At 34.5% G+C, this 72089-nt stretch overlaps 1 protein-coding gene, 3 long non-coding RNA genes, 1 other non-coding gene and 2 pseudogenes across 5 annotated transcripts in view; 2 read left to right on the top strand and 5 right to left on the bottom strand.

Moving 5' to 3' along the window:
- Positions 1 to 7858, bottom strand: part of LOC146918152 (uncharacterized) — a 12909-nt gene extending 5051 nt beyond the window's left edge. Inside the window, exons 1-2 of the long non-coding RNA XR_015016028.1 lie at positions 7479 to 7858; positions 1878 to 6012 (exon numbers count right to left, since the gene is read on the bottom strand). This is a non-coding gene — a long non-coding RNA (uncharacterized LOC146918152). The remainder of the gene's footprint in view (positions 1 to 1877; positions 6013 to 7478) is intronic.
- Positions 7859 to 38946: 31088 nt separating this feature from the next.
- LOC146918151 (small nucleolar RNA R71) lies at positions 38947 to 39053 on the top strand. The gene has a single exon (XR_015017205.1). It is a non-coding gene; the product is annotated as a small nucleolar RNA R71 (small nucleolar RNA).
- Positions 39054 to 53848: 14795 nt separating this feature from the next.
- On the top strand, positions 53849 to 55466 carry LOC146918150 (uncharacterized; annotated as a pseudogene).
- A 409-nt stretch (positions 55467 to 55875) lies between these two features.
- LOC146918149 (uncharacterized) lies at positions 55876 to 56795 on the bottom strand. Its single transcript, XR_015016025.1, has 3 exons — positions 56567 to 56795; positions 56112 to 56326; positions 55876 to 55990 (listed from the first exon to the last, which is right to left on the bottom strand). It is a non-coding gene; the product is annotated as an uncharacterized LOC146918149 (long non-coding RNA).
- A 928-nt stretch (positions 56796 to 57723) lies between these two features.
- LOC146918148 (pentatricopeptide repeat-containing protein At4g20740-like) lies at positions 57724 to 60618 on the bottom strand (annotated as a pseudogene).
- Positions 60619 to 62751: 2133 nt separating this feature from the next.
- LOC146918147 (uncharacterized) lies at positions 62752 to 64278 on the bottom strand. The gene is made up of 2 exons (XR_015014259.1): positions 63814 to 64278; positions 62752 to 63418 (listed from the first exon to the last, which is right to left on the bottom strand). It is a non-coding gene; the product is annotated as an uncharacterized LOC146918147 (long non-coding RNA).
- A 4433-nt stretch (positions 64279 to 68711) lies between these two features.
- On the bottom strand, positions 68712 to 69635 carry LOC146918146 (uncharacterized). Its single transcript, XM_085717366.1, has 3 exons — positions 69494 to 69635; positions 69283 to 69336; positions 68712 to 69192 (listed from the first exon to the last, which is right to left on the bottom strand). Exons 1-3 carry the CDS (start codon positions 69516 to 69518, stop codon positions 68831 to 68833), a joined length of 441 nt encoding a protein of 146 aa, XP_085573492.1. The 5' UTR covers positions 69519 to 69635; the 3' UTR covers positions 68712 to 68830.
- Between the last annotated feature and the right edge of the window lie 2454 nt (positions 69636 to 72089).

The raw sequence follows: 72089 nt of genomic DNA, 5'->3' as shown, positions 1-72089 counted from the left end.
GATTTTGCTATCGCCGGTGGTGCTTGAATCCGATTCGGTGATGATTTGTGTTGAGGTTTGTGAGAAGATTGTGATAGATTGATGGAGATTTGAGGTTGTTAGGGATAAAGGGGTGGTGGTTATGGAGGATTGTGGTGGTTATGGTTGTTGAAGATGGTGGTGGAAGTTGGTTATGGTGGTTAGAGTGGTGGAGAAAGTTTGTTAGGGTGGTGATGGAGGTGGTTAAAGTTTGTTAGAGGTGGAGGGAAAATTGAGAGAAAAAGTTTTGTGAAAATGATTGAAAAATAATTAGTGTAAAAAAATGATTGGTTGAATGAACCTTGACCAACTTTGACCTATTTATAGGTGATGTGGGAATGCTTGGACCAATGAAACAATGCCATGTGGCACTTGACTTGTAACAAACTTTGACTTTGACTTAAAAAGGGATTAAAATGCAAATAACAAAAGTACAAGGACCAAAATGAAAATTAAAACTAAAATTGAATTGAAAAAGTAAATTGAAAATAAACGTAAAGCGAGACGATTAAAAACAACAAAGCAGATTAAAATGAATCAGCAATTTTATGTGAAATGACCAAAATGCCCCTGGAGGCTTAAAACGACTAAAAATGACTCAGATGAAATTTTACAATGATTTTTTAACAAGGGATTAAAGCAAGAGTTCATACAAGCGAATTAAAAGACTCAGAGACAATTTTTTTAGAATTTTAAACAGGGTTTTACCACATGAAAAGACTAAAATGCCCCTAGGGGCAAAACTGACTCAAAATGGCTTCAAATGCAATTTTTAAAATGGATTTTGACATAGAATTGAAATGAAGACTTATTCAAACTATTGAAAGACTCAAACAAATTTTTAAAAGATTGAAAGGAATTTTGACATAGGAAATGACTAAAATGCCCCTAGGGGCTAAATTGACTAAAAAATGACCCAACTGATATTTTTGAAATGAATTTTGACATGAGATTGAAACAAGGAAAGACTCAAACAATTTTCAAGGATTAAAATGAGTTGAATGCAGGAAATGACTAAAATACCCTTTTATGTGAATTTTGCAAATAATATTTGAAATAAAATGCAGAGAAAGATGCAATTGATCAGAGACATATCAAATGACTTATAATGCAAGAAAAGAAGAATTGAATTAGTATTTTTAGGTCCAAAATTAGGGTATGACAGAAATCACATACTAGGTGCACCTAGGTGTCACAATGATAATCATTTTTCTCAAAACAAAATTCTCAAAACGTCTCCAAAACCATATTTCACAAAACATTGATATTTATACCCAAAATACATACGATCAAAACTCAATTGAAAGTACACTACTTTATAAATCATGAATGAATCTAAATCCAAATTTAAATCAAGTGATATCAAACTTTCCAAAAAAAAATACATATCTCGAAACCATGCTTTGCAACATAGGAAAACTATAGTGCCGAAATACATGCCGTCAAATTTCCAATTCAATTACACTACTTTATAAGTCACTAGTATCACATTCAATTCCACTTCTTTATAAATCACAATTAAATTCTAAATCAAAATTCAAATGGAGTTTATAATAATATATCAAAATAATTTTCAAAAAAAAATATATATCTCAAAACCATTGTTCTCATTATCTCAAAACTTATGTTGCAGTATATACAACCAAATCTCAATTTCAAATCTTTTGCTCAATAAATCATGGATACGTTCAAATAGAGACCATATTAATATTGATGACCTTAAACGTAAATATCAATGAGAAGAAAAATGTTCAAAGGGTGTGTTCCCCAATTTTATAAAACACTTTAACATAGAAAATTTATCAAATATCAATAATATTAATCATGAAAATATATGATAATGATTGTTATCAACTCACAAATATGACGAGTCAACTCCGTTCCTAGCAATGCCTTTCGAATAACCACCAGAGCAATCCTCACCGAATCTCAAGGAACACCAAAGGGAACACTTTCCATGAGTGGGTATTCTTCTCTTTTCTTATAGCACTAGCCATAACTTCAAAAAAATTCTACCAAATAACATTTGTGCCATGATATAACTTAGCTTAGATTTGGGGTGTTTCTTGTGGGTGTTTGATTTGCGGATGAATTGGTGGTTTGGAAGAAATAAAAATGTAAAGAGGAAAGGTGGAGAACAGAGAAGGAGAGATACGGGGAAGAAAGAAAAAGAAAAGGGAAAAATATAATAAGAAAGGAAAACTTAAGAAGGTTCTCGGTCCTCCACTAATTTTTTTTTTGTACACTTATTTTATTATTTATTTATTTAAAACATGAAACAGTGCATTTCATTCTTCCCCCCTTGAGAAAATTCGTCCTCGAATTTTAACCACTACTAGCCTTGGTTTCAAATAAGCATGGGTACTTTTCACGCATCACTTCTTCGGATTAAGTTGTTTCTTCATTGAACAATCTTTGCCATAGAATACTTACCGAACTGATATCCTTTGAGCAATAACATCTCACTTTCTTATCTGTTATTGTTGTCTGCCAATTGATGTAAGACAAATTCTCGTCTAACTGCACATCTTCGTGATTAATCACTTGAAATGGTTCATAAAGGTACTTTTGAAGCATAAAAGTATGAAATACACATGGACTATTTGAGAGATTCAACAGAAGTGCCCAATAATAATTTACAAGTCCAACTTTCCAAAATCTCGAACATATTCATGAATCTTTAGCTAGCTCTCCCCTTTATGCCAAACCAAACATCCTACATTGGTCAAACTTGTAAGAATATGTGTTCTCCCACTATGAACTCCTTGTGACGATGCTTCTTGTTAGAATATAACTTGTTCTCACTACACAGTCTCTAACCAATTTAACCTTATCAACGACATCTTGAATCAACTCTACATCCACTAATTTAGCTTTCCCAACATTAACTATCTTAACCCTAAATCGCCTACCATGTCGTGCCTCAAAAGGTACTATTTGACAACTAGACAGATAACTATTGTTATATGTAAATTTTCATCTTATTAGAACCTGGATGAATAGTATAAGAAGAATAATGAGCCTTGTCTAAGATTTTTCTCCTCAAATCACCAATGTTTGGAACAAACAATCGACACTTCAATCATAAAGCACTGTCTAAATCAACTAAGAAATTTATAACTTTACTATTCCTCCCATTACCTATCAATTTTACCTAGTCTAAATCTTAACCGAGTCTCCCTGTTACTGTAAATTACGGTGGAACAAATTTACACCTGACCAATAATGCCATTGAATGATCAAGCTAAAATTGAATCCCCCTTCCAACAATTTTTTTTTTTGTAGCCCTTTAATTATAGGTCCCTTTTATTTTGTCTAATGAGTAAGACTACCTATCTATTTCCTAGTCAAAACATTTACAACAACACTTGACTTTCCAAGGTGATACAAGTCTTTGCAATCAAAGTCTTTAAGAGAACTCCATCCACCTTATTTATCTTAAATTTAAGTTATACTAAGACCTTTGTGGTTGTCATAAATCTAAAAAAAATCATTTCATATTGCTAATGCCTCAAAATCTTAAGAGCAAAATTATTGTTGACATATTCACTCATGTGTAGGATCGCTTAGATCATGCCTTTCTTTACTCTTGGACTAAGAATGTCATCAGTCAACAATATCACAAATTGATCCAAGAACAGTTTAAAACCCAATTCATCAAAACCATAAAAGATGTTGGAGTATTAGTAAACCCAAAAGGAATAACCAAAATTTCATAATGGTCGCAACATGCGTAAAGAGTTATCACTGGCATAAGATCCCTCTTAATTTTCAACTGGTGGCACCTAGACAGCAAATCAATCTAGGAAAAACTCAGAGGTCCTTGCAGTCGGTCAAACAACTCGTCAATGCAGGGTAAATGACATTTATTTCTAACTATCACTCTATTCACTTGTTTGTAAACTACACATAATCACATGTATCTATCTTTCTTCCTTACAAACAATATCAGGGCTCCCTACGGAAAAATATATTTGAGCGAATAAATCTCTTACTGAGAAAATCATGTAGCTTCTCCCTTAACACCTAAAGTTTTGCTAACTATTTGATCAAAAAGTATGGATGTCATTGAGTGTTGGGAACCAAGTCTATAAAAAACTTAATTTTCTTATCATGAGAGAATCTTGAAAATTCTTCAGGAAAAATATTAGGAACTCACACTCTTGAACAATTATTGTTCTTCATTACTCACTTATATATCCATAATCGAAACCAATTATCCTTGACAACCTCTTTTCATTACCTTGTTAGCTCCAAAACCTGAGGTTAAATAATATGGTACCTAACCGGGTTTTCCTTAAAAGGATAAAAGTGATTACCCAATATCTCAACTTTCACTACCTAGTAATAGGCTAAGGTGGCTCACTGGACAGACAACCGATTCATACTTAAATCCTATCAAAAATCTATGCTAAAGCTATCGGTGTTCATACAAGACTAGCTAATGAATGTGTCGTAACTGCCAAGAACGATCCCCTTTTTTTTTAACCATATTAAAACAATACTTTACCATCTTTAAAACAATTTTCAGATTCAAATCAACCAATGTAGAACCAAAATTACTCTAAGGAAAAGTTGATTATCTACGTGCCCCATAATCGAATCTACGAAGGTTTGTCTACTACAACCATCCCTTGCTTCCACTTCACTTTCACCTTCCTGATTTGATGGAACCACCAGGTTTCTTACTTTCTTATCTTCTTTTTCACCAAACAAACTCACAAAATTTAAATGATATTTATGTATTCTTGTGTCTGTGACTGTGAGTTAACTAAAGGTTGTATATCTCCTACAAATGCCCCTATGCCCAACGTGTATGGATTACCCGTAACAATAAGGTTATTCTTCATTCTTTTATAAGCTCCTCCGTATATTAGTTTAGTATCATAAACAATTTTCAGTTTATGCCGGGTTTACATTGTTCCCTCTCGTACTTTAAAAACAATATATATGTGAACTTCCTATTCCTTATATTTGAGCATCCTAATGCCCTTCATAACCTCTCGACATCGTCAATAACTTGCAGCGGATCCTCACACACCAAACTTAGAAAAGGTATTGGTTTAAGTCCATGTGGGTGGATTTGTCGGCTGCTTCTCAACCAACTTCTTACAACTGTCATGATGTATTTGTCTTAGATTAACCTATTGCTTTCCAACAGCAACCCCCAAACAAGTTGTTGTAATACCTATAGCAATCTTCGCCTTCCTATTGACACTTCAACACTAGCTACTCCTATAACTAAGCCACGTTCGTCGACATGAACGTAAATTCTCCATCATTTGATTTACGTCGACCATGAGTATGTCCCAAAAGACGACCTCTTTAACTAAGGTTTTAAGGTTAGGCAATAAACCCATAAGGAATTAATTTCCCTTCACTAAATGAAGGAAAATTGACTGAATATATAACAAGATGACAAAAGAGTGAGACCGATCAAAGACCAAAAGAAATCACAGGATTGGACAACAAGTGACACTACCATAGAATGCTAATAGATTTTTGCAAGTAAATGGTGCCGCGGTTCACGATTTACACGCAAAAATCCATTTTCATTCTACGACTGCAGCTATTAGGACCTACAACCGGAGCTCTGATACCAACTTTGTCACGACTCAAAATTCACAATCGTGACCGGCGCACGAACTAGAACATCCTAGTCCGGCAAGCCTATTGACGACACTTGACAAATATAATTAACAATTTATAAATTGATATCCATTGAAATTTCGACAGAGTATCCTCTGTATTTTTAACATTCGCCAAGATTTTAATCCTGTTTATGAACTTGTATTCTCATCCAGAGTTTCAAATGATATATTTACATCTTTGTACATCTCAGAATAAAACATTCCTAAACTCCAAATAGCTGCAGATACTCTGATTCAACATATACATAAACAAAAGAGACATTCATCAAGGAAACCTACCACCAAGAGTGACACAGATGAACTTCAAGTCTACTAGCAGCTTCCTACTTGGCTGCTTGGAAATCTGAAAAAAATAGAAAATGAAAGAGTAAGCCACAAGGACTTAGTGAGAGACAACAACCACCACCAACTAGAAGGGAAACACACAGGGCACGATTATTTACTTTATCAAATCTATTGTCAATTACAAAATTGTAACCGTCTAAAATTCTAATAATCCGCAAACCATTATACGCATGAAAATTCACACATTGTATATACTTCCAATCAAATAGGTATACTTCAACGAAAAGTCCAACATCGTAAAGACATGAAGATAACATTACAAGCCTTTAAAATAAATTGCCGAAAATCAAAATAAAAGCCTTTAAAAATATATTGCCGAAAATCTTGATAAATAACCTTTAAAGAAAATATAGAAAACTTCATTTAGTGAAAATATACAAAATGGATGAATCGAGAACTAGCTCCATCTCGTTGATAGCTCTTTCCTACTAAGAGTGGCCTTTCCCTTAGTGGTAGCTCCATCTAACGGATAGCTCTTTTCTCTCGACTCAAAACAAAGCGTTTTTAAAGTATAGTAAAATCAATTTAGTGAAAATAATAAAAATGGGTGAATCGAGAACTAGCTCCATCTCGTTGATAGCCCTCTCCTCCTAATGGTGGCCTTTCCATAGGGGCGGCTCCATCTAACGGATAGCTCTTTTCTCTCGACTCAAAACAAAGTGTAAAACATTTTCAATTAGGGAGTTTACCTCTCATTGATAGCCCTCTCCTCCTAATGGCGGCCTTTCCATTGGGGCGGCTCCATCTAATGGGGTAATTCTACCTAATTGAAATCACATACTAGGTGCACCTAGGTGTCACAATGATAATCATTTTTCTCAAAACAAAATTCTCAAAACGTCTCCAAAACCATATTTCACAAAACATTGATATTTATACCCAAAATACATACGATCAAAACTCAATTGAAAGTACACTACTTTATAAATCATCAATGAATCTAAATCCAAATTTAAATCAAGTGATATCAAACTTTCCAAAAAAAAATACATATCTCGAAACCATGCTTTGCAACATAGGAAAACTATAGTGCCGAAATACATGCCGTCAAATTTCCAATTCAATTACACTACTTTATAAGTCACTAGTATCACATTCAATTCCACTTCTTTATAAATCACAATTAAATTCTAAATCAAAATTCAAATGGAGTTTATAATAATATATCAAAATAATTTTCAAAAAAAAATATATATCTCAAAACCATTGTTCTCATTATCTCAAAACTTATGCTGCAGTATATACAACCAAATCTCAATTTCAAATCTTTTGCTCAATAAATCATGGATACGTTCAAATAGAGACCATATTAATATTGATGACCTTAAACGTAAATATCAATGAGAAGAAAAATGTTCAAAGGGTGTGTTCCCCAATTTTATAAAACACTTTAACATAGAAAATTTATCAAATATCAATAATATTAATCATGAAAATATATGATAATGATTGTTATCAACTCACAAATATGACGAGTCAACTCCGTTCCTAGCAATGCCTTTCAAATAACCACCAGAGCAATCCTCACCGAATCTCAAGGAACACCAAAGGGAACACTTTCCATGAGTGGGTATTCTTCTCTTTTCTTATAGCACTAGCCATAACTTCAAAAAAATTCTACCAAATAACATTTGTGCCATGATATAACTTAGCTTAGATTTGGGGTGTTTCTTGTGGGTGTTTGATTTGGGGATGAATTGGTGGTTTGGAAGAAATAAAAATGAAAAGAGGAAAGGTGGAGAACAGAGAAGGAGAGATACGGGGAAGAAAGAAAAAGAAAAGGGAAAAATATAATAAGAAAGGAAAACTTAAGAAGGTTCTCGGTCCTCCACTATTTTTTTTTTTTTGTACACTTATTTTATTATTTATTTATTTAAAACATGAAACGGTGCATTTCATTTTTTTTTTGGCTTAAACGCACTTTTCACCCCTTAATTTTGTATAAGTTGTAATTTTGGCCCCCTATTAAAAAAAATGGCAAAAGTTACCCCCCATGTCTACCCCCTTTTGCAAAAAGCCAATTTTGACCTGGTCAATCCTCCATGGCACGCCACATCACTTAGAGAACTGACAGCTGTTTATTTTTTGAATAAAAAATAAAAAAAATTCCACGTGTATATATTATGAATTAAAAAATTAAAAAAAATAAAAAAGAATAGAAAGGGGCACGTGAGAAAGAAGCTCCCACCATTCTTTCTCTCTCATCTTTTTTCATCAATCTCCTCATTCATCATCTTCTTTACCCCGCACACATCCTCCTTCAAAATTAAAATCAAAATCAAAATCAAAATCAACACACATCCTTATCCTTCATCACCAACACTCATCCTCTCTCCAGATTCATCATCATCGTTCATCCCATCATCATCCTTCATTTTTGAAATATTGACCCACAAAATCTTTTTCATTCTCTTTCTAATCTGACCCACAAAATCTGAATCAAAGAAGATGAAGGAGTGGAGCAAAAGTGAGAGAATAAAAGTGATAGCAAATGAAAACGATGAAGGAGTGGAGCGCTGCAGTTTTTTGGCCTGCTGTTAGTTTTTCGGTTTGATGGGAATAGGCTATGGGTATTATGTGCTGTTGTATTTGTTTTTTTTCTTGTTTTTCCTGGGCTTTTTTGCTCCCTCTGCTGTTCGGTTAGCAGACTTCAGCTGGGATGCGTGTGCTTGGCCCCCTTGTATTCTTTCAGCCGTTTTAGCACCTCTGGTGCGTGTCAATTTACGGTTTCGGCGGTTAGAAAATTAGGGATTTCTATGTCAATTAGGGTTTCTTGTATTTGAAATTTCAATGATGATATATATTGTCTTGCAGCACTTGAGCTCTAGCATTAACGATGGTTTTTGCTTTGCTAAGAGTTGTTAATTGTTGATTTGAATTTTCAATCCAGTAATTAATTTCGCATTAGTGGTTTGTTAATTATGAGTTTATGTTGTTGCTGGATTTTGTTAATTCTAGCTTGAATTTTTCTTGTTAATTTATTGTTGCTGGAATTTAGATTTGTTAAGTCTGGGTTTATGATGGTAGGTGTTGATGATGATGGTTGATGTTGATGAATATGTTTGGTTTGAATCTGGGAAAATGATGAATGGTGAGAAGAAGAGGGAAGCAGCGTGTGGTTCCTCTCCCTTTTTTCTTTCTTTCTTTTTTGCACGTGCCTGCACTTTTTTTTTTTTTTTTGCCAATTTTTGTTTTTTTAATTATTTAATTATACGCGTGGAATAATAAAATAAAAAAAATCAAAAAATGCACATGTGGCATGACACGTAGGATTGACCAAGTCAAAATTGACTTTTTGCAAAAGGGGGTAGACATGGGGGGTAACTTTTGTCATTTTTTTTAATAGGGGGCCAAAATTGCAACTTATGCAAAGTTAAGGGGTGAAAAGTGCGTTTAAGCCTTTTTTTTTTTACAGCCGTGTGGCCAATTTGTGAAGGATAGTGGCACCAAGGCAGATTTTTTGTTAACCTCCATATGTGATTGCCCAAATATCAAACCACAAAGGCAAGAAGATCAAATTAACTTAAATTCAGATCAGGTTAAGATCTAATACAAGGTTTCAGCTTTCCACAATCATGAATTATGAGACATGAATTTAGCAATGGAAGTAATAAATGACTGTGACATAACAACTTCTAGTCATTCGATGGGAGAAAATACAGACAGACATAATGGTTCGCGGATCAAATTAAGAAAGAAATGAAACTCTAAAGGATTCAAGACATAGATATGTTCATATGAAACTGTGAGAGATATCATCCCAATTACACAGATAACAAACATGAGTGACATAAATACCATGGTACATAAAGTCATAAACACCCATCTTTCCAATGCATCCAAAACAAGCATATCCATGGCAGGTGGATTCCTGCAAAAGGAATACATAATTAAGGGTTAGGGGCATACCGGTGTGATTACATATAATGCAGCAGCAGCAGCAACGTATATGTAAGGTAGAATGAAAAGATGGATATGTTGTTATGATTACTAACCATAACCATCATGGCGGAGTGTATTAGGTTTTAATGACAAACTCTTTGACATCAACATCATCACCATGTTGAACTAAATGAGTCTAGAAAGTTGTTAGATCAGGTTTTCCTTTCTCTGTTGCTTGAAAAGTAATGTAATACACCCTACCAGCAGTTAAATCAATACCAGCAGGATGGGTACACTTGACAACATTATGAAACACAAAAGTTGGACCCTAATTAATAATAAATAAGTAAGAAGAATTAGTTTAATTAATGAACAAACAAACATACTACAATATTATTAAGTATTGAACCAACCTGCTTATTCAAAGCAACCTTGCAGAGTTTTTCGAGAGTAGGGAGCACATCTTGACGGCGGCTTAAATTGACGGGTACAATACCACCACCTAAACCGCCACTTAAATTGAGTAGGAACCAACCTGCTCCTTTAGACCGGGAGAAGCTTCATATAAAACGGAGTTGAAGTCGTGAGATTTCTGCGTATTTATAGTCTGCTCATTTCATTGATCTAAGGGTGGATTTTTAAAGTGAAATGGTTATGATTCCTTCTCATATGAAAGCAGATCTCGTCTGACAGTGATCTTCTGCTGAAAATCCACTCCACTCGATCAACAGCTGATATCGTCTTCCTTCCTTGGAGTACATGGTTACCTTGAACAGTCGGTGTTGGAGATTGATCCTCGTCTGCTGAATAAAGGAGTGGAGAAATCTGAGTAGGCGGAATTCCATGATATAACTTGAGCTTCGTGATGCGAAATACAGGGTGAATCCAAGAATCCCACGATAAGACAAGTTCATAGGCTACGCATGTTGAGAGAGCTCTTCAATTGTTATTTAGTGAGAGATCTAATGGTGATGTCTCTTTTGTAGCAGAATGCAGCTCTGAAAAATCTTCGAGATAAATGATTGAACTACCAATTGAGTAATTTAGAGTTTTAGGGAACAATCTTCATTAAATTGTCAGTTATCAATCTGATTTTAAATCTAAGTGAGATCTTTATTGCTTAGTCTGCTCCGGAGTTTATTTTGCTTCTAATATTATGTTTAATGCCTCATTGTAATTGTAGACTTTCTTTGACATTCTTGTACCGTACGTTGTGCTTGAATGTAGCTATTTCAACACATTATTTCGTTTTGCAGGTGAAAAAAAAAAAAAAAATCAATGTAGCAATAAACATATCCTAATTGGTTTATGATATCAATGATTTGATGCAATTCAATAATAAGGTTTGAAGGTTCAAAATAAAGGGCATTAACAAGGTTTAGTTCATAAGGATGAACAAGCAAGCACCTGGCAATAGCAATCATTCCTGCTCAGCATTAACTTTCACATGGTTATTACTTATTATTGATTTCTTCTCTCTACTACATGTGGAAGGAACTCTTGTAAATAAATCAAAAGTTAATCACTTTTGAATCTTATTTCTCTTGACACATTAAAATTGATCCTATGTGTTGTTTCCACACTTTTGATGTGGGACTGCTAAACTACATCATACACGGTTGTATCAAGTATCAAGTTGTATATTCAAATTGATCTGACTGTAAAGAATGCTGTCATGTTCAAATTGAATCATTGAACTAATGAACAAAAGCTGATTTAAGTTTAAGCATCAGAACCCATTCAACTGTTCACCAATGTCAACTGTCAATAAATTAAAGAGGTACTGAAATATTTGATTTGAGTTAATTGTCAATTGCTCATGGTTCGACCATTAGATTCTTTGCTTGAATTGAATTTTTTGAGTATCGATTTCCAATTCGGAATTCATGTTGGCATAGTTCAAGATTCATGTTTATTGATCAAATTGCTTACTGACATGAGAGCTTAATTTGGTAAATTATTTCAAGCTTTGGTGCTCAAACTAAAGTTGGTCAATTAAATTAAAGGGAATAATAGAAAAATAATATCAAAATGAAATAATTGAAAATAAAAAGCAAAAAAATACTAAATTTGGTTAAATGACTAGAATATCAATCATCCATGTTATTATAAGACCTTTGAAAACAAAGATATTTTAAATGACTATAAAATTAGAGACATTAAAAAATGCACCAATTTAATCTACTTAAAATTTCCAAGTTTACAAAAGCTAACAATAGCTAATGATTTACTACTAGAATGATGGTTGTCCAAATTCATATGGTCTACCTTGCACATTTATAGGTAGATATTCTTTTGTGTTGTCTCCACACTTACGATGTGGGACTTCTAAACTACACACACGCCTCTTCCTTCTCCCTAGTTCAGTTTATATTTTCTATCAGTTTGTATCTTTGCATCAATTGGATGGTTGAAGAAGATCTCATACAAGCAAATAACAGCTGGAATCAATTGAATGTAGCATATCCATGAACGATCAGACGTGTTAATAGATAGAATTATTGAAATTAAAATGTAGAGATTAAAAAAATTACACAGAATTCTTCTGAAAACATACTTATATACTGAACTTAATCCAAAGATTACATACATTATGAATGTTTCAATGCTTCTTTAGATAAATTGATTAGTTGTTGTTGTAAATAGTAAATAGTACTTGATTAGGTTGAGTTGAGCGCATATGTTATATAAGAAAGGTTCCCTTTGAAATTGTTGATTTATAGTTGGTAAGGTTAGTTTTTTCATGTGAATCATAATTGTTGCAGCCATCGGATATTAACATTAAGGTTTTTATTAAAAGAGAATTTTAGATCGGACTTAATAAATTCCATTTTTTATTTTGTATCAATTATGACTATTGTGATGGTTTTGCATAGATGATAAGTAATTTAATTATTGTTGTCTCTTAGAAACCTAATGAAAGCTTCTTCGGAATTCAAGCCCAACACTACACTACACTCACTCCAAAAATTAAGGAAGGAAATTGTGAACACTCACTCACTCAACTAAAGAATCACTTGATTTTCGTTAGAGAAAAAACAATCTACACCTATGGACTAATTCAAATATGTTGAGTCAAAATCTATTGAGTCTAAGCATGTTAAGAACCATTCCGCTATGTCAGTTTTCTCATTTTATAACTATGTGCCTTTGAAGTACAAACACCTTAGACACCAAGCGTGTCTTAATGTTTGACACGCGCTGGTGTTCGACGTCTAACAACATTCGTACATATAGGAGGGTTAATGTTTTGAAGCAGTGATGATCAATAAAATAGTTAAATATATTGAATATCAAAACGTCACTTTTAACTTCCTAAAAAAACCATTTTTAACTTTTCGATATAGTAGATTATATTGATGAACAAGTTGAATAATTGCTATATTTTTCATTTATTTGTAGTAAATTAAATTGATAATAGCAAAAATAAATATACTACAACCCTTCAATCTATTTTTTATTAGGCAATATAAGCTCTCAAAAGTGAATAAGAAACCCTTCTTAAAAATGTTAAATTTCTTCAAAAAAATCTTATATTTCAACCAAAAAAATGCAATGCAGTAAGATAATCAACACTTAGTTGATATTTGTAGGAGAAATTGACTTTGAATGGAGCAAGAATGATGAAAATCGCACTTGGAGGGGAAAAAATCGCAAGAGCATAAGTTGGAAATATGTGTTTTTGGTGTTTCTGTGTTGCTGTTAAGTGACTTAAGTCATGGAGCGTGAGTTAACTCACCCAGCGTGACTTATGTTTTTGGTCTCTATAAAATTGAAAACTTTTAAGTTTAGTCCTTACTTAATTTTAATAGTCTTTTTAGTCCATACAAAAATAAATTACTTGATATAGCCTAATATGGACCTCTATAAAAGAGGACCAGCTGTGGACCTCACTAAATAACTTGATATAGCCTGTAATTTTTTGGATTATCAATGAATTTATTAGTTTTGTAAGTTTTGCCCAATTTTCATCAATACCTGTGTGACAGGAAAACTATTGCCACAACTTAAAAATCATAAGCTCAACGGTTAACTCACAGTTTTAGCGACCACAGTACTCCAACCTTCATCAAAAGCTCTTTTTATGACGGTATAATCATTAAGAGTAACAATAAGATCAAACTTTGAAGCTTGAGTCTCACAACCATAAACCTTAAACTAAATTCTACTTTGGCGCGTAAACTTTCTTAGACCAATTCAAAGAAAACCCAGATGCAGAATTACAAGTTCTCATCCTTAGGTCGTGCTTAAAGTTGCAATTTTTATAGTAAATATTGTTACTTCATGCAAAAATTGTCAAAAGGAAAAGAAAACAAAAAGTGGAATAAGAAGGGAATATGATTTTGAGTTGTGATATTAATACTGTTTAAGATTGTTAATATTGGTTGGAGAAAACATCCAGTTATGAATCATCAATTGCAACAACCTAATTTTTGGATTTAGGGTGTAGCAATGGCTTGAAGCATATCAAAGTTTGTGGCTTTAAGATAATTGTAGTAATCAGATCAAAATCAAAATAGCATTCAAAATGCCAAAAAAACAAGACAAAAAAATAATCCACCGGAGAAAACGCAATGAAAGTCTTACTAATTAAGAGGAGAGAGAGAGAGAGAGAGAGAGAGAGAGAGAGAGAGAGAGAGAGAGAGAGAGAGAGAGAGTGAGATATGGCAAGTGGTGTTAGAGAGATGAAGGATGAAAGAAACTTAGGGAAGATCCCAGGCGATGAATGGAAGGATGGGTCCCAACCAAACAACTAGAAGAGAAAACATCACTTGCCTGTATTTTTCTTTTACCTACTATAACAAGTCATTCATTGAGGTCCACAACTGGTCCTCTTTTTTAGAGGTCCATATTAGGGTCTCCCATAATTTTAGTCCTTTCAAAAATAAAGTTTGTTTAATTATCCTTAACTCATAATTTTTTGAAAGATTTTTTTTTGAGACAAGTTTAGAACACTGTGAAAGGTTTACGTACTAAAATTTAGAATTTTCTAACGTGAAACGAATTAAATATGAATTTTTTAAAACGTCAAAAGTTAAAGATAAAAGTAACAAAATCTGGATATAGAAATCAAATTTTACGATAATTTTTTGCAGATGAACTTTTAGTAATGTTCTTAACACGTCTGTAAAAAATTGTTCAAAAACTTAAGAGTTTAAACATAAATTAAACAAATTTGAACTAAGTAGGGACTAATACTGATCAGTTCAGTGAAAAAAAATTGGGGACTAAAAGAACTATTAAAATTAAGTAAGAACTAAACTGAAAATGTCACAATTTTATAAGGACCAAAAACATATTTAACCCTTTATATCATCAATATAAGGTTAACAAGGCAATTTAATAATGGTCACATACAAATTTATTACTCCAACAACTTAAATTTTATGATTTTTGTAAAAATGATATTGCAATAAGAGAGGGCAAAAAGTATAAGTACAGGTTTTGTTAATAATTTTTAGTAATGTTTTAAAATATTTTCATTAATCAACGTTACTTTTCTCCAAAGATTATAAATGAAAAGCATTAAAAATGCATTAACTTAACTTATAATCTCTGAAGAAAAAAATGCCAATCAATGGCTAGTGATAAATAACACTAAAATCAAAGGGACATCTTCATCACCATATCACATGGGTCCCCACCTTCGATGTGTGTTCAGTGTTAGATAAAATCTAGACTCCTACTTTATAGGAAAATATTCCTGTATGATACTTCACATTTCCGATGTGGGACTTATGAACTAGAGTTCCTTCTCTGTTTCTCTCCCTCAGCTATATTTCAAGTGCAAATCATAAGATATTCTACAAAACTAGTTAATTTATAATTTATGCTCATTGTTTGCTTTTATAACTATTATTACCAAAGGAGTGAAAGTGAACCGATAGAGAAACTTGTTTAGAACATTTTGACAAAACTATATATCTCATTCTTGTCTATTACTGAATATATCTGATTGGATTGGAATCCCGTGTGCATCAAACTACTGAATTTATTGATGATCAATCAAGCAAAGTTTGTATGATAGGATATGGTATGAGGAATGTGTGGCTCCAGGAAAACAACAACAACAAAAGCTATATACGATTAAATCCATAGTAAATTTAAGGGTAGAACAAGTTTCATTGAAATTATTCGAGAAGTTTGTGATAATAAATAATAACAGTAAAGCGATTATTCAATTACAACACCAACTTCAGATCCACTGAAAATAAAGGATAAGATACATAACATTGAATAGGGTAAAACTAAGATCGAGTGAAGACTACAGGGACAATGGGTTTTCACCGTACTCGAGTGAAGACTACATTACATTGCAAACTGTATTGATTATTAGAACTAGAGATGAATGCCTTCTCAAATCACTTAGTGCTGACCATGTTTTCACAATGGGAGAAATGGCCGAAAACCACTCACTTGAACTTTTCAGTTGGCCTGCTTTGGTCAACCAAGTCCTAGAGACGATTTTAGTGAACTCTCTAAAAAAAATTATGCTTATTGCGGAAAATCCTTGGTTGTTACTTATCTGAGAGGACAAAACAAGAATGGAGAAGTGCATTCTCGAAGTTAGAGAAAATTTCTAACGATCAAGTGCAACATAAACTGATAATCAACTTCGATGGTTTAGAAGATTATACGTCAAAGGATATATTTCTTAACATATGTTGTTTCTTCATTAGGAATAACAAAGCTAATGTTACAGAGAAACCTAAATGGCTATGGACTTCATGCTGATATTAGAATACATGTTCATAGAGCGCAGCCTCGTAAAAGTTGAAAAGAATAACAAGCTTCAAATGCATGATTTGCTGCCAGACATGGGAAGAGAAATTGTCGTTGAAAGTTCAGCAAAAGAGCCTGCAAAGTCCTACAACTATTGTTACAACACTTTATTTCGCATGACTCTGATATAGTTCAAAAGGTTCAAGTTTTTATTTTATTTTTACTAAAGGTTCAACAAGTTTTTTATTTTCTTGACATAGTTCTAGGACTTATTTTCATTAAGTTAGGCAAACATTATATATGGTACTATGTTTACAACATTATGGAAAGATTTTTTTACAAATTTTAAAAAAAAATTAACACTATTAAGGAAAAATTATTCCATAAATAAATCCTTTTTCTTATTTACATATAACACTTGACTCATTTATCTTTTTATTTTTCCGTTTAGGTCCTTTATCTTTTAAGACACTAACTATTTAGTCCTTTATAATTAAAAGAACAATGAACTGGCTTACCACATCACATTAATATTCTTAATTTTATTTTTAAATGATTTTTTCAATTATAAAAATGAAACCAAAAACAAATAAATAAAATCTTCTTCAAATCATCATCTTGACTCTTGATCTTCTTGTTCAAACCCATAAAAAATAATTACTCAGATTAACAGAAATGATGAACTATCATTTCTTTTCCTATTGTGGCTGTTCATCTGCTACAATTTTGTGCCAAGGATTAGAGTTTTCTCATCGCCATACCCATATTTTTCTGATGAAGAAGAATTTTTGGTTTATTAATATGACTTTGATTTATGTGGAAAGAGATAATGTACCAAGGTTTTTTTTTGTGGTTTCTAGATCTATCTATTCTTTTTCTTTCAAAAAAAAAAAAAGATCTATGTATTCTTTCTTTAAATTATGGGTTGAAGATGAATTTTAAAAGGAAAATTGATGAAGATATGTAATATTGGTGTTTCCTGCATTTTTATTAGAGCCAATACAATTTGAAGAATTTTATTAGGTTTGATGAAAAAGAGGATTGATGTAAGATTTTTCCTACATGTCATATAACTATGTACACGTGAGTATATATAGGATCGTTTCCACAAGGAGTTACGTTAATCATAAGCATTTTCACAATCGTTCACGTTAAGGGTTTGGATATAATTTGTTTGTTTGTAACACTATATCCATAGATGACACTAAAGTAAAAACGAGAGGGGATCGAACTATTTCGCTTGCGGTATAAGATAACGAGCAAGCATAACAGCAGCAATCTCTCGATCGATTAACAGACTCTAGCTTTATAACCAATATTATTACAATCATTTCTACAATATCCTTCGTGTCCAAAGCGACATCGTTATTTCCAAGTTAGCGTTTAAACATTCGTGTCCAAATTCCTTAAACGATAACAAAGTCGATCGGATAACTTAATCGACCGTGTCCAGCCTGATTAAGTATCCGAAAGCATTAAAATCTTGATTAAAAGTAATTATCAAAGGTTTACAAACTTGTCAAGAGTGATATAACATAAGATAGATTGTTATTCTAGTTCTAGATTCAAGAGTTTGTGTCCAAATCATCTTGAATCTCTTTGAAAGCATTAAAAGCAAGAATAACAACAATATTGAATCATTAAGCTAGAACCTTATATATTAAAAGATCAAAAGATTACATAATAGCTTGATTGTTACCTCAATACTACAAAGAAGGTGATAGTTACATATAGACATGTAAACTAATGCAAGGAATGAAGGAAAGATGAAGATTCCATGCCAAGATCCTTGATGTCTCAATGAATCTAGGGTTGAATCTACTCCTTAATCACTTGCTTTGTGTTTCTCTCTTTGAAATAGCTCTAACCTCTCTCTAGAAATGTATAAAATGTTTCAATGGAATAGTGAATACCTAAAAGAGAGGTAAAAATGCTATTTAAATGGCCTGTGTTTTTGTACCTACGCTAATAGCGTATGTTACGCTAATAGCGTGGTAAGTCGGCCTATAATCTGGCCAATGGGAGCCTGCCACGTTGGCCTTGCCCTGCTGCTACGCTCCAGCCACGCCATTAGCGTAGCTCTCTGGAGTATTTACGCTAGTATCGTAGATTACGCCAATAGCGTAGTTCTTCATGGTCTGCTACGCTCCAGGTACGCATATGGCGTAGCTCTCTGGACATTGTACGCTAATAGCTCAGTATACGCTAATAGCGTAGTCTTCAAGAGTGCTCCAGATCCACGCCCCAGGTGCGCTAATGGCGTATCCTTCTGGCCTTGGGCATTTCTTCATCACGCCAATAGCGTAGGACACGCTAATGGCGTAGCTTCTTTGAACTTTGACATTTCTTGCTCCTTGCTTGTAATTTCCTGCACAAAAAGGGTAGACTAAGGCTCAAAAGCATAAATGACATATTAACACAATATTTGGAGTTTTCCATAGAGAATCTTGCAAAACAAGTCACTAAAATGCCTAAACTCCTATGCGAAATATATCACTTTTAAACACTTATCAAACTCTCCCCAACTTGGCTTTTTGTTTGTCCTCAAACAAATCAATTGAAAAGGAAACTAACAAGGCTTTGGACAAGGTTTTCAACATGGTGTCAAACAATTCAAAACAAAAATAAACAAATGGTGATTCAAATATGATCGCGTGGACAAGCATGAAGTCCTCCGATACTCTAGGTACAAACTAAGAATACGAAATATGTCCTAAGCACAAACTATACATCATAAACTTCAAAACATAAACATAACTATCTATGAACCACACCTAACACACTTCTTTGAAAGTAAATGCAATATAATGATAACAATGAATGAGGTAATGAACACACATCCAACAATCATGCTAACATCCTATTTAAGTTAGGTGTCCATCCAAATATCGTCTCAAAAAGCATAAAAGCATGGATCAAAAGGTCTTGCAAGGGTTATAACTTGGCCGGGCTACAAAAGAAATGTCATATGTGGGGCAATTGATCAGAAAGCCTATCAAAGAGGAACATTTTTTTGTATCACAACTTGAAATCCATATACTTCCCTACCAAGAATTAAAACCTTTGGTGATTAACAATCAAACTTATAACCTTGACAACTTATTCTATTTTTGATTTTTCTCTTTCTTTTTCTTTTCTTTTCTTTTCTTTTTCAAATGTACAATTTTTTCTTTGATTCAATGTTGTCAGGTTATTCTAACAATTTCACCACAAACTTGACATATAATGCCTCCTTTTTCTCCCCAACTTGAACATAACAAAACTCTAATTGAATGTTCCCCTATCCTAAGGCAAGGGACAAAGTACAAAAAGGTTAAGGGTTCAACAAAGTAAAATTATCAAAGTCCTATAAGATTCAACCATGAACTGGATTTTTGAAAAATTTCAGGCAAATTCAACAAGCATTGTGCTTATGAATATTGACAGTTCATGTTTGAGGACTTGATTCATTTGGCTCAGATTGGGGTATCAGATACTCGCTCTTCTCACAGGTAGGCTTTATGTGGTCAAGTAAGTTATTCTCAATTCAAAAAGTGCCTTGATCCTTTCCATGCTTTCAAACAATTCAAAATAATTATCAGATTTAACATAACTAAAACAAGTTAGACGGTGATTATCGGTCTCCAGCATATATACAACAGATTGAAGCTACCTCACATTTATGTTAAGTACTAAGTGGTTCAAAAATATTTATGTCTATGAAAAGAATTAAATGATATATATTTTGTGCAAAGTACAAGTTTCAAATTCTTATTAAAAACCTAGAATAAAAGAAAACCAATACCTTGGCCTTACGCTTTCTCACAAGTAATATCATTATCACTCACCTGCTTTTGCTCAAACATGGCTCCATGGAGCACTTTAAAATTTATTGTTCATGAGCAATTTTCTTTTGAGAGACACAAGCAAGATGTAAACAAAAATTTCATCCAAAGCATAATTTAAAAACCAAAAAGCTAAGTTATTAAACCAAATATAAAGTAACAAAGTAACAAATCAAGCACTAAAAACCACAGTGCTTGAAGAGTACAAAATACAACCAAAAAAAAAAAAAACTGTTCCAACATGAAATAAAAACATAGAGTTAGAAAGCAAAAAGAAAAACATCACTAAAAACCCAAACTATCACTGATCATCCTCTCCAGCATCATCCATATCAAGATCCTGGTACACATCATCATCACCCACAACTCCAGCATCATCAGGTGTCGCCTCATCATCAACAGCATCAGCCACCCCCACATAAGGATTTGGCCTGCCCTCAGGCCAATGAACATAGCTCTGGTACTGGTCAGGTGTCATCACCGGGTAATCAGCATTTCCCGGATACATGTGAGCATTGTAGAGGTCCTAGTGTATGCCCATGTTACTCCTCCAAATTGCCTCATTCTGATCCATTAAGAAGCTATTCTGGTCCCTCACGTACTGGTTATGCATCTGCTGCTCCAGCATAAAGGTCTGCAAACCTGAAAAGTCAAAAGAACCAGCACCCTCAGATGGGCCACCTTCATCATCAGAGAAATGGTATTGGGCTGCCCTCTGCTCTGATTTCTCCCAGGTGCGAATATGAGTGTCAGTAATGGCCCCCTCAATGTCCTCATCATAGGGTCCAGAAATGGGCACTCCATTGGCCTTAAGCAATCCCATAATCAATCCCGGGTAGAATAATGCCACCTTCTTAGCACCTGTGGCAACTTTCAAAGCCACAGCCTTCATCTCATTGGCTATGATGCGAGCAATATCAACAGGCACTTCTTTCATAATGCACCAGATGAGTGGCAGAACGGCTTTTGGGGCATCGGATGTATGGGCTCTAGGAAGGGCATTGTGGACAAGAAATTGGAAAACTAAGCGGGCAGTAGCGGTCATCTCCTTGGTAAGTGCATGCCTAATCTCTCCCTTGTCATTCTTTACAAAATACCTACCCTTGTTCATGATATCACGCTCAATTTGCTGAAATTTCCAATTTCCTTGAGCGTTTCTCTTAGCATAAGTACACAAGGTGGGCATTGTGGGGTCAGGTGATGGCTCAAGGTTTAAGGCATTTTCGAGGAAATCATTGATTGCATCCCTATCAAATGGGATTTGCTTTCCTCGGACATAAGAAGTCCAAGAGAAAGTCTCAGCAAGGGTAGTGGGTGAGGCATCAGGGACTGCGTTACAATAGAACTCCTTGATTAGGTCGGTGTTAATCTCAGTTGCGGGCACAAGGAGTTTGGTCCATTTGCGACCAGTGAAAATGTGGAGCAAATCAGAGTATTCACCACCTGGTTGAATGTCAAAAGTTTTCTCGTGCCAGGTTTTATATTGTGCCATCTTCTTGAACCTGGCAGAGTGGGCAGGGGTGGGGAAACGGTTTGGGATTGCAGGTGTAGCAGAGGTAGAGGCACCTTTGCCTCTAGGACGCTTAGTCCCGGTAGTTTTTTCAACATTTTTCGGTGCCATCTGCAACAAAACCAGGAAACACCAACATATTGCATTGAAAATATTAGCACAAACTAAAATTGGTCATTTAAAAATATCAAAAATTTTGAAAATCTGGGCAAGTATGAAGAACTACGCTATTAGCGCCTGCCACGCTAATAGCGAAATTTTCTGGAAAAATTTCGCTATTAGCGTAGATTTCGCTATTAGCGTAATTCTTCGTACCTGCAATTTTCAAATTTTCAAAATCTTTGTTCCTGCAATTTCACAATACCAACCAGCAAATTTCAACCCTAGGTTTCATCCTATGTCTCTAAAACACAATAGAATCATGAAAAGGAATCAAAATCACAACATTGGCACACAAATCATTCAAAACCCTTATTTTTCAAATTTTTACAAAATGGGTCAAAATCAAAAGATGAATGTTTGTTGCATGTGGGTTATGATTCTTGTTCCTTTTTCAACTACAATCAAGGAAGAACAATCTCTATTCACAAAGCAAAGATCTAACCCTAACCTAACCATCTCTAATCATGTCAAAAACATGGATTTTTTTAAATTTAGAACAAGGAAAGAGAGGAGAAACAAACCTGTTAATCAGTGAGAAGATGCAAGTGCAAGACAAGAATTAATGGAAAAATGGATGCTTGACTTGAATTGAAAAGTGGGTTTGTGAATTAGGGTTGGTGAGTGGGAGAGAAGTTTTTGTGTGTGGTTATGAGAAAATGAAGGAATGAAACCGTAAAAGGGGAAAAAGAAGGGTTGTGGGAAGTTAAGGGGAGTTAATCCCCTGGGCCCACAAAATTGTTTTTTCTCCCACGCCAAACTCACGCTAATAGCGTGGCTCTCTGGAGCTCTCACGCTAATAGCGAAAAATACTCTAATAGCGTGAAGCTTCAGGATCAGTTTTTCAAAGTTTTTCATTTCTGCTTGTAAATGCTTATGTACTACTACTATATGCAATAAACATAAAAATACTTACAAAATTGGGTGTGCCTCCCAGCAAGAGCTTGTTTTACGTCCTTAGCTTGACGCATTTTTAAGAAATCATGGCTCGATTAGTGAAATCGTCGTCAAACACCAATCAATTTCACCACCGAAGTAGGGCTTAAGCCTTTGCCCATTAACAGTCCAGTTGGCTTTGGTGACTGGGTCCTCAAGTTCAACAGCTCCGTACGGTTTGACCTCTTTAACCATGAAAGGTCTGGACCACTTAGACTTCAATTTGCCCGGAAACAATCTCAGTCTTGAATTGAAAAGTAATACCATTTGTCCCAGCATGAATTGTCTATTAGTGATCTTCTTGTCATGATACTTCTTGGTCCTTTCTTTGTAGAGCTTTGAAGATTCATAAGCTTGATTTCGCAATTCTTCAAGCTCATGCATTTGAACTTTTCTTCTTTCACCGGCCTTCTCTTGATCAAAGTTTAGGAACTTCAATGCCCAAAAGGCTTTATGTTCAAGCTCGACCGGTAAGTGACAAGATTTGCCATAAACCATTTGGAAAGGAGTGAGACCTATAGGAGACTTGTATGCAGTCCTATATGCCCACAAAGCTTCATCAAGTTTAGCCGACCAATCCTTCCGAGATGTAGAGACCGTCTTCTCAAGTATGTGTTTGACCTCCCGGTTAGAAACTTCGGCTTGTCCATTCGTTTGTGGATGATACGGTGATGCTACTTTGTGCTTGACTCCATAATGATCTAGGGCCTTGGCAAGTTGTGCGTTGCAAAAGTGTGATCCTCCATCACTAATAAGAACTCTTGGTGTACCAAACCGGGTGAAAATATTCTTCTTTAGGAATTTCACTACCGTCTTGCTATCGGCTTTAGGCGATGCTACGGCTTCCACCCACTTTGAAACATAATCAACAGCTACCAAGATGTACTCATTTGAATATGAAGAAGGGAAGGGGCCAACAAAATCTATACCCCAACAATCGAACACTTCCACTTCAAGGATAAGTTGTAGAGGCATCTCATTTCTCTTTGACATTGATCCGGTTCTTTGGCATTCATCACAATGCTTGCAATGTAAATTGGCATCTTTGAATAGAGTTGGCCAATAGAACCCGGATTGAAGTACCTTTGTGGCGGTTCTCTCCCCGTTGAAGTGACCTCCATAGGGTGAATTGTGACATTGCCATAGGATCTTCTTTGCCTCTTCATCATCCACACACCTACGCAAGAGATTGTCCGCTCCAATTTTGAACAAGTAAGGCTCATCCCACACATAGTGGTTAGCGTCATGGAGGAACTTCTTGCGTTGTTGCCATTCAAAATCTTCCGGAATGAACCCGGTTGCTTTGTAGTTCACCAAGACGGCAAACCACGGTCTCACATTGATAGCTAGCAAGCGTTCATCTGGAAATTCTTCACGAACCTCCAGTTCATTCTTGGTTACCTCATTGTTTGTCAACCTTGAAAGGTGATCAGCTACAAGATTCTCCGTGCCTTTCTTATCCTTGATCTCTAAGTCAAACTCTTGAAGCAACAACATCCACCGGATGAGTCTAGGCTTTGAGTCGGACTTAGTGAGGAGATACTTGATAGCTGCATGGTCAGTATAGACAACAATTTTGGAACCAACAAGGTAAGAACGAAATTTCTCCATTGCATAAACTATTGCAAGTAACTCTTTTTCAGTTGTGGCATAATTGATTTGTGCCTCATTTAAAACCTTACTTGCATAGTGAATAGCATGAAAAATTTTGTCCTTACGTTGACCCAAGACCGCACCAACAGCATAATCACTTGCATCACACATTAATTCAAAATTTAAATCCCAATTAGGAGCAATGATTATTGGTGCGGTGGTCAACTTTTCTTTTAAAGATTCAAATGCATCAAGACATTCATTATCAAAAACAAAAGACTTATCTTTGTTGAGAAAGTTGCTCATAGGCTTTGCAATCTTTGAGAAGTCTTTGATGAACCTCCGGTAGAACCCGGCATGACCAAGAAAACTTCGCACACCTTTGACATTTACCGGTGGAGGAAGCTTTCCTATGACATCGACCTTTGCTTGGTCTACTTCGATACCCTTTGAAGAAATCTTATGACCAAGGACAATACCCTCGGTAACCATGAAGTGACATTTCTCCCAATTGAGCACCAAACTAGTTTCAATACACCGCTTCAGCACGGTATCCAAGCTCTTCAAACACGTATCAAATGATGAACCAAAAACTGAGAAATCATCCATGAACACCTCCATACATTTACCAATTAAGTTGGAGAAGATTGCTTGCACACACCGTTGGAAAGTTGCGGGTGCATTACACAAGCCGAATGGCATTCTTCGATAAGCAAAAATTCCAAAAGGACAAATGAAGGCCGTCTTCTCATGATCATCTGGGTTCATGGCGATTTGATTGTAACCGGAGTAACCATCTAGGAAGCAATAAAAGGATTGACCGGAGAGTCTTTCAAGCATTTGATCCATGAAGGGCAAGGGGAAGTGGTCCTTCCTTGTTGCTTGATTGAGTCTTCTATAATCTAAACACATCCTCCATCCGGTGACGGTTCTAGTTGGGATCAACTCATCTTTATCATTAGTGATCACCGTCATTCCTCCTTTCTTGGGAACTACTTGAACCGGGCTTACCCAAGCACTATCCGAGATAGGATAGATCATGCCGGCTTCAAGCAACTTCACTACTTCCTTTCGCACCACCTCTTTCATGTTTGGGTTCAAGCGGCGTTGCGGTTGTGCTACCGGTTTGAAGTTTTCTTCCATCATAATCTTGTGCATACAATAAGATGGACTTATCCCTTTCAAGTCGGATAACTTCCACCCTATTGCTTCCTTGTTGGCCTTGAGAACCTCTACCAACTTGGTTTCATCATTGATGGACAAGGAGCTACTAATGATCACCGGTTTTGTACCATCTTTCTCAAGAAAAACATACTTCAAATTAGATGGTAAAACATTTAATTCTACCTTGGTGTCATCAACTTTGGCTTCTTCCTTGGAGTCTTCTTTCAAATCTTCAAGTATGGCTTGATTAGGAAGAACCTCCTTCAAGGAATCTAGCTCCTTCAAACACTCTTCAATGGCTCTTGCTTCGTCTTCATCAATAGCATTGAGTGCGTCCACCAAAGCACTCTCAAGGGGTGTTCTATTGTGCACTTGCTTCCGAGTAGTCAAGATGACTTCTTCGGTTGCATCCATTTTGAAACATGCACCCTTGTCTTTCGAGTACTTCAAAGCTTCCCGGATGTTGAAGGTAACCTCTTCATCATTTACCTTGACCTTCATGATATTATCATCAAGATCAATCATCATCCGAGCCGTTTGCATGAAATTCCTTCCCATTAAGATAGGCACATCCTCATCTTCTTCGACATCCATAACCACAAAATCAGCCGGAAAAATAAATTTGTCCACTTTTACAAGAACATCTTCGGCCATACCTAGTGGTTTTGCAAAGGATTTGTCGGCCAATTGCAACATCATCCTAGTCCGCTTTATACAAAGGCCACCAACTCTTTTGGCAACGGACAAAGGCATGAGATTGATGCTTGATCCAAGATCAAGTAGTGCTTTACCTACATGTGTTGTGCCAATAGCTACCGGTAGAGTGACTCTTCCCGGATCTTGCTCTTTCTTAGGCATCGTTCTTTGAATAATAGCACTACAATTGGCATCAATTTGGATCGTCTCTTCATCGTTGATTCTTCTTTTCTTGGAAAGGATATCTTTCATGAACTTCGCATAGACCGTCATTTGCTCCAAGGCTTCTGAGAATGGTATATCAATTTGCAACTTCTTGAAGAGTTCAAGAAACCTTGCGTATTGCCGCTCTTTGTCTTTCTTCGATGGAGCATGTGGGTATGGTAAGCGTTGAGCCACCACTTGCTTCTCAACTTCTTGTTTCTTCCCTTTATCTTTCCCCACATCTATCATCTTCCTCTCCATCTCCTCTTGTTCTACTAGATCTCTTTTTTGATTTTTTTCTTTTTCAACTAATTCTTCTTTATTCTTTATATACACTTCCTCCTCTATCTCTACACTATCCTCCTCGAACTTCTCTTTGTCCTCTTCATTAACAACGTCATCATCCTTCTCTTCAACAACAATATCATCACCTACCCCTTTACCTACTACTCTCCCACTCCTTGTAGCTATAGCTTTTGACTGTTATGCCTTGTGGTGCTCCTTAGGATTTGGTTGAGTGTTCGCGGTGAAAGCTCCCACTTGCGGAGGACCTTGAGCCATTTGTTGTGCTAACTGACCAACTTGCGTTTCAAGGCCTTTGATGGACGCGTCGGTATTTTTCTGGTTAGACATGGAAATTTGCATGAATTGCTTCAAGACCTCCTCGGTGCTTTGGGAATTATTCGGTTGTTGGGGGTTATTTGGTGGTGGAAATTGGTATTGATTATTGAATGGTTGTTGGAATTGAGGGTAAGGTTGTTGGTAGAAGTTAGATTGTGGCCATTGGTAGTTATTGTTGTAAGGTGCTCTCCATGGTCTCTGAAAGTTTTGATTGGCCGGATATCTTCCTTGAAAATTGGAAGTACCCGGATTTTGGGATTGTTGTGAGGTTCCGGCTTGTTGTGGTTGGTTAGGCCTTTGTTGGTTTCCCACATATTTGACCTCTTCCTCTTCAAAAGAACCGGGTTCGGGACAATAGCCGGTTGGATGATCCCCCGTACAAAGTCCACAAGTATTGACTTGAGCGGTTCCTCCTTCTTGCTTGAGAGATTCAAGAATTTGTTTTGGCATAGCTCTCATCTCCTTTTGCATAGCTTCCACTTGTTGAGTGAGAAGCTTATTTTGAGCTAAGACCGCATCATTTGCTTCTAGTTCAAGGATACCGGCTTTCCTTTGATTAGGATTCCGGTTGTGAGAAGATTTTCTTGTGTTAAGAGCCATTTGATTAATGATTTTGACAGCATCAGCTGGGTTTTTCATAGCAATAGAACCTCCAGCACTTGCATCTAGCATCGTCTTGGACATGTCTTGAAGCCCTTGACGAAAAAGATATAGTTGCATTTGGCTATCAAAACCATGCTTTGGACAATTCCTTAGCAATGATTTATAGCGCTCTGATGACATCATGTCATTACGTAATATTAGGGACTTATTGTGACATTTTGATAGAGTTCTCATGCAATTTATACTGTTCTGGAGTGCAAAAAGCTTAAATATTGAAGTCTGTTCGAAGAAAATCGCGCCACGCCAATTTCAAGCCGTGCTGCGATTTTTGAAGCAAAAATACACACTTCCTGTAAAGAGGAAATCGCGGCACGCCTATATACATGGCGCGGCGCGATTTTGATGGGTCAGGCCCATGACTTCTATAAATACTGCACTCAATCTGAAGAACAAGGGTTACGATTTTGGAGAGCAAAGTGCGATTTTGAGACATCGGAGACGGCTAGAAGGGTGATTTCTTCAACCTTTTACCAATTCATGTATGTTTTATTTCAATCATTGATTATGCTATTTGTAAACTCGATTATGAGTAGCTAAATCTCTTAGAGATTAGATCCAAGATGAATCTTTGTAACCCTAATTGACACATGTTGCTGTGAAACTCTATTTCGTTTATGAATTCAATTCTAGTTTATTCAATTCAATTGTTCTTAATGCTTTTTATATCTTGATCACATATAACCTGATTTTGTGAGAACGAATGACCACTGACCATGGCTTTCGACTTAGACCTAATTGAATTGTTCTAATAAACAGGGTTAGTCTAGGAATAGATAATCGTTTGTTAGTGATAATAGGTTAACGTTCGGTAAAACCTTCAAGAATTATTAGACCACCTAAGGAATTAGGGGTTGTAATTTAAGAAGAGGGTCCTAACTCAAGGGATTGATTAGGGCTATTTTGTTAATCATCGTAAATTAAAAGAGGATTCATAACAAATAGGTGCAGTAGACCAATTAGGGGAACTTAGAGGATTCAAAGGATCTGATCTCATCTCTCTTATTTTCTAACCAAATCTTTATTTTATGTTATTTAATTTTATGCAATCAAATCTACTGCCTAGTGGCAAACCAAAAATAAACTTTTATACATCCTAATTATATAACGCAATTGAATTATTGAAGTTAAAAACAGTCCTCGTGGGATCGATATTTTTACTACTTCGATAGTATTTGGTGCACTTGCCAATCTTCTATCACGCTCCCAAGCTTCACAAAGAGTCTCACTTTGGCCTTGAGCAAAAGTTGTAATTGAAGTTTTAGCCTCAAGATGCCTATCCTCCGGAAAGAACCTTTCTTGAAATGCTTTCTCTAGCTCACCCCAATTTTCCATCAAAGAAGTTGGTTGATCAAGATACCACTCCTTAGCCTTCCCGATCAAAGAATGAGGAAACAATTGCACAAACACACCCTCTTCCTCATCTTGCTTCATACCAAGTGTACCGGCGGTTACATAGAAGTTGGTTAGATGTCTATATGGATCCTCATGATCCATACCGGTAAACTGGTTATGAGTTATCAAGTTTATCAACCCCGACTTCAGCTCAATTGACTTGGCATTACGATTGCCAAGATTAGCTAGCCTCCTCGGACTAACCCACATAGGTAGAGCATTATTATCTTCTTCCTGAGCCATGACTACTTCTGGTTCACTCTTCGGAGATGAATGTGCAGAAGAATGTGAAGAATCACCTAGTGAAATAGTGTGCACCGAACCTGACGGAGAAGGAATAAAAAGTAAAGATTCCGGCTGAGCCAGCCTGGCTAATCTCCTAGCTTCCTTTGCTTGCTTTCTAAGTAACCTAGCAGTTTTCTCAATCTCATGATCAAATTGTAGGTCTTCGTTAGCAACGGTACCTCGCATAAACAAAGTTCACCAAGACTATACCAAGTGGTTAGCATAAAAAATAATGAATGATATATGTGTATAAGTATATGCATGAAAGAATTTTGTGCAAAATTGACTTAACATGACAAAATTGTTTCAATACTTATGATAAAAATTTCCGTTACTCCCCGGCAACGGCGCCATTTTGATGTAAGATTTTTCCTACATGTCATATAACTATGTACACGTGAGTATATATAGGATCGTTTCCACAGGGAGTTACGTTAATCATAAGCATTTTCACAATCGTTCACGTTAAGGGTTTGGATATAATTTGTTTGTTTGTAACACTATATCCATAGATGACACTAAAGTAAAAACGAGAGGGGATCGAACTATTTCGCTTGCGGTATAAGATAACGAGCAAGCATAACAGCAGCAATCTCTCGATCGATTAACAGACTCTAGCTTTATAACCAATATTATTACAATCATTTCTACAATATTGATAGATCTCTGGCAAGTGCACCAAATACTATCGAAGTAGTAAAAATATCGTTCCCACGAGGACTGTTTTTAACTTCAATAATTCAATTGCGTTATAAAAGTAGGATGTATAAAAGTTTATTTTGTTTTGCCACTAGGCAGTAGATTTGGTTTGATTTTAAGAAATCAAATAAAAAAGTAAAGATTTGATTAAGAAAATAAGAGAGAGATGAGATCAGGTCTTCGAATCCTCTATGTTTCCCCTAATTGGTTACTGCACCTATTATTACTAATGATTCTCTAGTTTCACGATAGTTAACAAATTAGCCCTAATCAATCCCTTGAGTTAGGACCCTCTTTTTAAACTACAGCCCCTAATTCCTTAGGTGGTCTAATAATCATCAAAGTTTTAAGCACGTTAACCTAATATCACTAACAAACGATTATCCATTCCTAGACTAACCATGTTTATTAGAACAATTCAATTAGGTCTAAGTCGAAAGCTATGGTCAGTAGTCATTCGATCTCACAAAATCATGTTTATATTTGATCAGGATATAAAAAGCAGTAAGAACAATTGAATTGAATGAAAACTAGAATATCATTAATAAGTAATAGAGTTTCACAGCAACGTGTATCAATTAGGGTTACATAGATTCATCTCTGACCTAATCTCTGAGAGATTTAGCTACTCATAATCGAGTTTACAAATAGCATAATCAATGAAATAATTAAAACATACATGAATTGGTAAAAGGTTGAAGAAATCGCCCTTCTAGCCGTCTCTGATGTCTCAAAATCGCACTTTGCTCTCCAAAATCGTAACCCTTGTTCTTCAGGATTAGTGCAGTATTTATAGAAGTCATGGGCCTGACCCATCAAAATCGCGCCGCGCCATGTATATAGGCGTGCCGCGATTTCCCTCAAACAGGGAGGATGTAATTTTGCTTCAAAAATCGCAGCACGGCTTGAAATTGGCGTGGCGCGATTTCCTTCGAACAGACTTCAACATTTAAGCTTTTTGCACTCCAGAACAGTAGAAATTGCATGAGAACTCTATCAAAATGTCACAATAAGTCCCTAATATTACGTAATGACAGAATGTCATCACAACCCCAAACTTAAACCATTCCTTGTCCTCAAGGAATTTGCTTGCAACAGTGACAAATGACAGTAAAATAACAGTTACCTGACAAAACGATAGTACCCAAAAGTTCATTCTCCTTCTAGCTAAAGATGAGCTAGTTTGACTTGTTCGCATCCACCAATTCACAACTCCACGCAACAATGAAATAGGGTTCTACCAGTCGACATGCAGGTCTACATATTACCATACGCTTGAAAAGTTTCTAAACATCAATCAAAGTCAATATCATTACACACTTTTGAGGTCTTTAGGGTTATAACGGGGCTTAGGTGAAAGGTGGGATATATTTGGATAAGTAGGCTACACAAAATTTGAGTTAGGCATTCCTACGGAAGTTAGAGCACAAAATTCAATCCTTCGATCATTCACCTTGTGGAAATACAATCAATGCAAAGGTACTAGAGAATATTTTTAACATTTAGGGACAATCGAGTTTGAAGTTACTCGGATTTTCAATGTTTTGTCCCTTTTTCATCATTCAATTTCTTTTTTTTTTTATACACCATTTTTGTGTATATTTTTCATGATAAAGTTCATTCTTTGTTCTCTTATTCTCTAGTACCCCCACCCCAAACTTAGTTGGTTGCAAATTCCAATAGCAACCCCAAACTTAATCTTTAGCAACATTCTACAATGCCTTAACTCAGAAATTCATTAAGGGACAAGTCCTAAAAGTCTCTAGGCTTGTAATGCAGTTTGTCACCGAACAAAAAGTTCTAATCCTACCGGCTCACAATTGGTTAAGAAAGGATACATTCAACAAATTAAATCAGGGTAGGCTTCAAAAAGGCTCACAGGACCAAGCACTTTTGCCTCAGTGTGTAATTGACAAAGACCAATCAATAATAAAGAAACAATGCAAGTTCTAGAAATGTAGTTGCATGGAAAACTAATCTAAATATAAGTAAATTGAAAAACAAATTTGGCAATGAACCTTATGGCTGAGATTTCTGGGAGTACGTGACTACCTAGCAACGCCGTACACTTCGCCTTTGAATCAAGTCACCCCTCCTTTAGAACTTTTGGAATACCGTTTCATCAAACAACTGTTACTAAACTGGAATAGGTCACATGAAACAAAACAAATTCATTAATAATAGACAAGTGCAGGAGCAATTACAATAGGGAAATAAGTTCAATGGACTTCGACATTAAAAAGAAAATAAAAACTGAAAGTATTGAAAAACAAAGTAAATCTAGTGGGTTGCCTCCCACCCAGCGCTTCTTTATCGTCACTAGCTTGACTGCTAAGGATCCTCAGAGGTCCTTCAGAATGAGTGCCACCCTTCCTTTAGGTAGGTCGCCACCTAGGTATGGTTTAACTCTTTGTCCATTTACTTTGAAACTTCGATCTCCTTCAGGTGTTACTAGTTCAACAGCTCCATATGGTGACACACTTTTGACCAAGAATGGTCCAGACCATTTTGACTTGAGCTTCCCAGGAAACAGCTTCAACCTGGAATTATACAACAAAACTAGTTGTCCACAGTTAATATCCCTAGGCACTAAGTTTTTGTCATGATACCTTTTTGTCCTGGCTTTATAGATGAGTGCATTTTCATACGCTCTAAGCCTCATCTCCTCAAGTTCATTAAGTTTCAAAATTCTTTTCTTACCAGCGGCTACTTGATCAAAATTTAAGGCCTTAATGGCCCAATAAGCTTTATGTTCTAGCTCGACTGGAAGATGACATGCCTTCCCATATACTAACTGATAGGGTGAGAACCCAAGATGGGTCTTAAAGGCTGTCCTATATGCCCACAGTGAAGGTGAGAAAAACACAAGAAGGGGGGGTTGAATTGTGTTTTGGAAAATTCTTCGTTTCTCCTAAAAACTGAACACACTGATCAGAAGCTAAGTGAGACAGCTTCTGAAGTGATTATCAGAATCTATATGCAGCGGAATAAAACAGAGAGAGAAAAGAAGAACGACACAAAGCAATTATACTGGTTCCTTCCACAATCCGGAAGTAGTCCAGTCCCCCTTGCACTTCCAAGGAGATTTCACTATGAGTAATATCTGATTACAAATGCTCAAGCACACAAGCAAGAGACTTCCAATGCTCAAGCACACAAGCAAGAGACTTCCTTTGCTCAAGAACACAATCAAGAGACTTCCTGCTCAAGCACAATTGCAAGAGACTTCCTAACTAAACAAAATTACACAGAAAATTGTTTAAGGTTGAACACTTGATATACAATCAGAGGTGCTCACAATACAAATCAGATACAGACTCAATGGACTTAAGAATTTCTAAGATATGACTTTGAGACACAGAAATTCTAAGTGAATGCAGAACAATTTCAGCAGAGGTTTGGTACTTGTGAAAATCTTGTGAGTCTTTCGTTCAGCGTTCTTGCATTACCAAATCTCTTAGTCTTCACTCCTTTATATAGAGGTGTGAAAGAGACGTTGTGAAATTGCCAGCGCACCAAAGAGTCGTTGTTGAAGCTTGATTTTTCACCAATGATCTTTTGCCTGATTTGGTTGTTGTCCTATGAAGAACCAATTTGAAATCCATTCCTTATCCAAAGGAACATATATGCAGGCGAAGCCGTATTCTGGAGCTGTTTTCTTGTCCTGTAGCGTGGACACAAAACAGAGTAGTGGAGAACGTGGTTGTACAATTCGTACAAAGTACAATGTCAACGCTTTCGTCCAAATTGCAAGCACAAGCCTTCAAACACCTTTGAAATGACCGTTGCAAAATCCACTAATCCTTTGTTTGTGTTTTCGAATCCAATAGACAGCTTTTGCATTGATAATACTTCAATTCTTGATGAAATGGCTTCTGATGAGGCAGCTTCTGATGATGCAGCTTCTGATGATATGACTTCTGCAGCTTCTGATGATGCAGCTTCTGATGATATGACTTCTGGACTTCTTGTCTTCAGGAGCACTATTCTTCAGGAGCACTAATCTTTCTTTCAGAAGCGGCTTAACTTCAGGAGCGCTTTTTCTCTTCAGTAACAAGTTGCCTTCAGGAGCGTCCAAGCTTCAAAGTTTTGTTGTTTCCTTTGCTCTTTATTTGCTCATTCAGAACCAATGATGATGTAACTTTGTAATTATGGTCCTGTACACTTGAACAAATATTAGCTAGTCCAATTTACAATTTTTAATACCTTGTTATCATCAAAACTCTTTAAGGTTCATTGTTAAACACATTTTGTTCCAACACACAGTGCGTCATCTAACTTCCTAGACCAATCTTTCCTATTTGACGCAACTGTCTTCTCCAGAATCTGTTTCAGCTGTCGGTTTGAAACCTCTGCTTGACCACTAGTTTGTGGGTGATAGGGAGTTGCAACTTTGTGCTTGATGTTATACTTTTTGAGCACATTTTCAAGAAAATTATTGCAAAAATGCTTCCCCCCATCACTGATCAATACTCTAGGGGTTCCAAACCTAGTGAAAATATTCTTTTGAAGGAAGTTGACAACCGTTTTGGCATCATTAGCAACACATGGTATCGCTTCAACCCACTTAGTGACATAATCAACACATACTAGAATATGGAGATAAGAGTAAGAGGAAGGGAATGGTCCCATAAAATCAATACCCCAACAATCAAATGGTTCAACTTCAATGATTCCTTTTAGGGGCATTTCATTCCTCTTTGATATGTTACCTGTCCTTTGGCATCGGTCACATCTTGTGACAAAGTCGTGGCAATCTTTGAAAAGGGTGGGCCACCAGAATCCACTTTGCAAAATTTTTGCAGCTGTTCTTTCTCCACTGTGGTGGCCTCCATAAGCTGAGCTATGGCAGTGCCACATGATACTATGTGCTTCCTCACCTGCAACACAACGTCTAATCAACCCGTCAGTACCTACCTTAAACAGATATGCGTCATCCCACAAGTAATGGTTTGCATCTTTGAAGAACTTTTTCCTCTGAGGGTAGGTCAGATCATCAGGAACTATGTTGCCGGCCTTAAAGTTTGCCATGTCAGCAAACCAAGGTCTTTCTGCAATAGCAAACAGCTGTTCATCAGGAAACTCGGCCTTGATGGCCTTCTCCTTCTTTGTCACCTCATCATTCTCCAGTCTGGAGAGGTGATCAGCTACCACGTTCTCGACTCCCTTTTTGTCACGAATCTCAAGATCAAATTCTTGCAATAACAAGATCCACCTCAACAGTCGAGGCTTTGAATCCCCTTTAGTCAAGAGATATTTAAGAGCTGCATGATCTGTAAAAACAATGACTTTGGAGCCTATTAGATAAGAACGAAATTTTTCCAATGCAAAGATTACAGCAAGCAATTCCTTTTCAGTTGTGGAATAGTTAACTTGATTTTCATTTAAAACCTTGCTTGCATAGTAAATTGCATGGAAAAATTTGTTCTTGCGTTGGCCTAGGACTGCACCAACAGCATAATCACTTGCATCACACATAAGTTCAAAAGGTAGATCCCAATCGGGTGCAATGATTATTGGTGCAGTCACCAACTTGTTTTTAATCAAAGAAAAAGCATTTAGACATTCAGAATCAAAATTAAACTCGTTTTCTTTGACCAAGAGATTACAGAGGGGTTTGGAAATTTTAGAAAAGTCTTTTATGAACCGCCGATAGAAACCGGCATGCCCCAAGAAACTCCTCACTCCTTTAACATTGATTGGTGGAGGAAGTTTTTCTATAACCTCTATCTTAGCTTGGTCCACCTCAATGCCTTTAGCACTTATCTTATGCCCCAAAACTATACCTTCAGTTACCATAAAATGACATTTTTCCCAATTCAAAACAAGGTTAGTTTCGGTGCATCTTTTAAGTACATCATTTAAATGGAACAAGCATTGATCAAAAGACTTACCAAAAACAGAAAAGTCGTCCATAAATACCTCAATGTTCTTCTCTATCATATCAGAGAAGATGGAAAGCATGCACCTTTGAAAGGTTGCCGGCACATTACACAGCCCAAAGGGCATCCTTCGATAAGCAAACACACCGAATGGACAAGTGAAGGCAGTCTTTTCTTGATCTTCCGGAGCCACTGCAATTTGATTATACCCTGAATACCCATCCAAGAAGCAATAAAAGGCTTGGCCAGCCAATCTCTCAATCATTTGATCCATGAATGGTAATGGGAAGTGGTCCTTTCTTGTCGCGGTATTCAACCTCCGGTAGTCTATACACATTCTCCAACCAGTGACGGTGCGGGTAGGTATCAATTCATTTTTTTCATTTGCTACCACCGTCATTCCTCCTTTCTTGGGTACCACATGAACTGGACTTACCCACGAGCTATCTGAGATAGGGTAGATCATACCTGCATCTAGTAACTTCAGCACCTCTTTCTTTACCACTTCCTTCATTGTTGGGTTAAGTCTCCTTTGAGGTTGAACCACCGGTTTGTATTCAGCCTCCATGTGTATTTTATGCATGCAATAAGCTGGACTAATACCCTTTAAATCAGAAATGTTCCACCCCAAAGCTCCTTGATTGTCTCTTAACACCCTCATTAATTTTTCTTCTTCCAAAGGTGTCAAGGTATTGCTGATGATTACTGGTTTAGAGGCATCCTTAGTGAGAAAAACATATTTCAAGTGAGAAGGGAGTTCTTTTAATTCTGGATTTTTCTTTCCTTCTCCACTAAAAATAGGAGCATCCATAGAGTGCTTACCCATTAATTCTTCTATTTTTACCGGACCCAACTCTTGCTTGCTTGCTGCTAGTTGCTTCACACAATCACTTACTTCAAGATCTTCATCATCTTCACCTTTTGCTATAGAATTCACAATTGCACGTTCAAGAGGGTGTGTTGGTTGATGTTCACAAGAGTCATCTTTAACTATTTCTTCAACAATGTCAATCCGGTAACACTTGGGATTTTCATCTTTGTGCTTCATGGCCTCAAATATATTAAACACTACTTGCTCTTTATGGAATCTCAACATTAGCTCTCCTTTCTCAATGTCAATCAAAGCACGGCCAGTTGCAAGGAAAGGTCTTCCTAGAATGAGTGGCATATCCTCATCTTCAGCCATATCTAGGACCACAAAATCTGCTGGAAATACCAAGTCATTAACCTTGACTAGCACATCTTCAAGTATACCGAAAGGATAAGAGATTGACCGATCAACTAAAGTAATGGTCATTCTTGTTGGTTTTGGTTCCCCACACTTAAGCTTCTTCATCATTGAAAGAGGCATCAGATTTATACTTGCTCCCAAGTCACATAAAGCTCTTCCAATATCTACCGGTCCAATTGAACAAGGGATAGTAAAAGCACCAGGATCCTTCAGCTTAGGTGGCAGCTTCTTTTGAAGAATAGCACTACAATTTTCAGAAAGTGCTATGTTCTCATCATCCTTAGGCTTCCTTCGTTTAGTCAACAAGTCTTTCATGAACTTAGCATACAACGGCATTTGATCAAGAGCTTCACCGAAAGGAATATTCACCTGAAGTTGTGAGAAAAGTTGCATGAACTTCTTGAATTGGCTTTCATCCTTTTCTTTCTTCTTCGAAAGGTGAGGGTATGGAAGCTTCACATATGATGGAATAACCTGTGGTTTGTCTCCATCCTTCAATATTTGACTCTTCGTCTTCCTCAAGATTGAATCTTCATCAATTAACTTCTCACTTTTTTCTCCCTCTATTTTTTTCTTCCGTTCGTTTTCAACTACTCCATGATCATTTTCTTTTTCGACTACACCCTCATCATTCTTTTCAACTACATCATTCTCCTCCACCTCAACTACTTCATCAACCTTCTTTGGAGCTTTTGGAACTAAAGGTGTCAAAACCTTTTTGCTCCTCAATTCAATAGCATTACAAGACTCATTCTTAGGGTTATCTTTAGTGTTACCTGAGAATCCGCCTTTACTTTGTTCAGCCAATTGCTTAGCTAATTGCCCCAGTTGAGTTTCAAGCAACTTCCTAGAAGCTTCATTGTTCTTTCTTTCAGCTTCTTGACTCTTCTTCATCTCTTCAAAATTGCCTTGAGTCATCTTCATGAAGTTCATCATAGTTTCCTCAAGAGCTGATGGCTTCCTTTGTTGTTGTTGAGGAGGAGTGAGCATCTGAGAGTTCAAAGCATTGTTATTGGAGTAGCTTAGATTGGGATGCTTGTTGATGCCTGAATTGTAGTATTGATTCTGCCTTTGATAACCTCCCATGAAGTTAGCTTCTTCATTTGATCCTTCTGGAACACATTCACCGTTGGGATGTTCTTCACCACATAAGTCACACTTGATTGCAGCTACTTGTTGTTGCTTATGAGCCAAAGTGAAGCCTTGAAACTCCTTAGTTAGAGCTTCGATTTGTTTGTTCATAGCTGCTTGGTTAGCAAGGATAGCAGTTTGTTCACTCACCCCAAACACTCCTCTTTCCTTCTTCTTAGCTTCAGCACGATACTCATTTCCAGCCATGTTTTCTATCAAAGCTTGGACTTCATGATCAGTTTTGCTCTTGAGACTACCTCCTGCGGAAGCATCTAAGAACATTCGAGTGTTTGGTGTTACCCCCTCAGTGAAGATTTGGAGGTATTGCTTCTCGGTGAACTCATGATTAGGGCATCTCTTAAGAAGCAAATTGAATCGCTCCCAAGCATCATACAATGATTCACCCTCTCCTTGCTTGAAGTTAGAGATCTCCATCTTCTTGTCCCAATACTTAGACATAGGGAAATATTTCTCCAAAAACTTCAGCTCTAACTCTTCCCATGTTTGGACAGTCCCGTTTGGAATTGTTAGCAACCAATCTTTTGCTCTTCCCGTCAAGGTGAAAGGAAACAGCCTTAGCTTCTTTTTTGCTTCAGTCACGGTGGCTGGTTGCACACAAAACTCGCAGGTTTCAGCAAAGCGACTCAAATGTTCATGAGGACTCATAGCTTCAGTCCCATCGAATTGCTTGTCCCTTAAACCGTTGAGGACAGTTGTCTTGATGTCGAAAGCTACGGGGTTAGCTGGTTGAAAAGTGTGGGTCAGTTGACCGCGATGAGTGGCTAACCCGTAGTCTCCAAGCTTAGGTCTCGGTGGTACAACTCCTTCTCCTTCCATAGTTGCAGATTTAGGAGAAGAGATTGTTTCAGATTCACTTGAGAGTTGCTCCGGTATTTGTTCTCGAACACCCGGTGGAACGGAATGAGCTAACCTTCGCAACCGGACAGCTTTCCGGAGTGCTCTAGCAGTCCTTTCAATTTCTGGATTGAATTCGAGATCGTCGGCGCTCACTTTACCTCGCATAAACAGCAAAATACCTTAGTAGCACTGCACAATGCAAAGTAATCAAATGAATACTAAAACAGAAAAATAAAAACAGAAAATTAAATTGCAGAAATCCGAAAATTATAACGTAATTTCCTTGTTGAAATAATTCAACAGTCCCCGGCAACGGCGCCAAAAACTTGATAGATCTCTGGCAAGTGCACCAAATACTATCGAAGTAGTAAAAATATCGTTCCCACGAGGACTGTTTTTAACTTCAATAATTCAATTGCGTTATAAAAGTAGGATGTATAAAAGTTTATTTTGTTTTGCCACTAGGCAGTAGATTTGGTTTGATTTTAAGAAATCAAATAAAAAAGTAAAGATTTGATTAAGAAAATAAGAGAGAGATGAGATCAGGTCTTCGAATCCTCTATGTTTCCCCTAATTGGTTACTGCACCTATTATTACTAATGATTCTCTAGTTTCACGATAGTTAACAAATTAGCCCTAATCAATCCCTTGAGTTAGGACCCTCTTTTTAAACTACAGCCCCTAATTCCTTAGGTGGTCTAATAATCATCAAAGTTTTAAGCACGTTAACCTAATATCACTAACAAACGATTATCCATTCCTAGACTAACCATGTTTATTAGAACAATTCAATTAGGTCTAAGTTGAAAGCTATGGTCAGTAGTCATTCGATCTCACAAAATCATGTTTATATTTGATCAGGATATAAAAAGCAGTAAGAACAATTGAATTGAATGAAAACTAGAATATCATTAATAAGTAATAGAGTTTCACAGCAACGTGTATCAATTAGGGTTACATAGATTCATCTCTGACCTAATCTCTGAGAGATTTAGCTACTCATAATCGAGTTTACAAATAGCATAATCAATGAAATAATTAAAACATACATGAATTGGTAAAAGGTTGAAGAAATCGCACTTTGCTCTCCAAAATCGTAACCCTTGTTCTTCAGGATTAGTGCAGTATTTATAGAAGTCATGGGCCTGACCCATCAAAATCGCACCGCGCCATGTATATAGGCGTGCCGCGATTTCCCTCAAACAGGGAGGATGTAATTTTGCTTCAAAAATCGCAGCACGGCTTGAAATTGGCGTGGCGCGATTTCCTTCGAACAGACTTCAACATTTAAGCTTTTTGCACTCCAGAACAGTAGAAATTGCATGAGAACTCTATCAAAATGTCACAATAAGTCCCTAATATTACGTAATGACAGAATGTCATCAAATATCCTTCGTGTCCAAAGCGACATCGTTATTTCCAAGTTAGCGTTTAAACATTCGTGTCCAAATTCCTTAAACGATAACAAAGTCAATCGGATAACTTAATCGACCGTGTCCAGCCTGATTAAGTATCCGAAAGCATTAAAATCTTGATTAAAAGTAATTATCAAAGGTTTACAAACTTGTCAAGAGTGATATAACATAAGATAGATTGTTATTCTAGTTCTAGATTCAAGAGTTTGTGTCCAAATCATCTTGAATCTCTTTGAAAGCATTAAAAGCAAGAATAACAACAATATTGAATCATTAAGCTAGAACCTTATATATTAAAAGATCAAAAGATTACATAATAGCTTGATTGTTACCTCAATACTACAAAGAAGGTGATAGTTACATATAGACATGTAAACTAATGCAAGGAATGAAGGAAAGATGAAGATTCCATGCCAAGATCCTTGATGTCTCAATGAATCTAGGGTTGAATCTACTCCTTAATCACTTGCTTTGTGTTTCTCTCTTTGAAATAGCTCTAACCACTCTCTAGAAATGTATAAAATGTTTCAATGGAATAGTGAATACCTAAAAGAGAGGTAAAAATGCTATTTAAATGGCCTGTGTTTTTGTACCTACGCTAATAGCGTATGTTACGCTAATAGCGTGGTAAGTCGGCCTATAATCTGGCCAATGGGAGCCTGCCACGTTGGCCTTGCCCTGCTGCTACGCTCCAGCCACGCCATTAGCGTAGCTCTCTGGAGTATTTACGCTAGTATCGTAGATTACGCCAATAGCGTAGTTCTTCATGGTCTGCTACGCTCCAGGTACGCATATGGCGTAGCTCTCTGGACATTGTACGCTAATAGCTCAGTATACGCTAATAGCGTAGTCTTCAAGAGTGCTCCAGATCCACGCCCCAGGTGCGCTAATGGCGTATCCTTCTGGCCTTGGGCATTTCTTCATCACGCCAATAGCGTAGGACACGCTAATGGCGTAGCTTCTTTGAACTTTGACATTTCTTGCTCCTTGCTTGTAATTTCCTGCACAAAAAGGGTAGACTAAGACTCAAAAGCATAAATGACATATTAACACAATATTTGGAGTTTTCCATAGAGAATCTTGCAAAACAAGTCACTAAAATGCCTAAACTCCTATGCGAAATATATCACTTTTAAACACTTATCAAGGATGATGAAGATTGAATATCAAGAGGAATGTAATGAACATTTGAAGAAAATAATTTAGTTGTTTTAGGATAGATTTTTTTCAACGAAATTTTTTATTAAAAGGATAAGAAGATAATGAATCCAAGTAAGAAAAAAAAAAAGATAAAGTAATTTTGTTTAAAATTAATTATACATAATTTTTTTAAATGGCAAATAACAAGTTGAATTAAGAGAATTCAATATTAAACTAAGGACAGATTTTTCATCAACACTTAAATGCAAAAGATACAATTTTAAAATTTTTTAGTTTTTTAAATTATATACAATCATTATTGCAATATTTGTTGGCCATTACAATACAAAACAATTATTTAAAAATGTAATAACTTGTAATATCCAACAAAAACCGCAACAATGAGCGATATAAAACTAAGAACAAAGGGATAACTTCATCATATAACATGGGTCCCTTTCTTCAATGTGTAAATAGTTAGATCCACACTCTTATTTTATAAGAAAATATTCCTCTATGTTATTTCACACTTCCGATGTGGGACTTCTAAACTAATGTTATTTATGGTATACAAGTGCAAAGCAAAAGTTGTTTGTCCTTCAGTGGTTTAGAACATTATTCGAAGGTTATCTATATCATTTGACTGGTTTTTCTTATATTAAGCTAAGCTAAATTTCATTACTCAATATGTATATCATGGTTTTATTAGTTTTAATTCTATATAAATTGCTAGTTTATACTGCACTTAGCATGTTTTAAATCAGATTTTTCTGTTGTGAATTTAGAATATTATTCATACGTTCTTTGTGCAAGCAAAGTTGTATACATAGTTTATACTGACTTAACAATCACTTCATTGAGATGTTACCGTACCGCCACTGCTGCGGAAACGAATGGCTCGAAATAACTACGGCTGCTATAGATAATCGTTCTAATCAATGGATAAGAACCAACGGCTGCTCCAATTTGAGTGACAAAAGCTTTACATTCACAAAATCTAACTTGTCAAATAATTTTTGCAACTACTGCAATTGGGAATGTTTCAAATTAGATTCGTGTTAACTTTCAAGAAGAAAAACATGATTTGAATTCTTCAAATTCGTGTTAACTTTCAAATTGATTTTATGAAACACAGAAAAAACAAATTGTGCAAAGCTATTCTACACATTCAATATTTCTCGGTAAAATGGTCAACCAAGTACTTACATACAATTGTCTGTGTCTAGATTTTTCAGCATCCTAAGATGTTCAAATTCAAACTCAAATGCTTCAATTCCTTTACATTACACCCTTTAATTTTTCTACAAATTTAAGAATGACCGACAAAGAGGGGTAACCTTGGCACAACTGGTAAAGTTGTTGTCATGTGACTGTAAGGTCACGGGTTTAAGTCCTGGAAATAGCCTCTTGTGTAAAAACAGGGTAAGGCTGCGTACAATACACCAAATGGTAGGACCCCTTCCCAGACCCTGCGTATGCGGGAGCTTCAATGCACCGGGTTGCCCTTTAAGAATGACCGACAAAAACAAAAGAGAGACGTCCTTATTGTAGCGTTCTGGAGTTTCTTCTTCCCTTAATGATCTTCTCCATGAATTGAGATTTGACACTTTGATTTTCTCTTCAAGAGTGTAGTATACCATTACTGCTCAAGTGGATTCGTAGATGCGTGACCTTTGATAGTTGATGGCATTGTGAATCACTTCACCAAAAACCCACACATCTCGATCCATCACCCAATTGTCATAACACCATTCAGGCAGAGCTAAAATTTGCTCAAAATACTAGCTAACTGTTATACAAAAAACGGTATAGCCAACTAAATCCAATTGCAACCCAGCAGCACACATAACACAATCCTCGAACCGAAATACGACTTGAGATCTGACCCACTCGAACTCGTCTGAACCATGATCTTCCTCCAAAAGAAATCTTCTCTGGTCCAAAAGAAATCTTCTCTGGATAGTAGCAGAGCTAAGCAACCAATACCAGAAAATTGCGGAAGAAAATTAGCTAAAACATAGTTTTGAATCCATCCCTAATATAAATCAGCAAAGAAAAGAACACAAAACGTCACATTCAAGAAGAAATGCATTAATCTAAAATCATCAGAAAACTGGCCGACAACCATACTGTGGCACGCACCACACCCCTCCAACAACCACACTGACCAGCCATGAATTTATCCAAACAATACCACCACAAAAAACTGGAGTGCTTCTCAATGACACCCTTTGTCACAGCAACAACACCCACTTTTGAGAAAAGACATTCAAAAACTCACAGCCAGCCATAAGGCTAATGCTTTAACTTAATACATCTACAGCTCATAAGGACAACATGAAACTTTTAATAACAAAAAAAAAAATGTAAAAACCATCATTATATGGACCAAATTCCAGATTTTAAATACAATTGACCTAAATGCTTCATATTCATAACCCATTATTTTCCATCTTTAAATTGAAATGAGGTTGAAACTTCATTTTCCCTTACTCCAATTTCAACAGCATATATATTGAAACATTTCAATCAATCCATGCTTACATGCAGGAGAGATCCTTGGATACTTTCACGTCAGGAACATCAAAGTTCAGTCTTTCAAAAATTTGACACTATGCCCTGTTATGGTCCAATCTAGTCAAACAAGGAATGTTTTTCTAAGATGTTCAAACTCACGTGCTTCAGTTCCTTTACATCACACACAATTGATTATTCTAATAATTTTAGAATGACAGAAAGCATTATCAAGTTTCTTCTTCTCCATGTGTTTATATTTGAAACTTTGATTTTCTTCTATTCAGCCGTGTAGTATACCATTACTGTAGTCCCACATCGGATGTGTGTTAAAAATAGTCAGGAATATTTACCTATAAAACAAAATGTATATCATTTCATCAAACGTATCTGGGGACCTATGGTTTATACTGCGGTTGTACCTATAGTTGACAGTTATACATTTAGTCATTGATCGGAATATATTGCGGCATATTTCAAGTGAATGCATTTTTAAATGCTTTATTGTCTACTTGGAATGGGCCGTGATGAATATTTCGCATAATGATAAAATATAATAAAACTAACTTAATTTTTAAAATAAAACATTTTATACCCTATAGGAAAAAAAATCCTTTAATTGTCTTTTTTTTTTTTATAAAGAAAAACCGTATATTGTTTATTTGTTGTTTTGGTTTTCAGAGAAAAAACATGGTTAATCTTCCGAAAATATATTGTTATTTTTTGTTTCGATAATTGATGGCATGTTGTCAATACATATTTTTTAGCACTTATTTTGTTGTTTTTGTTGAGTCTAGAGTATTTTAGCCTGGAACTGAAGAAATCAAAAAAATCAGTGGTTCTGTCCTATGAAAATAATAGCACGATGTCATAATAGAAATTTGGGAGCGCCATAATGGAAATTTGAATTTCGTGACACGATGTTAGAGTTACATAAGTCGGTCTATAAAAGCCAAATTCATTTCTGAAGCAGTGGTTCTGATTTTAGGATAGAGAAACATGTTTTTGAGAGTGAAAGCTGAAGATTCAAGAGGTGGCTTGCCATCAAACTAATAGTTGGTCACATGTATGTAATGTTTACTTTGGATTTGGATGTTATAATTTTAATTATGAGTAGTTAAGTTCATAGTGATTAGATCTGGAGTCAGAGATGAATCTTATTTGATCTGTTTGAATCATGTAAGTTGTGAAATACTATATGATAATGCAAATCTAGTTTTATTCAGATTAATTTGTGTTTAATGTTTTTAATCACATCATTTTTTTTTTATCTTTTACTTTTTGTTTTATCTATGTGTGTAGTGTTACTTATTTGTGTTTGTGAACAACCAAGAGTTTCTCATCAACAACTTATATAGGGAACAACCACAATGTAAAACTTGGGTCCCCAAATAAGCTTTATATGATAAGTTGATGTACACACGCCACTTTCTTTTCCATGTTCTCGTTTTCTAAAACTATTTGATAGCTTGTTAGTTAGTATTTTCACTCTTCCCTTCAAGGCTTTGATTTTTTAGATATGTGGCTATTCATTTATGATTATAATTTGAATCGATTTTATAAAATCTTTTGTTAATATTGCCGACCTCACCGTTTAGTGGCATGAGGCCAAGGGCGGATTTGTTTGAGGCTTGGTGTGGCAATAGCCACACCAACCCAGCCCATATTTTTTTTTTTTTTGTTATATATACAAAGCCTAATAATATAATATATATTCTATTTGGGAAACATAACCGAGTATAATGTTCCGGTCTAGTGGTGTGTTGTTTGAATTCATGGCTGATAGTCCCTTGTTCGTTCGACACCCACCATTTTGCTTTTTTTTTTTCATAATAATTTTTTTAAAGAATAATATAAAACACATAAATTGTATAAACTAACGCAGTGGAAATCCAACGTGTGAGACATATTTTTTATCTATCAAAAAATATATAAGGGGAAGACCCATTTTTGGATTGAGATTTTCTACTCTGAATTTAACATTCATATAAACTATTTTATCATTTTTATGATGTTATTTAAATTATAATTAAAAAGTTAAATTTGACTAAAATATGAACAACATCACTACACAAGGAAAAAAACGTGATTGATGATTTATTACGGTTAATACATATGTTGTTATGTGCCAAAAATTTTAGTCTTACATCCTTTAGAAAGAAAAAAAAAATAGCTCCACTAATAGTTCAATCTCAGATCCGCCCCTGCATGAGGTAAGAGAATTACTGAGAATATTTTTATTAGAATGTTGTAACCTTTATTTATTTAAGCTAATCTACATAGTTTCGATGTGGGACTGCTGAACACCAGAATGGTAAGTTTTTTGTGTCTATAATTTGCACACGCCTCGTCCTTCTCTGAAAGGTATTAGAGACAAATACACCTCTTCTCGTTTTAACCAAATTTTGAACAATTTACAATTTTCTATGCTTCATTCGTTGATTCCCTCCTTAAGGATTTTGCTCCAAGATCTTTCAAGAAGAAAAAAAAAAATTACTTGTTTGACCAAATTAGAACAACATAAGACCATGTCCAATGGGAAAAAAAAATTCAATAACCTTCAACACCCACTTTTTCAATTCCCAACACTCCACATCATTTTCTCTCTCTTAATTCAACACTCATTCAATTTTTACCACTCCAATAGTTTTCATTCAACACCCTACCCCACCACTTTTTATTTCTTATTCTTATTTAATTTTTGTTTTTATAATTACATAAAATTATAATTATCGATTATAATTAAATTAAAAAAATACAAATAATTTTTTTTTAAAAACAATATTTTTTAAATAATTTATTTTTATTTTCTTAACTTAAAAGACTAAAACTTCAAAAGAAAGGCTAATAATAAGATTAAGAGAGTGAAATACTTGATTTTTTTCTGTGTCCAAATGAAATGATCCAAGTCTCTATTTATAGAGGAAAACAAAAATCAAGAATTTTGGTAAAAAAAAAAATATATTATTTCCACCGAAATAATTGAGTGCAAAATAGGAAGATACTAAAAATCCAACCAGCCAGTAAAAATGCGCCACCTGTCCTTATCCCCCCACTTTTCTTTCTCTCTCCGCGCTCATCTGTTTGCGACGCGCCCTGTCGGGGCGTGTAACGCACGCGCCAAATTTCACACAATTAAAACGTGCCGCGTGTCTCGTGCTTGCAGGATTAAACATGTTGAATCAATTCATCACCCAACTCCTCCATGTCATGTTCAACAAGGCTGCTTCCAATGGTTCAACAAGGTTCAACAAGCTTCAACAAAGGCCATTGGAGATTAAAGAAAAAAAAAACAAGATCATTCTAGAAGAGAAAAACAAGATCATTCTGAAATATACACCTTCATAAAAAGTAGTGTGGTGTCTTTTATCAAGTCACACCTCAAGGTGTGATTTTCACTTTTTTAGTTATAACTTTGATAAAAGACACCTTCATAAAAAGTAGTTGGTGTCTTTTAACAAATGCTCATAGAGTAACTTGATAAAAGACACCTTCACAAAAGGTGTCTTCTATCATAACCCATATATATATATATATATATATATATATATATATATATATATATATATATATATATATATATATATATATAGACACACACACACACACACACTATATTTCAAAGAAATTTTTTAAATTGGTTTAATTATATACATTCATTATTGTGGCCCGTGTTGAGCATTACAATACAAGACATTTATTTTAAAATGCAATCACTTGTAATCCCCAACAAGAACCAAAACAATGACATGTTATAAAACAGTCAAATCTTGGAGACAACAGCATATGAGATTGGGTCCCAAACTATTGGTTGTAAGTGATATACACTCTTATTTTATAGAAAAACCTTCATGCCTATTTTGACACATACTCGATGTGGGACTTGTTGTGGTGTACTACATGCTGAAGAGAAAAACCAAAGTTTCAAGTCTAAAATCATGCACAAGGTTACAACGGAAGAAGAAACTCCAATATTTCACACACATTTATTTATCTTACATATAGACATAAGTGTCTCACATGTTCTCTCTAGTAATGCGATTCACCTCGGTCCTCTGTTATATGCCTTTGCTGGTAGCAATTCATATCTTTTGCGGTAATCCGATAAACTGTAGAAGTGTGTACCAATCCATGAATTTTAGAGAGTGTGGAGAGGACAAATGAAGCTTTAGAAGTATTTAGTTTAATTAATTGTAAGTTGTGACAATTGGATACGGATAAAATATGTACTAATAATTCAAAGTAATTTCAGAGAAAGAGAGAGTTATATGAACATGTTTGCATGAGTTTAAATTTAAAATCTTAATTTACATATACAAAATGTTTTTAATGTGAAGATGATTGCATGAGTTTAAATTTAAAATCTTAATTTATATGACATGTTATCTGCTAATGTTATTTGATTGGTCTACCGCAAGCTTCATTTAGTGACGCTTTAGGAGAAGAGCAACTTTTCCTTTACATACACCTTGCATGTGATGATTCATGTCAGACTTTGTTTATGGTCTTTAGACTTTATCTGAGCTCTTTGCTTATAGTTCATGTCAGTAATATTTATTTTAAAAGCAAAACGAGTAGGTTTTGTACTCTTGCCTTAGGGTTTGTAATATCATGAGTATTTTCTCAATTCATTCTGCATTCACAGTGATCTTGCTGAGATTTCATCTGCTTCTCCATTATTGGTAATGTGATTCATGTTTACCCATGCTTGTTCGTGCTGATTGAGCTTTCGATTTTTCTGAGGTTTCATTTCACTGAGGTATATCTCAGCAATGTGATTCACCATTGTGTTGCTTTTTCGTGGTAAGGATCTAAACTGAAGCCATATAATACAATAAAAATGTTGCATAAACTGCAAAGAAAAGTTGAAGACATGTTAGGGCTACATAAAACTTAAAAGAACAAAAACGATCAGTCATGCTTACTAAAAGGTTTGTCCATGATATAAAGCATTTTTTGACATTTTAGCCAAATAGATAATGAATGGTTAAATATTTCTCATTGTTTTTAGTTTCATTGACATTTTGCCTTAAATTTTTAAAGATAATGGAATTCAATTAGACCTTTATTTTTATGAATTTTGGGATATTTTGAGTTGGAGAGTCAAAAGGATTAACTAGATAAACTCATTAATTGAAATTGAATTTGTACTTCTGTTTTTGTCTTACTGCGCCCGTATTGAATTTTTGGCATCCGATTAAGAAGTTTGCCAAGTGTTTCTTTGGTCCCTATAAGCTGGTCAGGCATATAGGTGAAATATCATTTGAATTGGGACTACCTCCGGGCAGTAGAATCCATCCTGTATTTCACGTGTCTCGGCTGAAACCATATCATGGTGACCCAAAATACAACAGCTATGCACCTGCTAAGATCCGCTGAATATAATTCACCTCTGATTCAGCTTTTAGCATAAATCATATTCCCAACATTTCTATACCGCTTACATTCATACTGATAGAATCTGAAAAAAGTAAAAAAAAACCAATCCATAACCCTTGCTAGATTTAAATGTTATACTGATAGAATCTGAAGAGAAACAGACAATTTGCACAATACGAATACTATATTGATGACAATAATTCTGAAGAATGATTCAAAACCAGAATATTACACATGCACATTACAATAGTTATATATCTTTCTTACTCTACACTCAACTTCATAATTTTAATTACAGCATTTGAGCCCCTTTTTTTATAAGTATTTTTTCATCTTGGATGTCTTTCATCTCAAGCTTCGTTTGGAACTTCAGCTGACTTAGCTGACTTCAGCTGACTTTGTTTGGAACTTCGTTTGGATGTCTCTCTTGACCTTAATTGCGAATGGAAAAACTTTGATACAATGGAATTGTCATTTTGCTTGACCGTAATTGCGAGCTCAACAAGTTTGTTATCTAAATGTAACAATGATGTTAATATCTAATTGCAACTAATATTTGGAACAATAAATTCAGGTTTAAATTTTTTTAATCTAGGTAAAAAAAAAAATAGACGGATGTAGGTAAATATTCTTTCTTAGGACCTGGCTATTTTAACCACCTGAAAAATATTTTTTCTTTAATAAAAAAGTTATTTATGTGAATTGGATTTCAAGAATATTTATTAAAGAAAAGGCTTATAGTTTGAAATCCAATTCACACAAGAATATTAAACTTTTTTACCTAGATTAAAAAAATTTTGCAACTTGACAACTTTGCCAACATCAGCCACTGGAAAAATATTTGTAGATTATGGTGCATTGATTCCTTCTATGCGAGGACTGTCAAAAATTGATTAATTTAATTAAATTAAATTAAAATCATTTTTTTTGGCAGCACCACCATAGAAAATATCAGTATACCAAGTGGACAACACAAAGGAAATGGGCCCAAATAGTTATGATGAACTATGACACAGACGAATATTATTTTATAGGTAAACTTGGTGTGTGATGTTTAAGTTTTTATCGATGTGGGACTCAAGAGTGCTATAAGGTAAGTGGAACTTTCTTTCTCTCGTTTTTTTTTCTCCAAGAGGTATGTTCTTTTTCATTCTCAATTCAATTCAATTCTCTTTTCTTAGTATTATTATTATTATCTCAATGCTTATATAGGTTCATTCATTCAGAATAGAAACTATAAGCCTTTTCATTATCTCATTAGTTTAAGTCATGGCATTTTATATCAAACCAGATCCAAAGTTTCTAGCTGTTTATTTTTTTTGGTCTTTGTGCTGAGAATCTATTAGAATGACGATGATGCTTTCTTAGATGCACATGAAACACTATCACATTTACCAAAACCATTTTAAATACATTATGTATTTCCCATTTTACAAAACCGTCTTCAACTTAAGTAACTAGCACAAATAGAGAGATGGCGTAGTACGAGGAAGAGGATGCAGCAACGGCGGGGATACAAATGCAGTGGCAGCCACCACAGGGGATATTAACGCCGTATAAGGTGGAGACAACATTGGGGCTATGTCGTAGAAGCCGACATCCTTTTAATATTGGTGATACTCTTAAATAGATATGTATTCAACAAACATCAAAGACCTAGCAGGAATAGAGGAACTGTCACCACTCATATAGTTGACATTGACAGGAGCTTCTTGGAGCATGTGGTTGAGATATGAAATGCAAGAACTTGTATTTTTTTTTTTGTCCTATGCAGGGTAGGTTTGTCAAAATTCTGACATTACCTTTTGGGCCAAAAATTCATCGTCCGGACTGATGAGAAGAGTCTGAAGCCACATTAAGCTACATTAAGCTAAGGTCCGGATAATTGGGTTACATACGGTGAAGAACAGTGCCAACTACACATTAAATTTTTTCTAAAAAATAATATCTTTCCACATTTGAGTTTTTCTATTTTTTTCCACTTCCACTAAAATTTCAAAATTGAATACTTATCTTCCCTCATACATTTCATCTTTTTCATTCCTCTCCTTCATTCCTCTTTCATTCTCTCACGTTCTACTTTCTCTTATTTTTGGAATAAAAAATTCTTTATAGAAAACTCAGTCTAGACTACCAACTCAGTGAATTTCTAGCCTTACTGTAAGTTATGTTTGTTCGGAATTGTATAGTAGTTCATCAGAAAGAATAGAATGTTCAAGCAATGGAACAAATAAAATTGATATTCATATATATATTTCAAATTTATCCAAAGACTAAGAAGTCCTGATTGGTGATTAGAGTTATTCATATACACATTTTACAATAATAATAGGAGAATAGTAAAAGCATAGTCCCAAATACAATATTAGCAGCACCAATTAGTTTGTTTTCAGGTTCCACATCGAAAATGTGTAAACAACACAAAAGGAGATTTATTTACAAAATAGAAGCGTATGGTATGAAAATTAGTTCCTAGAAATTGCTATGAAAATGTATAGCAGACAACAGTTAAAAACACAAGTAAAAAGTTTGTATAAAATGTCACTTGCATTGAGACTGTGTGTAATGATCCGAATAGAGAAAACCAAGTCATCAAATAAGGGCAGCGAGTTCGTTATAACAACGAGACACGTGGACACGTAAGTGGTGAGGATCAAAGGTGAACATCGAGGAGTGAGCGTAAGAATATATAACTGAATAGTGTAGAGATTCTCTAGTCCCTCCCTTTTGTTCTTCTAACTTTTTAATGCATTTCTTGTATTACCCAATATTCTCTATCAGCAAGGACTCTACTCATTGAATAATGCTTCTCAAGGTCGGCCCAAGGGATAGGTCACTAAATCCCTTGCTTTAGGCCAACGGACAAAAATTCCACATATGCCACTACTCTAACGACTTAACAGAATGAGTCACACATTACCCTCGCACGTAATGCCACTACTCTCCTTCATTTCCCAGCTTAACAGTGCCCCTTGAAACGTTTACTATGATAAACATACATTCCAAAAATGGGGTCTATTTCCTCATGGTCCCTAACAAAAACACAATTTCCCTAATTTACCACCAGCTAGGAGTATTTTCAACTAGTGCCATGGACGATTGTAGTGGCAGAATTTTTTTTACAGCCGTGTGCAGTGGCGGGTCTACATAGTGCTCAGGGGATGCACTTGCCAACCCTCAACTTTTAATTTTTTCACATATACCCCTATGTTTTTTGTACATTGAACCTGCTCATATTTTTTTTTTTGCACCAGCTGCCCTATACCCAAACCACTTTCATTTTAATCACTTGCACAATTTAACCTCTCTCTAACTTCTCTCTAACTAATATCGATTGAGTTCTCTGATCCATCTCAAAAATCTTCTCGCAAACCACCACTCTCTCTGGCTGATTTCGTCGTCCTCTGTCGTCGTGCAACTACAAAGGGACATTAAAAACCTTCAAAGACATTGAATCTACCACCAAGGTAATCAATTATAAATCTTTGGTTTAGGGTTTTTAAATTTGGGATTTTTTACATAACTTCAATTTTGATAAATTGTTTGGTTGAATATGCAATTGAGGGTCCTAATGATATGTTTGTGTTGTGAAATTGATTGGAGAATTGGTTTAAAGTGACTGGGAATTGGAATGGCCGAATTGGAATGGAGAATTGAGAATTGGTTTAAAGTGTTGTAATATGAACTGAGAATTGGAATGGCCGAAATTGATTGTTACTGTGTATGTTCTTTTGTTCCTCCAAAAGTGTATAATGGTTAGCGGCTGTATGTTCTCTTGTTTTGTTCTTTTGGCCACTGTTTCTATAATTCTATGACATTGTTTTGAACTTCTATTAATAATACTTCCATACTTTTATCAGTCATGATACTGTGATAATGTTTTTAACTTTTGTTCATATTTTCATATCATGCTCATTGAATCTTAGAGTTTATTATTGTGTTGGTTGTTGTAGGAGTTATGCAGAATTTTTTCAAAAGATCAAGACCATCCCATGAGCAAGGATCTAGTTCTCAACATGTTTCATGTAAATTAGAAGAGTTACCATCGGATCCAGGAATACGGCCCAAAATGTCAACATACCATCCAAATGATCAAGATAAAATACGCCGAGCATATCTACAAAAAGGACCATGCCAACCTAATCAACATAATTTTCCTCAAAGAAAAATTGGAAATTCAATGAGAAGATTTTGTCCCTCTTGGTTTAATGAATTTAGTAATTGGTTAGAGTATAGTATCGAAAAAGACGCCGCATTTTGTTTGTGTTGTTATCTCTTTAGACCTGATTTTGGAAAACAAGGTGGTGGTGATACATTTATAACAGAGGGATTCACAAGTTGGAATAAAAAAGCCACACTCTCATCACATGTTGGAGCAGGCCCTAATTCTGCTCACAATATTGCTTGGAAGAAATGTGGAGATTTGATGAAACAAGATCAACATATTGAAGGTTTGATGTCTAAGCATTCTCAAACAACTCGTAACTTATACCGAAGGCGGTTGACGGCCTCACTTGATTGTATTCGACTTCTATTGAAGCAAGGATTGCCTTTGCGTGGTCATGATGAAAAAATAGAATCTTCTAATCAAGGAAACTTCCTTGAATTGCTTAGATGGTTTGCTAAGAGAAAAAGGTCTTAGGTATTTCAAATGAATTGTCACAAGCATTGCAAAGGAAAGATCAAGACATCGTCAATGCTATGAACCTAGTTAGCATCACAAAGGAGCTATTACAAGCTCTAAGAGATGATGGATGGGAACCTTTATTGGAGGAGGTAATTTTATTTTGCAATAAGCATGACATTAACATTCCTAGCATGGATGATATATTCTTCCGTGGGAAGTCAAAACGTGGAGGTAATTCTGAATCTATCACAATAGGGAATCATTACCGCATTGAATTATTTTATACGGTTGTAGACATGCAACTTCAAGAACTTAATAATCGTTTTAATGAGACAAATAGTCGGTTGCTCATTTGTATGGAGTGTTTGTGCCCAAACAACTCATTCTCTAAATTTGACAAAGCAAAGTTAATTGAATTTGCAAAGTTTTATCCAATTGAATTTTCTCCAACTTCATTGGAGTTGCTTGATAGTCAACTTGAGACTTACATCTTTGATATGCGTAGGAGTGTTGAATTTGCATCTTTCAAAGGAATAAGTGATCTTTCAAAAAAAATGGTTGCACACAAAAAACATATTGATTATCCTTTAGTCTATGGACTTTTGAAGTTAGCAATGATTTTGCCCGTTGCCACATCAACCGTTGAACGAGCCTTTTCTGCTATGAAGATTGTGAAGTCTAGATTGCGTAATCGAATGGGAGATGATTTGATGAATGATTGTCTCGTGACTTATATTGAGAGAGATGTGGCTGACAAAATTGATGATGAGTTGATTATTCAACGATTTCAGAACATGGCACCGCGTAGGGGACATTTGTAAAGAATGGATGAAGTTTTTTGAGTACATTGTAAATTGAATACAATGTAATTTTTTGGTTATATATTATTATATTTATTATAAATTAAAGTTTATAATTTTGAACCTCCTGACCCTGGGTCCTGGCAACGCCACTGGCCGTGTGGCCAATTTGTGAAGGATAGTGGCACCAAGGCAGATTTTTTGTTAACCTCCAAATGTGATTGATAACACCAAAATCCAAAACATGAAAAGAGGAGAGAGAGAGAGCTCAAATATCAAACCACAAAGGCAAGAAGATCACATTAACTTAATTTCAGATCAGGTTAAGATCTAATACACGGTTTCAGCATTCCACAATCATGAATTATGAGACATGAATTTAGCAATGGAAGTAATAAATGACTGTGACATAACAACTTCTAGTCATTCAATGGGAGAAAATACAGACAGACATAATGGTTCGCGGATCAAATTAAGAAAGAAACGAAACTCTAAGAAAGAAACGAAACTCTAAAGGATCCAAGACATAGATATGTTCATATGAAACAGTGAGAGATATCATCCGAATTACACAGATAGATAGATAGATAGATAACAAACATGAGTGACATAAATACCAAAACAAGCATATCCATGGCAGGTAGATTCCTGCAAAAGGAATACATAATTAAGGGTTAGGAGCATACCGGTGTGATTACATATAATGCAGCAGCAGCAAAGTATATGTATGGTAAAATGAAAAGATGGATATGTTGTTATGATTACTAACCATAACCATCATGGCGGAGTGTATTAGGTTTTAATGACAAACTCTTTGACATCAACATCATCACCATGTTGAACTACATGAGTCTGGAAAGTTGTTAGATCAGGTTTTCCTTTCTCTGTTGCTTGAAAAGTAATGTAATACACCCTACCAGCAGTTAAATCAGTACCAGCAGGATGGGTACACTTGACAACATTATGAAACACAAAAGTTGGACCCTAATTAATACACCCTCCGGTCACTATTATAAGCAAAATTTTGCATTCTAGATTCATTCAATTAATGATGTATATGGTCTTTATTATAGACCACATACATCATTTAATAAATGAATTTAAAATGCAAAATTTTGCTTATAATAGTGACCGGAGGGTGTAATAAATAAGTAAGAAGAAGAATTAGTTTATTAATTAATGAACAAACAAACATACTACAATATTATTAAGTATTGAACCAACCTGCTTATTCAAAGCAACCTTGCAGAGTTTTTCGAGAGTAGGGAGCACATCTTGACGGCGGCTTAAATTGAAGGGTACAATACCGCCAGCTAAACCAGGTGGATGGGGGATAGCATCGTATTCCTGCTTTGTGTTATCCAGAATCAATCAAAATTAAGAGATTGTTTATAAGTGAAACAAACAATATGAAATGAAATTGAAATTGAAATTGATAGATGCCTACACTTTTTTTTTTTTTTTGAAAGGAAAGAACTTATATCATTTCAGATGCCTACACTTAGATCGCTATTTATAGCTATAAGACCACTTGAAAAAATAATAATTAAATTAAGGGACAAATTAAGTCTAATTTTTATTTTAAGTAAATGTGCAAGTACAATGGAATTACATTGATATTAATCAAGTTTTCTTGTGAGAGAAACTCCAACTTCTCTCTAAACTTTCTTTCTTATTCATTGATGAGGGGGTGGTTTTAGGTTATTTTTTAACCTAGAATCACCCATCTACATCTTTTTCCCATTTTCTTTCGATCTAAATAAGTGGTTTTCACATATATAAGTTTTTCCTTTTGTGTATTTTGTGATTTCGTCGTCTAAGTGTGGTGTTGTGTTGTTCGTCGTCTTGTGCGGTGTTTGATTTCGCGTTTTATTGTGTTGTTCGTTTAGTTCCTATTGAAAGATTGACATCAGTCAATTACAAATTCAATTAATGATTTGGGCGTCAACGTTGCAGACCGGAAACATGGATATTTCAGTGACTTAGATTTTATCATATTATTTGTAGGCATTTTACCGTTATATACTATTAACCTGGGTGCTTTGTTCACATATTCACCCTCTACGTTTTTAACGATGTTTATATATGATGTAGTTTAAAAAAAAAAAAAAAAAAAAAGTAAATGTGCAAGTACAACGGAAATCAATGGAACAAAGTTCAAAGTTGAATAGAGGAAACAAATATTTGCATCTCTAGCAATGCCTCTACATGCTACCAACACTCCATTACAAGCAGCGCCGTGTCTATGAAGACCCAATTAAGATTTCATAATATTGTGCTGTCCATCTAGCAGATAGTCGCGAGAAAAGTGGAAAAAATTATATGGCTGAAACTGAAACTACTATCATGAAGAAATATCTCAACTCAGTTTAAGTACAGTATAGGAGAAACATTGCAAACTACAATGATATATAATTGATTCAGGCTTTAAAGAAAATGTCACAAGCCAAGACAAACATAGGCATATTATATAATCAAAGAGCATAAAACAAGAAACATGGATACCTCCAATCTGTTTGAAGGACATACACATATATTGCCCAAATCCAGACATAATTAAAATAGAAGTGAAACTAAAACTAAAAGCAAAAGCAAAAACATGGTCATTTTATTAGCAAACTAGAATGCATGTAATTAATCTACATTGCACAAACAAGATCTTTTGTGCCATCCTTATTGCCATATATCTTACAGATAGAGACTCCTTGGTGTTTCAGCATCATCAACTAGAATGCAACCAAATTGTCTTTCGATGTTTCACCAAACAAGCCCACTTTATATAGTATGTTGTTGTTCAATCATAATTAACAGTAAGCATGTCAGGTTTGGAAAGTAGCAAAGTTTCGACCTTTTGTGCAATCTTATTCATGACAACACTTCTTGATCCACCTTGGCTTTTGTATAGTCCATCAAAAACCGAGTGGTAACTAGCAACATTAGGTTTAACACCACCTTTTATCATCACAGCAGCTACACTTTTAGCAGACTTCACATCTTGTTCAGTAACTAAAGTAGGAGGAGTTGGAGAGATGATTCGTGATGCCTCGAATTCAATAAAGAAGCCAAGTGCTTGTTTAAATTGACCGAGGATGCAATAACCATAGATTAGATGATTATATGTGGCAGAATTAGGCTCGATGTTTTTAACACAGATCATTTCAGAATATAAATCATAGGCTTGATTTACAAGTCTATCTTTGCAGAGCCTGAATATGATTAAGTTAAACAAGCATGTGAGAGTAAAACCACCATCTTTTGGTTCTTTGTCAATCTGTAGTGCATGCCTCAGCAACTGTATAGCTATGTGGGTTTCTCCTACCTCACATAATTTCTTAATGAGAATAAGATAACAATTATGGTCCAACTGAAAACCTTTTTTAAGTATGATGTCATTATAGAAGTGCATTGCTTTGTGAATCTCATGTTTGCGACAAAAACCTTCTAATAGATTATACAAAGTAGCAGTAGTAGGATGATGACCGGTGTCGATGATCTTATGGAAAAGAGAGATAGCTGAAGACATGTTACCTATGGTAGAGTGACATGAGATGAGGATAGCCCAAGTGTGAATGTCTGGTGAAACACTACGCAAGTGATGTCTGCTGAATTGGGTAGATTCGTCCAATTTTTTGAAAAGGGACAGAACAGTGTTGTAAGACCCAATTTTAGCGAGGTTTTCAAAAATAAAGTTATAATCGGATATGGAGGCCACACCTTGAGAGAGCATGATATTGAAACATGAAACACCAGATGAGAGAGTATCGAATGTTTCCACAGGATGAGGTATATTGTAAGGATGATCACTCCAATCTGGGAAAGGAATGAAACCTAATTTGGAGGCGTACGAGGAGGACGAAACAAAACGACTAATAGGAGGAAACTTGTTGTTGTTGTTGGGAATAATAGAAGAAACTGAAACAGTACGACCATATCTTATCAACATTGACAACATTGTTGCGCAACACAGTACCAAAATCTATGTCGGCCGCCGATTGCTTTCTTCCCAGCGTTCCAATTTATATTCAGGGATTAGGCTAAACAAAATTACGAAAACAACCTTTTATTTTTTATGTTCTTTCTTTAGCTTACGTAGACTAGTTTAGTTCATTGTTGTTTGTACTTTGTGGGAAAGAGAAATTCTTAGGTGGTCCAGGACCAAGAAATTTTCTTTGGTCACAACCAAAGAAAGAAGAGAGAGAAGAGAGAAGAGAGAGAAAATAGAAAGTATTTGTTTATTTGTGAAGAGATAGAGAAGGAAAAAACTCTATGTGTGACCAAACCAAATTTCTTGGTCCTGGTTCACACAAGAGTTTCTATGTGGGAAAAGCATGAGGGGACGGGGATCCATTTCCGTTGTACTTGCACATTTACTTCTTTTTTTTTTTTTTAAACTACATCATATATAAACATTATATATGTTAAAAACGTAGAGGGTGAATATGTGAACAAAACACCCAGATTAATAGTATATAACGGTAAAATGCCGATAAATAATATGATAAAATCTAAGCCACTGAAATATCCATGTTTCAGGTCTGCAACGTTGACGCCCAACTCATTAATTGAATTTGTAATTGACTGATGTCGATCTTTCAATAGGAACTAAACGAACAACGCAATAAAACGCGAAATCGAACACCGCACAAGACGACGAACAACACAACGCCGCACTTAGACGACGAAATCACAAAATACACAAAAGGAAAAACTTATATATGTGAAAACCACTTATTTAGATCGAAAGAAAATGAGAAAAAGATGTAGATGGGTGATTCTAGGTAAAAAAATAACCTAAAACCACCCCCTCATCAATGAAGAAGAAAGAAAGTTTAGACAGAAGTTGGAGTTTCTCTCACAAGAAAACTTGATTAATATCACTTTAATTCCATTGTACTTGCACATTTACTTAAAATAAAAATTAGACTTAATTTGTCCCTTAATTTAATTATTATTTTTTCAAGTGGTCTTATAGCTATAAATAAACGAGGACACCGTTTCATTCCTTTTCTTTTGGTTTTGGTTTGGGCTGGTCTTGCTTTGTTTATTTTCCCCTCCACATGGATTTTGATCAGTTTTTAGACATCTATATTGAAAAGGCTTCAATATGCAAACCGTTCCTGTAATTTGGACGTGTTTTGATTTTCGTCCTTGTAAAAAAAATTAAAAACATCCCTGTAAATTTTTTTTTGTTTTAAAAAGGTCCCTTGCCCCATTATTCAGGTGAAGTGGCATTGTTTTGGCCACGTGTCAGTTGCTGACTGTGCAACATTTGCCATGTGGCGATGACGTAGCATTCCACATAATTATTTTTTGTTTTTTTTCAAAATTCTTTTTTAAAATTAAAAAATCCGAATTTTTTTTTAAAATTGGAAAAAAAACTGAAAATTAAATTTTCGATATTTAATTAAAAAAATATTTTTTTTTGAAATTTTGAAAATTCTTTTTTTAAAATTTAAAAAATCTAAAAATAAATTTAAAAATCATAAAAAAAACTGAAAATTAAATTTTCGAAAATTGGTTTTTTTTTTTTATTTTGAAAATTATATATTACATTTTTTCTGAAAATACTAAAAATTATATTTTCAAAAGTTATAAATTTTGAGATTTTATAATTTTTAATTTTATTTTTCAAAAATTTATTTCTAGATTTGAAAAACATTAATTTCCAATTTTTTTCTTCATATTTAATAAAAATGTATTTTTTTATGATTTTTTAATATTTTTTTATTTATTTTCCGTTTTTTTAATTTTAAAAAAAAAATTTCAGATTTTTTTAAAAAAAATTAAATTTTTAATGACGTGGACTTCCACGTGGCAAAAGTTGCACAGTCGGCAATTGTCACGTGGCCAAAGCCATCCCATGTCAGCAAAAAAGTGGGGCCAGGGACCTTTTTAAAACAAAAAAAAAATTACAAGGATGTTTTTAAAAAAAAACATTTTACAAGGACGAAAATCAAAACACACCCAAATTACAGCGACGGTTTGCATATTTAAGCCTATTGAAAAATTGGGTGCAAAATATTTACTTCAAAATTTTCATAACTTTTTACACTTTCTTATGGGCCAATCCAAAATAAAATTTTCACTTCAAATTTTAAGACTTTTTACATTTGCATATTGGTCATTTCAAATGTATAAAAGTTATGAAAATTTTACACTTCTCATTATCGCCCGCACACAGATTAAGGAATGGAATGAAATAATCATTAGACATAACACTTTTACTAAATTGCCCTTACTTTATAAGAAAAAGACAAACTTAAAGTTGCATTGAAAATTGTGTGAGAGAAAAGTTGGAGAGGGTAAAGTTGAAAGAAAAAAATTAAAGTTGTATTGGAAATGTAAAGTGACATTCATTTTGAAACAATTTTTTTTGGCTAAAGCGACACTCATTTTGAAACGGAGGGAGTATAAGTCTCATAACCCAAGAACCAAATTTTCACCACTTTTTTCAACAACAATGCCAAAAAAAAAAAAAAAAACAGGAAAATGTTGTGTTTTCTTTAAGAAAAACCTTTTTGTAATAATTGTAAATCGGATGGTCCATTGAGTGTGGAGAATATGGATAAATAACTAGTTTTAAATATTTAAAAAAAAAAACTGTATTTTTGTTACAATGTGTCGGGGCCCTATATTCTCTTAGCAAATCAAGGCCCTATATTAAACCCCCTGGTGGTATTGGCTTGGGATTTGGGAGTGTGCTCCTTCTCGAGGTCTCAGGTTCAATTCTCTCCGGTGCTAATTTAGGTGGGTCAATTTAGCTTCTTAAAAAAAAAAAAAAATCAATCAGGCCTATATTCTCTTACAATTCTATAGTATATATATTTGTATCCTGCTTTTGTGTGAGATATTGGACAACTTGTTTGAAAGTCAGATGAAATTCTAAGAAGTTTCTATCACAAGTTACTAGCTGAACATAAAAGTAAAAAACATTGTTATGTACACAGCTACTCCGGATGGATACAATAGTTACATTCACTATTATATCTAAATTTCTTAATTATTTGAGTCTAATTTTGTGGACCGAGTTGATGCATATCACACTTTAAGGTAAAATCTAATCACAACAGAAAGTATAGAAATTTAATTTTGGTATCATAACATGCTTACTCTGATTCTGTCTATAGATTGTTCATGTTCAAGGGACCATCTCAGTTTTCTCGAATGCATGGTTAATGCAACCCAAACACTAACTTGTTATTCCTAACACTAACAATGTTGTAGCATATTTTTCGATTCTTACTTTTATTGTACTATAACATACTTGATCCTTGTACAAAACTTGTATAAATTGACTACCTTGCTTTCACAAAGTGTCATGCACTCTAACTCATGCAAAGCTAAGTTTGTAAAACATTAAGAGGTAATTTGTATACTTTCAAATTTGTTTCTAATAACTAAGAGACAGCTTTCTCAACATTAAGAGGTAATTATTTTGTATTCAAGTGAAAGAATTTATTTACTACACAACAAGTAGACTAAGAAATTCTCCCAACAAAAATAGAGCTCTTTTTACCCAATGAAAGGATATTAACAATGCTTAGGCCAGCAATATGAAAATTAAAGACGTACATCATTACATATAGAAATATGAAAATTTGAAACATCATTACAACTAAATTATTATCTCAATATCATTATAACACTATATTCTTGTTCATTCAATTCTTCCAATCAGCCTGTTTTACCCAGTTGTGATTATTCCAACTATGATAGAAACCATCAGGTTTTACCAGCCAATAAATTAGGCCGTTATTCACGTCAGATCAAAAAACAATTAGGAAACCCAACCAATATCTCTTCATGGTACCCAACCACTAACTGCTGCAACAAATGGAAGGTTGTCAGCTGCGGCACAGGCACACAACCCAACCACGTCAGTGGCCTTATTCTTGAGGACCTCGAACTCCCTAAACCTGTCTCTTTACCACCATCCGTCACTAACCTCCCTTTGCTTGATTCCCTCTCTTTCTTTTGCATATACCCAACCTTGTCGGCACTATCCCACCATCCATCTCCAAACTCGAGGTCCTCTACATCAGTCATACCAGCATCTCCGGCAAGATACCAAACATCCTGTCATTGATGAAAACCCTCTTAGCCAATGAAATTAGCAACAGCAAACTAACGTTTTAGAAGAGAGAAACAACTTCATTTGAAGATGTTATGTATCCGGACACTTCCCATGTAATCCGGACATGTGCAATTTTTTATTGGTTAGTTTTATATTCGTGATGCTTTCGGGATTAATTAGTCGATGTATTTAGCAAAGATCTATGTAAAAATAGAAACAATAAGACGTTTCTCAGTCTTGATATATATGCAGAGCAAACTAATGTAAAAAAGTACAGGGATTTCGTTGAGCATCGTTTTATGAATTTGGTGCCACAAATTTCGTGATTTTTTAACAATCACAGAGGGAGAAATTAAGGAAAAAAGTTCATAAATAAATCAATACATGTATCACTAACCTTGCGATTTGATACGTGTATCTCCACCACTGAAAGGTAATCATTGAAATCACGGTCAAATTAAATGATGCCTTAAATCTAAAGAGCTTAGCAAACGTGTGATGTGAGGCTTGGTTTGGTTTTTTTCCACCATATGCTGAAACTGAAGGTTGGTTTGGTTGTGAAGATGGAGAAGAAAGTGAGGTGAAAAAAATCAGTGATTAGGACCATACCAGATTAAATTTACGGAGATTTTGCCATAGAGTAGTGGGTTGTGATGGTAATGAAGAAGCTGAGATAGGTCTTGAACAAGTTCGTTCAAGTTTCTAGCAGCTGAAGAAAGGTAAAAATAATTGAGATAAGTAGAAAATATTTGTCAAAAAAAATCAATCCTCAACTTTATTTTCTAAGGGTTAAGGTAGAAGCAACATATACACCAACTCTTTTGTTTTCTTTTATGGCATGATGAGGGACAAAATTTTAGTGAGTGACCAAAGAGGTTTGAAGAGGTGGATATGTAGTACTCTTATTTATAGAGTGATGAAAGGGATTTACAATGTATCTATAATTTTATGCTCCTTTCAAAAAAAAAAAACTATAATTTTATGCTACATGAAAAATTATTACTTTATTGTTACTTTATTTTGTTTTTAAAAGTTATTTAGGTTTAAATTTCATTTTTGTTCTTTAAATATTGCTGATTTACGATGTCGATACATCTAATTTTTTAAGTTTTACTTAAAACTAAATTTTGAGTTTAGTTTTATTGTTGTGTCACATAGAATATAATGCACTAATAAATCAATGAATGCAAAGCAATTCAATTTATATTTTTGAAGTCTTATTTGTTTAAAAGGTTGTAATTTTTTTTATTTGAATTTTTAAACAATAATTTAACATGGTAAATAAAATAATGATATGTCCCCATAAAAGTATTATATGAATGTGGCCAATCCATGACTCTGACTCTCTAATTATTACATGATAATCATTTTTATTTTTTTGAAGAAGCTATACTAATAATAATAATAATAATAATAATAATAATAATAATAATAATAATAATAATAATAATAATAATAATAATAATAATAATAATAATAATAATGATAATAATAATAATAATAATTATTATTATTATTATTATTATTATTATTATTATTATTATTATTATTATTATTATTATTATTATTATTATTATTATTATTATTATTATTATTATTATTATTATTATTAGTTAAGGTGCACACCCTCATTCACTTTCGGCTTACACTATTATGTATTTTGTTAACTCGGTTGAACTTTACGCGTCAATAAATATAAGTTTTAGGTTCAAAATTGTGTAAAAATTTGTGAAATTTTTAACGTAAGGATTTTATTTTCAAATTTAAAAATGACGAGGGTAAAAATGGTGAATATGAAAAGTAGTGAAACCAAATATGTTTAAGTCTTAAATTTAAAGAAAACACTAATAATATCATTGAGATACTTTTAAGGAAACAAAAAAAAATCATATTAAAAAGAGCATTTTTACTCATTTGAGAAGTTCATTACACAAGTTTTAATTAGTTTTACTAAATTTGGTTCAAATATAGATTCATTTTAAAGCACAATGCAAGAAAAATCAAAACACTTAGAACAAAAGAACATTATATCAAAAAACTAAACAAAACTAAGAACAAAATCCAAAATCCAGCTTGTTGAAAAAGCAATACACATGAAAGTTCACCTCAATTATTTATGTTACACATGTATGATGTATCATCAAACCAAAATGAATTCATAGGCTCATCAGTTTAAAAAAAAAATCAAACCAAAATTACATTCATTTCCATTCATAGCCAAACTACTTTTTTTTCTTGGTTACTAATTATTTCCATTTTGCTCCTATAATTGATACACAGTTGTATCGCACATCTTTTCATTTTTTTCCTTGGATCATCAAATATGCATAAAAGTTCTCTCTTTAACAAAAAGTTCAATAAATGGAAAATGACAACACTCCTAGAACTCCTAGCTTTGATTCTATGTCCTTTTATATGTTACATCACCATTGTCCTTCTTTACGTGGTTCCCCTCCACTTAAAAATAATTGCGGGACCATTTTCTTTCATTCAATATTGGTTAAAAAATAATGATCCCTCTAACAATAAAATTTTATGCAAACCACACATAAATTTTTTTGTTAGAGGTCTAGGAGTATTGTCATTTTCCATTTATTGAACTTATGCACATACTGCTTTACACTCTAACAATAGTTGAGGTGCAAACCACACATTTTCAAAATGTCTACATCATTATCAACAAAAAAACAGTTTATATCATTATTAGGCATTAATTTATTCAAAATTATTATTATTTTAAACCAAATCACATCTTTCCCAAAAACCAAATCAAATCATACCTATAACATTGATATTTTCATTGCATGCAAGTGAAGAAAAAAAGCTTTACAGCCCATGTGAGTTTATAAATAGGGATCCTTTTCATTAATTTACATCACTCCACACCTTCAGTGATGGGGTAGGCCATCCCTTTAACATTTTTCTCGTTTTTACTTTCATGCAAGGGTTACAAAGGCAAGTGGAAGTTGTGTGCTTTTAAGTTGAGAAAGGGACTATAAGGTATATACACTCTCCTTTTACTCTATTTTTCCTTTCATCCAATTCCAAGTGTTACATCAAAACTAAGAGCCTTTGTACCATGATGAAATATTGTGGTCCATGATGAAAACACAATATATTTAATGGTGCAAAAACCGGGGGAGAAAACAATATTGTGGTGTATATAATTATATATGATGGAAACATAATATGTACTGATGATCCAACACAAACAGCTACTATACTATTAGCACCGTAATAAGTATTAATTCATGCTCTAGAAGTGACCACAGACAATACATATTGTTTGTCATTGAAATTGTTCGAACATATCATAGGTCAATTTCAACACTATGGCAGAATGTGCGATCTGTGGTATGATATGGCATGTCTGCAGTTCTGATGTGAGGAAGGCAGTTCGGATCAAACCAGATCGGGAGCAGTATTATACAATGCAACAATTTTTAGCCTATAATAATGTTATGGTTTGGGGACGTGTATTCAAAACGACCACTTTGTGAAAGCTACTTTGGAGAGAGGCATCTGTTTCACCTCAAGAGGCCAAAGCATTGGCACTGTATGACGCTTTATTGTGGATGGGTGAGTTAGGCATCGAAAAAGTTACCGTCGAACTTGATTACAAACTTGTGGTGGACCGCGTCATCGGAAACCTTACCAATTTAGATGAATTTCACACTATTTTAGGCAAATATGTAAATCCAGGTTACATTTATTTCAAACCATGTTACTCAAACCTTGCAGTGACGTCAAGGTTTTATGCTAATTCTCAAATTTTGAGTTTAGTCCAACGTGTATTATGGAAATTCTTATCTTTTTTTTTAAAGACCAAATAATATATTAATAACTCTAAATCAAGTACAAGATATATATTGATTAGAGCAAGAAAAAATACTAACAATCTGCATTTGAAGCACATTGCAGAAAAATCCCCACATATATACATGCACACATGAAAAATCTAACAAATAGGCCTTATAGTACACTGCTCAATTGAAATATGTTGATTTCCCTTTGATTTAATCATACCACAACTAAATATCCAAAAGGCACACCTGATATAGTCATACCTTTGCCAACCCTTTAATATGAACCAAAGACTGCTAATCTACTCTCACACCTCAACCTTCTTTTGCTAATAATACAAGATTGAAGAAACTTGGAATACCCACCATTCTCGTGCATCATGTTTTGTCAAAGAATAACGATATCAAGGCTTCAAACAAGTATGTAAAAAGTAAAAATCTGGATTCTCAAATGATTGCAGAACAAGGCTTTGTAACTGAAATACCCTTATATTGATTGAAAATGAGAAACCACAGAGAAATTGTACATGCAAGTACCTGTGTTTCTAGTCAACGACAAATTCAACCCTCACGATCAACAATATACCACTTTGACACAGACATGTGTCCGATACGGAGACACACCAAATCTGAGGAGTGTTGAATACAAATATAGTAAACTATGAATCAATGTGAAACAGATATTAGGCTACAGATTTTCAGATTTCAATTTGTGGAAAAAATTAAAGCAAAAACAATATCTAAAGGTCCACCACTTGTTAGGGAATCTATGATGCTATAGATTTTTCTGCTTTTGGAGACTCAGGAAGCATATTTGAAGTGGATAAGTAACTTGAAAATTGTATTTAGTTTATCCTGAAGTAAACAACCAAATAACATCTTTAAAATTGAAATAGATGCTTACAATGAAGACAAATAAGTCAGATAAATAGCTGTGACTCTGCCTTAGTCGTTCTCTCTTATATTACTAGCTTGTCTTTCAACTGTTGCATTTCTGCTTACATATGCAAGGGCATTATAGTTATAGATTTTCTCACTAAAGTTGGTGCACAATTATTGGACAACTCTGTTGAATGAATCCTCAAGTCGCCGCATAAGATCAACAAAACACTCAGTTTTACAACATTAAGTAATTTTAGTTCAGATTCAGAATGTGTACTTGCAATTCAGAAATCTGTGTTCAGTAGTCGCTCGCGAATCTATGGCGCCATTAGCTAAGATGACTTCCTCAAGTTGTTGAATGGTTTGGGTAAGGTTTTATATTCTCTAAAAACAGATACATGCCTGCCTGAATAAACTCATTCAAGTAATGTACTCACGTGAATCATGCACCTATCAATCAACTCGTTCAAGTATACATTTCAGATAAAAGATGACAAAAAAAAAAAAAAAAAGCACAACAGCATAAATTTTATCCTTTCAAGCATCATATGACTAAATTTTATCCTTTATCGAATCCATAGAGAGTTGGAGATTGTAACAAGAGAAAGAATGAGACATAAATAATAAATTTATTGAGAAAGAAAACCATTCATTTATTTATTTACAACCAAAATAACAAAAGAAATGTTTATGAGAGATGATTTCAATAATAAAATAGGTGGTGCTAAATCACTCAAAATAGTCTTCGTAATCATCATCCAAGTGCTCAAAACGAGCACTAAGCATATTTCCTTTGCACAGGCAATGTTCGCGGCCGTCTAACTCTTCAGTGCGATAACAGTGACATAGGTCTGGCTGCTTCTCAGGTATTTTGACCATGCGTTCAGATGGTGGCGGTTCCAGAGTGAATGAAATTGAAATTTCTTTATTTAAAGTACGTCTGTAATCAGATTCAAGCAAATCCGCAATAGTTGTTGTTGTTGCTGTTGTTTTGTGATCATCACTTTGAACATCACTTCGAACAGAGGGCCGAATTCTTTTTCTTTCTATAACATTAACTGCGTTCTTCTTGCCTGATGCAATAGTTTCTTCTGCATTCATTCATTCTCCAACAATCAATCAATAAGGAATTTATTTGTAAAACAAAAAGAAAACAACAACAACAACAACACATTGATTACCTCGTACACTCGAGGGTTCTCTCTGAAAAACCATAGCTTTCACTTGTGGTGTTCCTGAATCGTCATCAATCAATCAAGAATTAGCAAATGAATTGATGATTTTAAACTACTAAACACAAAGTTAATTCAGAATCACGAACAATTAGGTTAGGTTAGGGTTTCAAAAGGGAGTGAATCAATCTATTGGGAGATGATAGCAGGAGTTACTTACCTTGGTTTTCTGAAAGAGATGCCATCGAACAACAACAGAGGATGGAGAAATTAGGTTAGGAATTGGTAAATTCGCGGCGTTGAACTGAGAATGTGCTATCGATGGAAATTAGGTTAGGACTACAGATGGAGAGCTTGTTCTCCTTTCATTTCAATATATATATATTTTGATATCCAAAATATATATTTTGTATTAATTTCAAAAATAATATATTTTATTTTATTTTAATCCAAAATATATATTTTGAAACAATTTCAAAATAGTACTTTTGATTTTATTTGAATCCATAATATATCAACTAAAACTATTTCAAAATCATATCTTTCATTTTATTTGAGTCCAAAATATATCTTTTCAAACAATTTCAAAAACCATATCTTTGATATTTAAATCCAATTTACATAAAATATATTTCAGTATCATATCTTCACCAAGAATATTCCAAGGTTTAGATTTCAAAACTAAAATTTCATTTTTTTGTTTTGCTAAGAAAATAGTTTATAAACCATTTAACAAAAGGAACATAATCCTGAGTAATAGCAAGATTATTATAATAATCATCTTTAAACTTGGTTAATTCCCAAGAGGCAAACTTTTTAAAGTACCATTTACGAAATTCATAGTATTTCTCGATCATAAATTCATCATTTTCCTAGCTCCGCCACTGTCATCATTGACAAGTACATTTTATCATTGGTTAGTTCGAATGTCTACAAATTTGTTATTAGTTGAATATAATTCAAACCAGTATTTTAAAATCTGAACCGTTTATCAACCCAGATAAAGTACAAGATAATTGATCAAACAACTAGGTCATTCAACCTAACGACTAAATTAAATGACTCGACTTCAATAAACAGATGTATAAGTATTAAATCGAATTGAATCAAACGACTGAGTAAAAAAAAAAAAAAGTTAAAATAAAACACATGACATATATAGTAATGTAAAAAAGATCATTACCTAAGAAAATATACTTATAATCAAGTACAATAATGAAATTCTGCCAAAAAAAAAAGTACAATAATGAAATATATTTTAATTTAATAAAGAATATAGTATTTTTTTTACCTAACAAATAGTGTGTATACAATTAAATATTTTTATGATATCATGTTTTTTAAGGATATTTTAACATTTATGTTATGTGTTATGCGTTATAAAAGATAGTTGAGGTCCTCTTTTGTATAAAAAAATATGTTATGTGTTTTAAAAGAGAATTTTTTTGACAAAAAAGGAGTTGAAGTCCCCTTTGTATAAAAAAAAAAAGAGTAAAGAGACAATTGTACCAGAAAATAACAGTAAGAAAGTACCCAAAAATAAGAGCAAGGAAGGAAAGATTATTTTAAATTGGATAAAGGAGTTATGTTTTATTAAAAAAGAAGAATTATTTTAACAATTATGCTTTTTCTTATACAAAAGAAAATAAAAGAATAAATGAAAATGGCTTTGGCAGGAGTTGAACCTAGCACGTAAGACTTTGCAAAAAGGTTGTTAACCACTACAACATGCTACAAAATCATTGAAACATATTACAAAACATAATATATATAATAAGAATTATTTTTTGGGGGTGGGCCATGGCCCACCTTGGCCCATGAGGAGCTCCGCCTCTGATCATTGATGAATTTTCTCCAATCACTTCCGGGAAACAGGTCCATAAAAATTATTGTTTAGGGAGATAAAACTCATCTCTGATTCAATAGGTGATTTCCTATGTTCATTCTGACTATCATTAGTCTGATATATACCATGAGGAATTTTATTCTCACTTATTATTATATGCTCAACCGTTTCTAAATCATCTTTGATTTTAGATGTTGACTCTGAAATAGAAACTCTAGACAAATTACTAGGCGCAGTATAAAAATCATTTGAAGAATAACTAGAAGATATGTTTATAGGTATTTTAAAACTTCTTTAAGGAGTGGATTTGATTTCAATGTCTCCTTCAGTAGTTTGAATAATCTGATCTATATCTTTGTTAAGAATAGGTTCAGGTTCAACTTCATGTGGTAGAGACCACGTTTCAGGAAAATGTATTTCATTCCATTTTATCAACCTATTTGTTGCAATATTAGAGGTCAACAGATTAGTTTGAATGTAGTAGTACCAGGAAAACTTATTTGTTTTGCCTTAGGGTTAAGAGTATTAAGGACTTTATAATAAATCCTATAACAAATAGCCATTATTTCACTTCCAGGTTTAAAATTATAACCATGAGTGTGAACATTCAATTGCATAGCATCATATAAATGCTTATCTCTTAAAGATAAATTTAGATTTGGAAAAACATCAAAATCAACTGATCCATGATATATTTTATTTTATTTTAATCCAAAATATATATTTTGAAACAATTTCAAAATCGTACTTTTGATTTTATTTGAAACTTCAGGATAAAACAGAACATAGTTCAGTTCCCCTTTCTTACTCTACACTCAACTTCATAATTTTAATTACAGCATTTGAGCCCCTTTTTCTTATAACTATTCTTTCATCTTGGATCACTACCAAAAAAAAATTCTTTCATCTTGGATGTCTTTCATCTCAAGCTTCGTTTGGAACTTCAGCTGTCTTAGCTGTAGCTTTATCT

Source organism: Medicago sativa, chromosome 6 (assembly GCF_051527215.1).
Source record: "Medicago sativa cultivar Bolivia chromosome 6, Bolivia_mono, whole genome shotgun sequence".
NCBI classification, from domain to species: domain Eukaryota; kingdom Viridiplantae; phylum Streptophyta; class Magnoliopsida; order Fabales; family Fabaceae; genus Medicago; species Medicago sativa.
This window is presented reverse-complemented; position numbering and strand designations above follow the sequence as displayed.

Excerpts from the sequence above, each read along its gene's own strand:
- LOC146918146 (XM_085717366.1), bottom strand. The coding sequence starts at position 69,518 with ATGGCATCTCTTTCAGAAAACCAAG. Across the intron at positions 69,337-69,493 it reads ATCTCTTTCAGAAAACCAAG|GAACACCACAAGTGAAAGCT; the intron begins GTAAGTAACTCC and ends ATGACGATTCAG. Across the intron at positions 69,193-69,282 it reads AGAACCCTCGAGTGTACGAG|AAGAAACTATTGCATCAGGC; the intron begins GTAATCAATGTG and ends GAATGAATGCAG.